Source organism: Salvelinus alpinus, chromosome 15 (assembly GCF_045679555.1).
Source record: "Salvelinus alpinus chromosome 15, SLU_Salpinus.1, whole genome shotgun sequence".
Lineage (NCBI taxonomy): Eukaryota > Metazoa > Chordata > Actinopteri > Salmoniformes > Salmonidae > Salvelinus > Salvelinus alpinus.
In genome coordinates this window covers 36777049-36849137 of record NC_092100.1, presented here as the reverse complement: position 1 = coordinate 36849137, position 72089 = coordinate 36777049, and the positions used below count along the sequence as shown (strand labels likewise).

Sequence of the window (72089 nt, the reverse complement as noted above, 5' to 3'; positions counted from 1 at the left end):
TACACTATTCAATTATAGCATTATTAAATCTGCAGTCATTCTTCTGCCATTTATTCTGTTACCAATAATACTTACATGTTAATAGTATCTTCTGATTACAATTATATCTCATCTTTTAACTAAATGCTATCTATTAGCTTCCAAAATATAAGTACAGTTGAAGTCAGACGTTTACATAAACTTACAGTTGAAGTCAGAAGTTTACATACACCTTAGCCAAATACATTTGAACTCAGTTTTTCACATATCCTGACATTTAATCCTAGTAAAAATTCCCTGTCTTAGGTCAGTTAGGATCACCACTTTATTTTAAGAATGTGAAATGTCAGAATAATAGTAGAGAGAATTATTTATTTCAGCTTTTATTTCTTTCATCACATTCCCAGTGGGTCAGAAGTTTACATACACTTAATTAGTATTTGGTAGCACTGCCTTTAAATTGTTGAACTTGGGTGAAACGTTTTGGGTAGCCTTCCACAAGCTTCCCACAATAAATTGGGTGAATTTTGGCCCAATCCTCCTGACAGAGCTGGTGTAACTGAATCAGGTTTGTAGGCCTCTTTGCTCGCACATGCTTTTTCATTTCTGCCCATAAACTGAAACTGAGTTTAAATGTATTTGGCTCAGGTGTATGTAAACTTCCGACTTCAACTGTAGGTATATCTAGCTGTCCGATAACACATTCTGATGAAATGGCTTGTCCTGCACACTAAACCCTTGCATTGAGTGAATGTTTGAAAAAGGTCTTGGTTCCTTTCTAACATAGCAATGTGAATAGCAAAGAGGACTCAGACCACAAAATAGGCGAAGTGAACTGGCAAAAGAGTCGAGTCGTCATTCAAAGGCAAGGACCGTGTGAATACAATGAGAACAGAGTTATTTAGCTTTTTTTACTCCAGGGAAAACACCCTTAATATCAAACATAACTTCCCAGAAAGTAGTTACCATGTTCTCAGAATATACAATATTAATGTTCTTAACACATTTCATGGGACTTTGCAAGAACATTCCTGTGTCCAGTTTTCTGAGGTTTAGGAGAATATTCCATCAATGTCACACCAAACATACACAGAACATGGTTGCCATGTTCTCAGAATATACAATATTAATGTTCTAGACACATTTCATGGGACATTGCAAGAACATTACTGTGTCCAAGAACATTTAAAACATAGGACATTCTGTCATTGTCCCCTGGAGGTTTATGACTAGTTCACAGTCCTTGCTCATCACTGGAACTTTCCTATGAAAACATTAGGTAATGACCTAATGAGACCCCCAAGGGAACGTTCTCTAAAGTTGTGGGAACATTTGTTGTTAGCTGGGGTAAAGCTAAAACTTTTAATTTGGCTCTATACTCCAGCATTTTGGATTTGAGAAATTAATGGTAAATAATGTATTGTGTCATTTTGGTAAAATATGTTTGTTAACACTTCTACATTAATGTGGATGCTACCATGATTACAGATAATCATGAATGAATCTTGAATAATGATGAGTGAGAAAGTTACAGATACACAATAATCATACCCCCAAAACATGCTAATCTCCCACCAGGATAAATTACAAGGGAGGTTAGCATTTTTGGGGGATATGATATTTATGCCTCTAACTTTATCTTTATCTGCATAGCTATCATATTTTTTTGTTATGCTATTATTGAAAGAGTTGTGGCAATGTCAGACCAATCCAATTAAAATCAATGGAGCTGGTGGCAGACATATGTGATTAAATCTTTGTTTATACTTTAGGCCTATGTAAGGTTTGGTGCACTCATTATCAAGGGGAATTTTCATGTAAAAAGCCCAATGAGCATTAAAATGCAAACTTCATAGGAGCGCATCAAATTTGGTGTCCAATGAAAGCTAAGTCTATATTTTTTTTAAATTAAGGCATATTTATATAAATTTTTTCAACCCCTTTCCATCCTAAAAAGTAGGAATAAGCACAGGCTTTGATTTCAAGTTAAACAGATGGAAAGGGGGTCTTAGAAAACATCTGGCTGAAAAAGTCTTAAAAGGTATTAGAAATACATCCATCTAGTATCGGGTCGGACCCCCCTTTGTCTCCAGAACAGCCTGAATTCTTCAGGGCATGGATTCTACACAGTGTTGGTCAACTGGTATCAAGGGACTGTAGATGTGCCAGGAAAACATTCCACACATCATTATTCCACCCCCACCAACCTGTACCGTTGACACCAGGCAGGATGGGGCCATGGACTCATGCTGCTTACACCAAATCTATGATGCAACAGGAACCAGGACTCGTCGGACCTCAGAATGAGACTGATATGAGGTAATGATTAATAAGTGACTGTTATCGATATATAGCTTATATCTTCTAGAGTTTAATTCAGGAGATGGTAACTTGTTAACCTTTCATTGCTACCCATCCCGGATCCGGGAGCATCCTCATCAAAAAAGCTGACTAGCATAGCCTAGCCTAACGCGACAGGGATATCATATAATATAATTTTCATGAAATCACAAGTCCAATACAGCAAATGAAAGATAAACATCTTGTGAATCCAGCCATCATTTCCGATTTTTTTAATGTTTTACAGCGAAAACACAATATTTCTATTAGCTAACCACAATAGCAAAAGACTCAACCGCATATTTTCACCATTTTCCTACCGCATAGGTAGCTATCACAAAACCGACTAAAAAGAGATATAATTAGTCACTAACCAAGAAACAACTTCATCAGATGACAGTCTTATAACATGTTATCCTGTCTAGGACAGGGGTTCCTCTAACGCCACTCCTCCCACATTCCACTGAAAAGGCAGAGCGTGAAATTCAAGAAATATTTTTTTAAAATATTTAACTTTCACACATTAAGTCACCATCCCGGATCCGGGAGCACCCCCCAGAGTAAAAAAGCTGACTAGCATAGCCTAGCATAGCGTCACAAGTAAATACAAGCATCTAAATATCATTAAATCACAAGTCCAAGACACCAGATGAAAGATACAGATCTTGTGAATCCAGTCATGATTTCTGATTTTTAAAATGTTTTACAGGGAAGACACAATATGTAAATCTATTAGCTAACCATGATAGCAAAAGACACCACTATTTTTCTCCAACATTTTTTTCCTGCATGAGTAGCTATCACTAATTCGACTAAATAAAGATATATATAGCCACTAACCAAGAAACAACTTCATAAGATGACAGTCTGATAACATATTCATGGTATAGGATCGTTCTTTTTAGAAAAATGTGCATATTTCAGGTATAAATCACAGTTCTACATTGCAGCTGCAATCTGAAATAGCGTTGGAAGCAGCCGGAATAATTAGAGACCGACATCAATTACCAAAAGAATCATCCTAAAACACTTCTGAAAAATACACAGCCTACAGCAATCGACAGACACAGATCTTGTGAATCCAGACAATATTTCAGATTCTTTAAGTGTTTTACAGGGAAGACACAATATGTAAATCTATTAGCTAACCACGATAGCAAAAGACAATCTTTTTTTCTCCAACATTTTTTCCTGCATCAGTATGCTATCACTAATTCGACTAAATAAAGATATATATAGCCACTAACCAAGAAACAACTTCATAAGATGACAGTCTGATAACATATTCATGGTATAGGATAGTTTTTTTTAGAAAAATGTGCATATTTCAGGTATAAATCACAGTTCTACATTGCAGCTGCAATCTGAAATAGCGTTGGAAGCAGCCGGAATAATTACAGAGACCGACGTCAATTACCAAAAGAATCATCCTAAAACATTTCTGAAAAATACACAGCCTACAGCAATCGATAGACACAGATCTTGTGAATCCAGACAATATTTCAGATTTTCTAAGTGTTTTACAGGGAAGACACAATAAATCGTTATATTAGCATACCACATGTGCAAACGTTACCCGAGCATTGATACAAGCCAAAGAGAGGATAACGTAATCATCGCCAAAATGTATACATTTTTTCACTAACCTTCTCAGAATTCTTCCGATGACACTCCTGTAACATCATTTTACAACATACATATAGAGTTTGTTCGAAAATGTGCATATTTAGCCACAAAAAAACGTGGTTATAACATGACAATACTAGCAAAACTAGCCTGAAAATGTCGGGCTCCATTTTGGACAGTGATCTGGCGTAATGAATAACTAATCGTAAACTTGACAAAAAAATATAGGGTGGACAGCAATCGAAAGACAAATTAGTTCTTAATGCAATCGCTGATTTACATTTCTAAAAGTATCCTTACTGTGCAATACAGGGTTCGCCAAGCGAAGCTATACCAAAAAAAAATGGCGGAATATGCGTAAATATGCGTATAACATTTTTCGACAGAACAACGATTTATCATCTTAAATATTTCTTACTGTGAGGTGATCTTCCATCAGAGTCTTGGGCAATGTATCCTTTCTTGGGTCTAATCTTCTTTTGGTCGAAAGATGTCCTCTTGTCCATCGAAATGCCCACTAACGTTCGACCGGGACCCCGAAACGTGCCCGGCGCTTCAAAGTGGATAACAAAGCAATGCCTCAAAATCGCACTAAACGGATATAAATTGATATAAAACGGTTTAAATTAACTACCTTATGATGTTTTTAACACCTATAACGAGTAAAAACATGACCGGCGATATATAAGTGGCTAAACCAACGCTTGGAAAGAGATCCAGTCCGACGTCCATCTTGCGTCCGGCGCAGCAGGAAAAGAACGGTGCATCCGGTCTTTCGCGTTTTATACTGGCCCTGATTGCGCAATCGACTCCATTCAAATTGTCACCTCTTACTGACATCTAGAGGAAGGCATGGGCAGTGTTTGTATCCTCATAGGATTTACAGGGACTTTAAAACTGACCTGGGACCAGAGGCCAAAATTCCTGGAATCTCACTCCATATCAGGAAAAGTGCTGTAGAATGAGTTCTGTTTCACTCAGAGACATAATTCAAACGTCTATAGAAACTAGACAGTGTTTTCTATCCAATAATAACAATAATATGCATATTGTACGAGCAAGAATTGAGTATGAGGCAGTTTAATTTGGAGACGATAAATGCTAATGTTGAAACAGCACCCCCTATATTGACAAGTCCAATACAGCTAATGAAAGATAAACATCTTGTGAATCCAGCCAACATGTCCGATTTTTTAAATGTTTTACAGCGAAATCACCACGTATATTTATGTTAGCTCACCACCAAATACAAAAAAGCACAGACATTTTTCACAGCACAGGTAGCATGCACAAAACCAACCAAACTAACCAATAACCAACCAAACTAACCAAGAAACAACTTCATCAGATGACAGTCTTATAACATGTTATTCAATAAATCTATGTTTTGTTCGAAAAATGTGCATATTTGAGCTATAAATCGTAGTTTTACATTGCAGCTACAATCGGAAATAGCACCGAAGCAGCCAGAGTAATTACAGAGACTGTAGGAGTAAATGAGACACATAGATAACACATAGACGTATAGGACAGCTGAACATTAAAAACAGACCACACGAAGAGAAGGTGACACATAGGCGCCTAGGACAACTGGACACACTAATGATAGAAAAGACACATAGTCTGCTGATCCTATTAAGGGCACACATACCAGAGAACACACTGAGACACTGAGCTAAATACAGGGCCAAGACATAGGCCTATAGGATAGATGGACATATATTATTTTTAGGACAAGCAAGGGTCTTGCCACCATTATAATCTAACTGAAAGCAGATATGGGCGTTATTGGGCGTGAACAAGCAGGAAGCCTGAACTAAAAGATAATGGTGGCAGGAGAATTAGGGGAATAATGATTATTTGCATATGGGTTGGACCCATATGCTATATGTGGATAAATACAGGAGCCGGGGCTCTGGAAAGCGGGGTGGGTGTGTTCCGCGGACCATTCCGGCTGGCAATGCTCTGTATTAAAAGCCTAATTGATTTCACAAGTTCTTGTAAGCGTTATATTTGAACCGATTTTCCACGACAAGACCAAATTGAAATACCTAAATACTCATCATAAAACATTTATGAAAAATACATGGTGTACAGCAAATTAACCTGTTGATGATAGAGGGCGCTATTTACACTTTGGGGGAAAATCGTGCCCAATTTAAACGGCCTCGTACTCAATTCTTGCTCATACAATATGCATATTATTATTACTATTGGATAGAAAACACTCTTTAGTTTCTAAAACCGTTTGAATTTTGTCTGTGAGTAAAACAGAACTCATTTGGCAGCACACTTTCTGACCAGGAAGTGGAAAGTCTGAAAATTATGCTCTGTTCAAGGGCCTGCCTATAAATGGGCATGATACGTATTAGTATACATGCACGTCATACACCTTCCCCTAGATGTCAAGAGGAAGTGAGAGAAGAAATGAAGTGATTATCTTGGTCTGAGGTGGATTAAATCCTCTTGGAATGACGTGTCCGCCATTTCCTGTTTTCTGGAAAGCGCGAAGATGGACCTGGAATTGCCTTCTGAAAAGCTGTCGTTATAGGCGACTACTATCTCCGGCTTTGATTTTATTTGATACATGTCACAATATCATCGTAAAGTATGTTTTTTCAATATAGTTTTATTAGATTATTGAATTTTTTTCGGGACGTTAGGCGTGTTGCGTTGTCTGTGTTTGTTGACGTTGGAGAGCTTCGCGCCACTTGGCCAGTGTGCTTGCTAATTCAAGAGGGAAAAACGATGTTCTAAATCCAAACAACGACATTTCTGGACAAAGGACCCCTTGTACAACATTCTGATGGAAGATCACCAAAAGTAGGACCCATTTTGTGATGCTATTTCATATATCTGTCGAACTGTGTACTAGTAGTTTTGCGCCCAGGTTTTGGCCACTCTCTCGCTATAACATAAGCCTTATGTCGTAATGAAGATATTTTTAGAATTCTAACACTGCGATTGCATTAAGAACTAGTGTATCTATCATTTCCTATACAACATGTATTTTTTTGTAATGTTTATGAATAGCTATTTGGTCAGAATAGGTGAGAGTCTAATAGAAATATCCGCACATTCTGGGAAAAAGATGCTACGTTAGCATAATGGATAACCACTGATTTCAGCTCTAAATATGCACATTTTCGAACAAAACATAAGTGTATGTATAACCTGATGTTATAGGACTGTCATCTGAGGAAGGTTTATGAAGGTTAGTGAAAATTTATATATTTTGCTGGTTTATTCGCTAACGCTAACGTGCCTATTGCTATCGCTAACGTGCCTTGATGAATAAATGTGGTTGTGTGGTAGGCTATTGTAGTAAGCTAATATAATGCTATATTGTGTTTTCGCTGTAAAACACTTAAAAAATCGGAAATATTGGCTGGATTCACAAGATGTTTTTCTTTAATTTGCTGTACACCATCGATTTTTCAGAAATGTTTTATGATGAGTATTTAGGTATTTCACGTTGGTCTCTATAATTACTCTGGCTGCTTCGGTGCTATTTCTGACGGTAGCTGTGATGGTAGCAGCAATGTAAAACTGATTTATACCTCAAATATGCACATTTTTCGAACAAAACATAGATTTATTGTGTAACATGTTATAGGACTGTCATCTGATGACGTTGTTTCTTGGTTAGTTTGGTTGGTTCTTGGTTAGTTTGGTTGGTTTCGTGCATGCTACCTGTGCTGTGAAAAATGTCTGTCCTTTTTTGTATTTGGTGGTGAGCTAACATAAATATATGTGGTGTTTTCGCTGTAAAACATTTAAAAAATCGGACATGTTGACTGGATTCACAAGATGTGTATCTTTCATTTGCTGTATTGGACTTGTTAATGTGTGAAAGTTAAATATTTCTAAAAAATATTTTTTGAATTTCGCGCTCTGCCTTTTCAGTGGAATGTGGGAGGAGTTCCGCTAGCGGAACGCCGGGGCTGTAAAGGTTAAAGACAAACATCTTGTGAATCCAGCCAATATTTCCGATTCTTTAAGTGTTTTACAGCGAAAACACAATATAGCATTATATTAGCTTACTACAATAGCCAACCACACAACAGCATTGATTCGTTAGGCACGTTAGCATAGCGAATAAACCAGCAAAAGATATTAATTTTTTCACTAACCTTCTCAAACTCCATCAGATGACAGTCCTATAACATCATATTACACAATACATATATTGTTTGTTCGAAAATTTGCATATTTAGAGCTGAATTCCGTGGTTATACATTGTAAACATGTAGCATCTTTTTCCCAGAATGTCCGGATCTTTTTCTGACACTCACCTATTCTGACCAAATAACTATTCATAAACGTTACTAAAAAATACATGTTGTATAGGAAATGATAGATACACTAGTTCTTAATGCAATCGCCGTGTTAGAATTCTAAAAATAACTTCAGTACGACATCCAGCTTACGTTATGGCGAGAGAGCGCCCAAAATCTGGGCGCAAACTAATAGTAAACAATTTTCGACAGATATATGAAATAACATCATAAATGGGTCCTACTTTTGATGATCTTCCATCAGAATGTTGTACAAGGGGTCCTTTGTCGGGAACAATCGTTGTTTGGTTTTAGAATGGCCTTTTTCCCTCGCGAATTAGCAAGCAAAACTAGCCAAGTGCCACTAAGCTCTCCTTCGTGAACAAACGCAGTGAACGGAACACGCAAAATCTCCCGAAAAAAATCAATAATCTGATTAAACTATATTGAAAAAACATACTTTACGATGATATTGTCACATTTATCAAATAAAATCAAAGCCGGAGATATTACACCAATACTGATGTCCATCCCGCGTCATCCTGAACAGAGGAAATTGGGGTCCTGTCATTCCAAGAGGCCTCTTTTCACCATAGAAAGAGCTAGAGACCCCATTTCACCTCTCACAGCCTATTGACATCTAGTGGAAGGCGTATGAAGTGCATGTATAGTCATAAATCTCAAGCAAAATGATAGGGAGGGCCTGGAACAGAGCCTCGATTTGAGATTTTTCACTTTCTGACAGGAAGTTTGCTGCAAAATGAGTTCTGTTTTACTCACAGATATAATTCAAACGGTTTTAGAAACTTGAGAGTGTTTTCTATCCAATAGTAATAATAATATGCATATTGTACGAGCAAGAATAGAGTACGAGGCCGTTTAAATTGAGCACGATTTTTCCCCAAAGTGAAAATAGCGCCCTCTATCCTCAACAGGTTTTAAACAATAAATTTATGTTTTGTTCGAAAATGTGCATATTTGAGGTATAAATCATAGTTTTACATTGCAGCTACCATCAAAAATATCACCAAAGCAGCCAGAATAATTACAGAGAGCAACGTGAAATACCTAAATACTCATCATAAAACATTTATGAAAAATACATGGTGTACAGCAAATGAAAGATAAACATCTTGTGAATCCAGCCAATATTTCCGATTTTTTAAGTGTTTTACAGCGAAAACACAATATAGCATTATATTAGCTTACCACAATAGCCAATCACACAAATGCATTTATTAGCAGCAAAAGGTAGCGATCGCAAAAACCAGCAAAAGATATAAAATTAATCACTAACCTTGACCAACTTCATCAGAAGTCTTATAACATCAGGTTATACAATACACTTATGTTTTGTTCGAAAATGTGCATATTTAAAGCTGCAAACCGTGGTTATACATTGTGAATATGTAGCATCGATTCACCAAATTGTCCGGAGCTATTTTGGACACTCACCTAATCTGACCAAAGAACTCATCATAAACTTTACTAAAAAATACATGTTGGACAGCAAATGAAAGATACACTAGTTCTTAATGCAACCGCCGTGTTAGATTTTTAAAAAATAACTTTACCATAACAAACAGCTTACGTTATAGCGAGACAGCGCCCGCAAAAAGGGCGAATAGTAGGACTCAACATTTTCCACAGAAATACGAAATAACATCATAAATTGTTCTTACTTTTGCTGAGCTTCCATCAGAATCTTGTACAAGGAGTCCTAGGTCCAGAATAAATTGTTGTTTGGTTTTAGAATGTCCTTCTCTCCTGTCGAATTCGCTCCACAAGGCTAGCCAATGTTGATGACGTTCCCAATTTCTCTCGACGCAGAGAACGGAAAACTCCAAAAGTCCCATTAAACGTTGAATAAACTGATGAAACTCGGTTGAAAAAACCTACTTTATGATGTTTTTCTAATATGTATCAAATAAAAACAAAGCCGGAGATATTAGCCGTGTATACCGAACGCTTATCATAAGACAATATGGAGGTACTTCCCGCGCCTTGGTAGACAAAGGAAATTCTGGACACGTCATTCCAAGAGCTCTTGTTCGACCTCAGATCAAGCTAGACACCCCATTCCACCTTCCACTGCCTGTTGACATCTAGTGGAAGGCGTATGCAGTGCATGCATATCCATAAATATAAGGCAATTCAATAGGCAGGCCCTGGAACAGAGCATAGTTTTCAGATTTTTAACTTCCTGTCTGGAAGTTTGCTGCAAAATGAGTTCTGTTTTACTCACAGATATAATTCAAACAGTTTTAGAAACTTGAGAGTGTTTTCTATCCAATAGTAATAATAATATGCATATTGTACGATCTAGAATAGAGTACGAGGCAGTTTAATTTGGGCACGATTTTTTCCGAATTGGAAACAGTGCCCCCATATTGACAAGAAGTTAAAGAACTTCTTCCGTAGTGCCCCAAATTACTAATGAGTTATTTGGTACATGATTAATTTAATTGGGAAACAATTAAATATAGTTAGTGGATTAAATAAATAACAGTCAAAAGTCACGTCACGACAGCCTGTTGCTGCCTGCCTGTTAGCTTCCACAATTGTTGCCATTTTCCTTCGGCCTCTCATCAAAAGCTGTTTTAGCCCACAGGACTGCCGCTGACTGGATGTTTTTGTTTGTTGCACCATTCTAGGAGACAACAGGGTGGTATACCTAATAAACTGACGACTGAGTGTACATCAAACCACAATAATGTTGAAGTAGAGAACTAATATTTAGTTTTAGTTATATTTTAATTCTGCAGAAGTTTAAGAAATATTCCCTAGTGTCTTCTCATTCTGTCACACCAAAAAAACATATCTTTAAGATATATTTAAGTAGGATTTGAACTCACTGTAGAGTTTGGATAAATGTGAGCTAACTATTTGCACCATAGGAGCTCTGTCAACATCACCTGTAGAATGGTAGGTGTCAAGCTGCTGGAAACAATTTATACTCCATCTTCACATTTCCTCTCCCAGTTTGATCTTCTTCATGAATCCACACACTTTGTCATAACTGTTTAGAATGTGTGTGTCTTTACAGAGTTAGATTCAGGTTGTTCAGTTTTCTGAACACAGCAAGATAAGCAAGGCGGGCTCTCCAGTCTGTGTCCTCGAACACAACCCCAAGGGGGTGTGAGTGCTCAGACAGAAAATCACTTCGGACAGGCGGGCGGGCAGAGACCAGGTAGACAGTGCAATGCACACACACCGTTACTAAAGTAAAAAGGTAGGCCTATAAATATAAAATAACTAGAGATTTCACATCAGTGACCTCGGTAAAAAAAAATCCCAATATATTTTTCTTCAGGCCCTGTCCTGCACCACTTCTGTCAAGAGACAGCATCCAGTTGAAGCTATCGACTGCCTTTTCTCTCATGCCTTTTCACTCAGGAGCGAAACAGAAGTCCACATGAAGCCACCTGTGTGTCAGAAGGGGGAAGGAGAAAAATAGTTGAGTGTCATCCACAAAGCAATGATATGCAAATGTCTATTGATATAATGCAGTGATACCCACATGTAGCTCCTCCAATATGTGGGTAGCATACCAAAATATAACCCACAGACATGGACCTTAATGGAAAATCATCATTATACTTTGCCACCCCAAAATGGACAAATATGTCAAGTTTGACCTGCTGGCACATGGACAATTAGTCATTATCATAGCCCATTGGTCACATAGCTGCCAGCTGGCTAGTGGCTAGATTCGTGGTGGTGGTATTCTTACTCAGTCACTCCAACTAGATCCTCACTGACACAGTTTTCTGAATTGAGTGTAAAATATGATCATAGACACACTGCACAACATCTGTTTTGTGTTCATCATCCATTTGTATCGGGGAATTCAATCGCTTTTTGACAGCACCCCTTTTGATTTGAACAAAACCTCCCATACTGTACATATTTTCCTATTGTAGAAGTGCTCAGAAAGTGAATGTTTGGACCTGAATAGCAGACATTTAAGAGATAAAGGTGCTCAAAGTTGACCTATTTTGCATACCCCACTATACCATGAGACATCAATCTTCATCAATGGAAAAGATAAACGATTGAGTTCGATTTAAAAGCTTATAAACAGGGTTGTCAATCTATTTAATCATTTCATAATTTAATTTTTTTTTTATACAAATATATCATTTTGTTTAAATCAAAAGGAATGCTGTCAAAAGGTGATCGAAATAAAATGTTTTTACCCATCAATGTTTTAAATAAATAAAATGATGGTTGACTTTTCTCATTAGGGTGTCTTTGCTGACAGGGCGTTACCATCCCACTGATGCACAATGATGTCATCAAGCAGTAGCCTGTGGACTTCTTGGATCTCGAGAGGGATTACAGCAACTTCATCACCCAGTCTGCCAGTCTGAAACAACGCTTCTTCCTCCACTACCCCTCCCATGTAAGCATCTCTTCTTTCTCCACTACCCCTCCCATGTAAGCATCTCTTCTTTCTCCACTACCCCTCCCATGTAAGCATCTCTTCTTTCTCCACTACCCCTCCCATGTAAGCATCTCTTCTTTCTCCACTACCCCTCCCATGTAAGCATCTCTTCTTTCTCCACTACCCTTCCCCATGTAAGCATCTCTTCTTTCTCCACTACCCCTCCCATGTAAGCATCTCTTCTTTCTCCACTACCCCTCCCATGTAAGCATCTCTTCTTTCTCCACTACCCCTCCCATGTAAGCATCTCTTCTTCCTCTACTACCCCTCCCATGTAAGCATCTCTTCTTTCTCCACTACCCCTCCCATGTAAGCATCTCTTCTTTCTCCACTACCCCTCCCATGTAAGCATCTCTTCTTCCTCTACTACCCCTCCCATGTAAGCATCTCTTCTTTCTCCACTACCCCTCCCCATGTAAGCATCTCTTCTTTCTCCACTACCCCTCCCATGTAAGCATCTCTTCTTTCTCCACTACCCCTCCCATGTAAGCATCTCTTCTTTCTCCACTACCCCTCCCATGTAAGCATCTCTTCTTTCTCCACTACCCCTCCCATGTAAGCATCTCTTCTTTCTCCACTACCCCTCCCATGTAAGTATCTCTTCTTTCTCCACTACCCCTCCCATGTAAGCATCTCTTCTTTCTCCACTACCTCTCCCATGTGAGAAGCTAACAATCACTTAAAGTTCAAAGGTACTGTGTGTACTTCCAACAATTTTCCAGGTGAACAGACTCTGTCTTTCCCCCTCTTTCCTGTCATCCCTCCAGCACACCCACTACCCCCATTATGCAGGCCTAGCAGCGGCAGGTTGGTCTCATAGGGGTCTGTTTGGTGATGTTCTACTGGAGTTTGACTCTCCATTAGGGAACCTGCTGTCAGCTCTGGAACAAACTGGAGTCCTCAACAACACTCATACTGTTCACTGCTGATAACGGGTAGGAGCTATGTCGGTGTGTGTGAGATGGTGTGTCAGTGTAGTTTACTAGTAGCGTGTACGGATATTATGTAATAGTTTAGTTGCATACCATGTGTTTTTCTGTGTTTACTACTGGTTTTAAAACAAATGTGCAAGGACTAAGAGCCTTTCACATTTTACCTTTGGTGAACCTCTCTTTCCCCATCCAGGCCTGAGTTGATGTGTATGTCCACCCCCCCCCCTCTCACATTTGAACTAGATTTGGAACTTAATTTCATTTGAACTACCTTTTCCAGGAGTCACCTATGAGACATTATTCACACTCAGAGTTTAGTTCAATGCCATTTGGGCTGAAGAAGAGAAGATGAGTACATTGCATAATGTGTTCTTAAACCAGGCATAGTCATTGTGTGTCTCTGTTCGACTTAATTGGCGGCTCGTGGCAATAATTTGAAAGAATGTGTTGTTTTCCTCAATCAGCTGAATGCGCCACTTAGTTTATAGAACCATGGTTACGTGAGTAACCTTATTAGCGGCTTGGACGTACAGAGCGGTAAAAGCAGTTTCTAGCGCTTCTTGAAATAGTTTTCTTCCTACAAATTTGGTTATAGATTTTGAATGGTTGGAGCTATTACCTGTTTCCACCTACGACACAAGCTGTGTAGGACTCATTAGAAGGGAGAGAGTGATGAATCTGCACAGAATAACTACAAACGATCATACTTACAAGATTGTTTGATGAACATCTGTGATGTTTTCCTGAACTTTCCAATATCTTCCTGAGTGAGGCCATGATGTTCTACCCTACAGACCCCAGTGAGAAGTACAGCCTGTTCGCTCTCAGGCTGGGCAAATACAAGGCCCACTTCTACACATGTGGTAAGTGTGTGTATGTGTGTTTGTGCATGCACGTCTGTGTGTGAGAGAGTCACACACAGACTGTCATTACTGCAGAATAGGGTACTCCAAAGTTCATGTTTGTGTTCCTGATGTGATTCCTGTGCTCTTTTGTAATTAGCCTTTTAAAAACAGGAAATGTCTAAACAGTAAGGCAAAGGGGCCAGCTAGAGGCTGAAATGGAACCTGGCCTAAATCTAAAATCTCTGTTTCTGACCCACCTTCCCTGGTTATCTGTCCCCCATGTGCAGGCCACAGTGAGACCACCCCAGACCAGGACTGTCACATCTCCTTCCTGAAGCCCCATGATCCTCCCTTGCTGTTTGACCTGGTCTGACCCCAGTTAGAACTACCCCCTGTCCCACCTGGGACGCCGTGACTTGCAGGACCTGCTGCAGAGGATAGGGATGGTCAAGGACCATTTTGAAGCCTCCATAGAGCTTGGGGAGAGCCAGATCGGGAAAATCTAGAGCCCTGCCGCTCCCTGCACTGCACCCCCAAACCTTTCTACTGGCAGTGTGGCTGATGCACCCTCAAACGTACAGTGCTACTTGTACTATAACTTTTGTAAGACTAGTTCTAGTACCTCTACTACTGTGGATGAGGTAGCCCCAAAATTAATCTCTGAAAGTGTGGACAGACTGTTCTTTAAGCCATATGAGAAACTACTGTATGTGGGAAGGAGCACTTAGAAATGGTACATCCAGTTCCACGAGTGTCTAATCTACACATTCTAATTCTATGGATGATGGCACCATCATGTGGACAAACCCTGCAATTCAGTGACAACAACACCTAAAGACTACTGTATTGGCTTGTTTCAGGAAATACAGACCAAAAATAAATTGTGTGTATGCTTTTTAAATAAAGGATTGTATTAATACACTTTTATAGTGAGGGCGAATGTAACATCTTACAACCAGAGGAGTGGTAGCCAAATGTAAATCTCTCTCTACTAACTAGACCCACATGAAAAATACTACAGTTTACTATAGAATACTGCAGTACTTACTATATAATTCTATAGTAAACCGTAGTATACTGTAGGATACTATACTACACACTATAGTATCTCTCAATCTTGTGTAGTACTTACTATAGAATGTTGTAGAATATTATAGTAAATACTGCAGTATTTACATTCCCCTCCCCCATAAGTGAGAAACCTACATGCCAAGTAAAGACCATATATTTTTTTCCCTTCAGGTTATATAAGAGAGCACAACCTCCACTTATATCTCAAAGATGATATAACAAAAACAATATTATAAGTACTACACTAATGTCTGCAAAAATACTACAGTAAATACTACAGTATAGTAGTCTGCAAAAACAGTACAGTAAATAATACAGTAAAGTACAGTCTGCAAAAACACTACATGAATTACTATAGTATATACTACAGTTTTCTTTTACTACAGTATTTATTACTAAAGTTAACTGTCAATACTACAGTATACTAAAGGAAATACTCCAGTATTCACTAAAGTCCACAAAACACTGCAGTGAATACTACAGTAAAGTCTGTGAAAACACTACAGTGAATACTAGTATTAATGCTATTTAAGTACACTATAATACTTTTTCATGAGGAACAACTTCATGTAAACAAATTGTACAAAGTCAGAAAGTGAATGGAAAATCTCAGGAAATGGATTTTACAGAATTCCGCGGCAAATTTTACAGGAAGAACCACTGTATGTTATTGTGTGTTTGTATGCATGTGTCTGTGCCTATGTTTGTGTTGCTTCACAGTCCCCACTGTTCCATAAGGTGTTTTTCTATCTGTTTTTTTAAATCAAATTTTACTGCTTGCATGAGTTACTTGATGTGGAATAGAGTTCCATGTAGTCATGGCTCTATGGAGTACTGTGCGCCTCCCTTAGTCTGTTCTGGACTTGGGGACGGTGAAGAGACCTCTGGTGGCATGTCTTGTGGGGTATGCATGGGTGTCCGGGCTGTGTGCCAGTAGTTCAAACAGACAACTCAGTGCATTCAACATGTATTTATGCTGCAATAGTTTATGTGTCGGGGGGCTAGGGTCAGTCTGTTATATCTGGAGTATTTATCCTGTCTTATCCGGTGTCCTGTGTGAATTTAAGTATGCTCTCTCTAATTCTCTCTCTCTCTTTTTTTCTTTCTTTCTTTCTCTCTCTCTCTCTCTCTCTCTCTTTCTTTCTTTCTTTCTCTCTCTCAGAGGACCTGAGCCCAAGACCATGCCTCAGGACTACCTGGCCTGATGACTCTTTGCTGTCCACAGTCATGGTCATGCTGCTGCTCCTGTTTCAACTGTTCTGCCTGCGGCTATGGAACCCTGACCCGTTCACCAGAAGTGCTACCTTGTCCCAGACCGGGTGTTTTCAACTCTCCAGAGACAGCAAGAGCGGTAGAAATACTCTGAATGATCGGCTATGAAAAGCCAACTGACATTTACTCCTGAGGTGCTGACCTGTTGCACCCTCTACAATCACTGTGATTATTATTATTTGACCCTGCTGGTCATCTATGAACATTTGAACATCTTGGCCATGTTCTGTTATAATCTCCACCCGGCACAGCCAGTAGAGGGCTGGCCACCCCTCATAGACTGGATCCCCTCTAGGTTTCTTCCTAGGTTTTGGCCACACCTCCACCTTTGGCATTCCTGTCTTTTCTGTAGATATTACAAACATGTATTGCTACCACTGTATCATCAAAGGTACTATCTAAGTGAGTTTCAGAGATTGTCAGAATATCAATGTCATCTGTTACTAGCAAATTATTGACTTCATGAACCTTGTTTCTTAAGCTACATATGTTAATGTGGGCTATTTTTAACACTTTTCTGGGATGCTTGAATGTTTTTATTGCTTTACTGGGAAGCTTAGCAAAGGTAGACATGCTCAGGTTATTTATGTTAGTGCAGGATGAGCTGCACACAGTGGACTTCCTACTAGGGCACACCACCTCAGTGCTAACAGTGTAACTCTGGTTCATAGTCATATGATTACTGCACACAATAGCCGTAGGATCAGCAGAGTTATTCAGGGCAGTAAGAGGGACATAAATTAAGTTACTTACACTGTGTCTTCCAATGCCCCTGGGAATGTACATTTGCTGAAGTATTATGACAATACAGCGACACAATGGTAGGGATTAAATGAGCTGGGATTGGGTCATTGATAAGTCATTGTCTCAACGCAGCCTTATAATGCTGTGAAAGGATCCAGGAACCCAAATAACTTTGTCAATAAATGTTACACCCACAGAACTGCAATAGTCTCATAGACAGTTATGGAAGGCTAAAAGTCTGCTGAACCGTTCAATGGCACGATATATGGAGGGCAGAGGGCCAGATATTATGGGGTGCTTGTTGGTGTCAAGTAGTGACCCAATCAGTTCTTTAAAATCAATCTTCAGCTGTTCATGTGTCATTCGACCCCACATGAACCATGAGAGTATCAGCCACCGGTGACTGACGCAAAGACTCAGGAAGCAACCTGGTGATCTCCTGAACTTTTACACCAGGAAAACACAGTCTTTGCGCCCGGTACAGATATATGCCTCACCATGGAACTCCCTATCACAATAGCCGGAATGATCCAAACTCTGTCGTGTCTCGAAGCTGATTGCGAGGCCAGAACTCACATGAGAAGAGGACTCCTGAGACGCCGGCTGCCTGTAGGCCACAACAGCCAAACGGACAGAGCTCTGAACCAGAGAGCACGGCCCAATGGAGGGGGGCCGTGGTGGTCCAGGCTGTGCCCAGACAGTTGATTGACTAGGACAGGGAGAGGTAGCTGGAGGGACATCCACAGCCATGGAGGGAACACCCAAGTCCCCGGCAGAAAACAGCTGGTACAGGCGCTCAAAGCGATTTGAAAGTCTTAAGTCCAGACGCGTGAAGAAGGCAGGCGTGCCGAGAATGAATCTTCTCCTTCTTTCTGGTTCCAACACGCATCCATTAACGCTCACCTGGAGTCGAAAAATGAGCAGCCATTTTCTGGTTCAAGCTAGTAGAGGTGTGCAATGGCAGAAATTGATCATAGTCCAGGAAGGTCCCATTATGATCCTCTTGAATGTTTTGATAGGAAGCATTTGATAGTATCATGGAATCCTTATTCAGTTCAAGGCGCTTCGTCAAATTTGTAATTTCTTCATGAGGAGTAATAATCCTTTCTTTAGCTGCATCAAGTTCAAAACATTTTTCACAAATGAAGGTATCCATTGGACCTTTCCCCGTGACTACGAACATCTCGTAGATCAAACACTTACTAGCATGGCAGTCCCCAGCAGATTCAAAGGAGTTTTCACTGCTGAACGTCGACAGTCCAAGGGAACAAACATTTCCTAGTGCCGCCGGGGACTTAGATGCTCCCTCCATGGCCGCGGACGCGGAGAGCGAGAGAGAGGCGCAGGGAGATGGGTGATGGCTGGGTCGGTTGTCAGTGGCAGCTCGTTCCTTGCTACGCACCGGCCCGGCTGCGTGTTAATGTTTGGTGTAGCCTCTCAGAGCTGTGTTGGGCATGTCCACAGTGTCTGTAGTCGAGTGGGATACAAAACATACAATTACAGCATGTACTGGCCAACAATTGGAGTCACACACACACTGGAAATAAGGACTTTTCTTTAGTAGTTCTATAGAGAGCGTTGTATGAGTTGAGCTCTTGGTAGCCTGGCTCAGTTGTTGGTATCCAGGTACTAAAGTTTCCGGGGTGAAAAAGTTGAATGAATAAAGTTGAGCGAGGAAAAAACGAAGAAGTTGGTAATTGTGTTAAATGCAGAGTTTTGATTAAACGGTTATTAAAAGTACAAAAACGACAAACAGCACAGCAGAACGACAACGCGGATGTGTGACGTTTTTCAGGAAAGCAGTCACGTGTGCTGTATGATGGGGTTTTCTTGTCAGGTCATGTTTCTACTTGCACGAATGCACACACACAAACAGAGAAAAAACATTGTAACTTGGACCTAAATCATGCATTAATGTTGACATTTGAATTACAGTGGCATATTTAAGCAATAAGACCTGAGGGTGTGTGGTATATAGTATGGCCAATATACCACAGCTAAGGGCTGTTCTTAGGGACAGCGAAGGGCTGTTCTTAGTGCCTGAATACAGCCCATAGCCGTTGTATTTTGGCCACCACAAAACCCAGAGGTGCCTTATTGCTATTATAATCTGGTTACCAATGTAATTAGAGCAGTAAAAATAAATGTTTTGTCATACCTGTGGTATACGGTCTGATATACCACGGCTGTAAGCCAATCAGCATTCAGAGCTCAAACCAACCAGTTTATTACTGGGGTTGGGATTTTACTCTATAAATGCACTTTAGACAGATGATTCATAGAAATTGTGATCCAGCAGCACAGTCACACAACCACAAGAAAGAGACAGTCAGACGCATCCCGACATCAAGCATATCGTTTATTCATAAATTCAAACCCATGACAAGGCAGTGTTTTTATTAGTTTTTCTTTTAAATTTTGACAAGTCCCCCTAATGATACAAGATAGATTAATGTGTTTTTGTCACATACTGATGCTCTAGTTATACAGTGAATAATATTGTTTGTTTATGGATTTAAAAAAAAAGTATATTAAGTGTTAACTGGATGTCTGAGCTGCTATACATGACTAGGGGATCCTTGGTGGTTGGTTGGTGTACTTTAGCTATTAGGGAAGCTCAAAGGACTTCAATTTAGCTGTTACAAGACAGAAACAAAGACACAAAACAAACTGGTACAGTTAAGAGATGGCACACATCTGGAGCTCAAAGCCATGGACTACATTGTCAAGATGCGATAGGTTCCCGTCAGAGGTGTGGACTCGAGTCACATGACTTTGACTCAATTCACAAATTTGATGACTTGAGACTCTGCCTGATAGAAAATAAAATAACTTGATTATCTGGCCAGGTTTTGGAACGTTTTGTCTCCGTGGAGAGCCAGAGACAGTATCGCACTTGCAAAAAAATCAAACATATTGGCTAGTGAAACGCACACATGGCCCTCTGATTGGACCAGCAAAGTCAATCAACACAGGTCGGGTGAGCTAGCGTAGTGAGGTTTTAGGGAGTTGAAACTGAATGGGCAAAATATTTTTTTTTTATACATATTTTAATAGGCTACATATAGCCTACCATTTGTATTGTATATTTATACAATTGCTTATTCGATGTGGTCATTAACATAGGCCTACGGCATTGAACAATTATTTTAAAAACATCTCATCTGTGCTTCAGAACCAAAAAGCTGCGGGTCTTGACTGTTGACCAATGTCCAGTCATCAGCATTGGTGCGCAAAGGCGGTCGCACACATCCAAATAGTGACCAGAAAGCACTTGTTTAATTTTCTCCGGTTTTGCCTAGCAACAACAGAGTAGCCTGCCTACATTCATATGATCCATATAGAGTACCGTTTAGCAATCTGCTACGGACGCATCTTTGCCACAACTATGGCTACCTGGTGATTTCATTTATAATTTTCAAATTTCCGATATGGCTTAGTTTGGGTGGGTTATAATTATACAGCTCAGTGGTAACATCACACTACCTTCAATACTTATGGGATGAAGATGTAACATATTCTGGCGAATGAATTACTTATTTGTGAGGAAGAAAAAGGCTACAGACAGATCATGCTTTCCATCCGACCCCGCAACCTCTGCTGCATACAGGTAGGCCATATGATCCTGCTAGCTCTGGACTCCAGCGAAGTGACAATGACCACGTTTACATGCGCACAGTAGTCCGGATAGTAGCTCATATCCCGCTTAAAGTCTTATTCGGTTCTTTACATGCACCTTTGATATCCCGCTCATGAGTAACCATGAATAAACAGAATATTCCTCATTTAAATTCATATGGGCTAAATGGGATAGTAACTGAAATATGGACACTGACTGTAGGCCTATTACCTCTCACATGTAGCGGGGTGAGTATAATTTGTGGAACGTTCCAACAACTTTGTAAATAACGAGGTTGCCAACACACAACGCATTCAAAGTTCTATAGCGGCAGAATAAGATACCGGGTAGGTTGTTGGCAGTTAAGTTTTTCACTCACCACATTTATTCAGAAAAATGTCTATCCTCGATCTGGTAGCCTATGGACAAACATTAAGAATAATATATGTGGTGAGTTGATGCCTATTTGGCAGCTAGTTAGCTAGGTGAATTGATCATGCTAATTTGTATGCGTTGTTTGTTGGCATCCTTGTACTTTACGAAGTTTTTGGAACAGATTCATGTTGGAACGTTCCACAAATTATACCCACAACATATAGCATAATAAAATATTAACCCCTTCAGAATTATGCATTTATTGCAGTAAAAATATACAACAAATGTTAATTTCGTCATGGGAACAGGAGTGGAGAAATATTATTTCTTTCTTTCAGCATCTCGAGAAAATACAAATACCAGGGTAATGTGTTATCTTTGACACTAATGCAAGCAGACATATGTACCCAAGCCAAACTGAAGTCTTATCAGAAATGTGTTTAATTGTTTTCTCAGCTTTTCTTTTCCTTAAAACCAGTCAAAAATGATTACATTTTTACATTTTGCACAGGACCAATCTTTCCACTGTTTTGGAGTTGTTGCATTTTCTTCCAGGTCTATAAACAAACAGACAACTTTACAGGTATTAACTAGATTACTAATACATTCATTCTATCAATGTAAGACATTATTCTGGTGAGCACTACTTTATTTAGTCTTCTGGGGCAACAATTTATGACAAGAGAAGCTGCATGTAGGCCTATCTAACCATAGTTGACAAACAATTGGCCTACCAAATGTAGTAAATTATAATATGGCCTACCAAGTACTGGAAATTATAATATGGCCTACCAAATGTCAGAAATTATAAGCAGAAAGTTGTCTAAATTAGTGGTGAATGTAGCTAGTAGGCTATACGGTCCAGTATGGAGTAGGGGCAAAATAAATGATGGAATTATGGTGGCTTGAACTGCACAGGTAGCCCACCTTTTGAAGTGATTTGACAATCAGATGAAAACATTATCGCAGAACACCATAGACTGCACAACACCCATGATATGTGCAACTGAGCCTGCACAGACAGCGAAAAACAACAGTAAAGGGTATAAGTTGTTTACCTCCCATCTAAGATCAGCATATCCCAGGCATTTTATCTGGGTTTCTCATAACCAGGACACAAGCTTTTTTGGGTTATTGTAATTGGGATATGATGTTTATATGCACCATCTCAAAAACAGAATACTTGAGTATCCTGAATAATAACGGGATATTGGTGTGCATGTAAACGTGGTCACTGTGACATGATATCCCTAGTTGATATCGACAGCTAACTTGAATGACTTTCAGCTCAAAATGCAGGTGTAAAACAGAGTTTATTTGTGTATCTTTCGTTTTGAAAATGCATCACCGTTTTTTGGCTGTAATGCTAGGCTAAATTTGAGCAGCGATTGTGCGCACCTTTGCGTGGGGGTCTCAAACTTTGAACCACTCCTTTTTGGGGGTTGCGGGTCACACAGTTAGAAAACCACTGAGCTGGCGAACAGATTGCTGATTTGCTGAACAGCTATATAGGATCGTGTGCAGTGCAAACGTCAAATTGTAGGGACAGGATTGTCATAAATTAATATACATCTCTTTTTTTTTGTGCTGATGATCAAGAATATCAACTGTTTACTTTGCAAGCTCACCAGCAATGGGGTATCAAGCAACAATTTCTAGCATAGGCCGGGCCTACTGGTGTTTTGGTATGTCAAAATTGCTTGAAATTTATAATTTACTTATAAGGCTTGCATTTGGAATTTGGTAAAATAAATTATTACATAATCAAAATGGGTTGTTAGCAAAATAATGAAAAGGGCTGTCTGGTAGCCTAAAAAAATAGACAAAGATTTGTAGTTAAACAAGCCTTTGCCTGTATAGTTAAAAAAAAAACTTGATTTGAGACATAAAAAACTTGTGACTCGACTCGCTCTTAGAATGCAAGACTAGGACTTGACTCAAGACTAAACCCGTTCTACTTGGGACTCGATTTGGACCTTGTGACTTGAGATTTGCAGTGACTCGAATAATAGTGACTTGGTCCCACCTCTAGTTCCCGTGTGAAAGCAGACTCTGAAAGCTATTTTAATTGGTTAATCTCTACTACTCTGCTTTATCAGCGGAGTGGCCAGCACTTGAGTGGGTGTGGCATTGGATATCAGCAAGGTCAAAGGTGACACGTTACGTGTGTCCCCTAATAACAATGTCACAGATTTGCCTAAAAGCAGTGCTGCTGAAGCCTGTCTGTGGGGTGAATGTCTGAGTTAGAAAGAACTTAGTGGTTCACAAAACTTCGTGGTTGATGTAGAGACGTGTATGGAAAGGCAACACGCTCAAATTAAAACAAATAATAAAAGGAAATGTACAATGTTTTATCTTTTTCCATCGTGGTTTTCATGGTTCTTTTTTGAATTCGTCTCCCTTTTATTTGACATATTCCATTTCAATAACATACTTAACGTAAAGGACACAGCACTATCTTGTTGACTCTATAGTATTTACAGGATCTAACCGACAGCGATACACATTTAGATTTTACCCTCTCTCCCCTCCTACTGACACCACTTTCACAAATAATAAACTGGTCACCATGGAGGTCCCATGTCACCATGGAGGTCCCATGCCTCCTCATCACCAGCAGATCAACAATGCTCTCCTCTACAAGATCTTATTTTTGATGTTTGATACACGTTGAAGAATAAAAGCAGTAGAAGTAGACGAGCATCCCTCATCTTCTATACTCAACCTGATATTGGGGATTGCAGTATGACACCTGTTATTTCAATTCATTCTGTGTTGGCCACCTCTCTACTCCCTTCATCTGTTTAGATGTTATACTGTATGCTATGTGAACTGGAAAAGACAACTGTAGAAAGTAAAATGTCCTATTATAAGTACGCAAACGATGTACTGTATATTACCTATGATAAGAGTGAAATCAAGGAGTACATGTGGAAAGGTCAACTTCTCAGGACATTTATCAGGCAGAATATGAGCCATTAGACATTGTAAAGTCAACTTGTAAAACTGTGTTGCTCGGACCAAAGCCTATTATATCCAAGAAACTACCGGTCTTTCAATGGTGGCAAGTCAATATCAAACCTTTTTCTAACTTAAAGGGGAACTCCTCTCAAAAACTACCTTTTTGTATTTTTTCCATAATTGTTCAGCATTTTGCATCATCATGATGATGTGGCCGGTGACATCTTGAAAGTCCAATATCTTGAAAACTTTCATTTTTAGACTCTATCCTCTTTTTTGACTTGATCGACCTTAAAGAGAAGGTAGAAGGACACAGGAGAAGGCACCACTACTTTCTTAGTCAGCATTATCTATGTCATGACTTTACTTTCCTTGTTGCCTTATGTACAGTCAACCAAGGCCAATCTGGCCTTATTCTCAGTGGACTCAACTCAAACAGGGACCGACACCCACCTGTACAACAGTGCTTCCTGTGAGGGAGTAGTGTTGAACAGTCAGAACCGTGGGATTATGGCTTCTCCTGAAGAGGACCTTCAACTGTCCTCAACCTGATATTCAGACTGATTATGTCTGTACATGTACATTAGGACACTTCACCGTTGGACCAGATAGAATGGAATATAACATTGGATGTTTCTATAATACTGTACCATTAGAAGTCCAGAACTTTGCATACTTTGCACCATTAGAAGTCCAGAAGCTGAATGATTCTCTCCTCTTTTTCTCTTCCTCTCTGTTCCCAAAGCGCTGACAGTTATCGCCCCCTGTTTCCATAGCAACCTCTTCCTGCCACTCTGCTGTGTTTGGAGATTTGATCAGAGGAGCTGTTGTCCAATGACAGATGACTACTGAGACCGTTCTGGACCGTGGTGGGCAGGGCTTACTATCAGGTCAACATCATCAACATAAATCAGAACCCTTTCAATGTCAAAATGACCAATATGATGAAGAGCCTCCATTGCAAAACTGAGGCTTCATTCCATTTTGGCCCCTAGTCCCTTCCCCTAGCTCCTGATGGCAACTCCATTTAGCTCAATTGAAGGGCTAACTGTGGCCATCACCACATCGCTTACACCTGCTCAGTCCTTTCAGATCTGACGCCAGTACATTTTCAAACTATGAATAAAAAAATGGTGGACTTCAAAGCTGGGGAAGGAACTAGAGAAGAGAATTGGAACCAGGCATAAGCCACATAACACAACCAGTGTAAGCTCTCTGAAATAGGTCCAAGTCCCACCATTTGGTAAACACTGGGCTAAAACATCATCCCTCTCTTCCTTTCTACTTCCTTTCTTCACTTCCTCTTGTTTGATTATTGGTTGTGGATGCTACTTACATAGTTTGTATGAGTCATCTGTATTTCTCTACTGCCTATACATAGGTGTTCCTAATGTGTATATTTACAGAACACACCATTTCTTGTACACGATACAGGTGTTAGCTCGGACCAATCACATCACTGTACTCTCTCTCTTCTTCGATCTTTGAACAAAAACATATTTACACCAAACCACACCTGACCAAATAATATGCTTCATGTCCTCTTGATTGTTGAGCTATTTGTGTGTCCTAATTTTTCTGTGTGTGATTGTGTGTGCATTACCCTCCTAGCCATGCATTGGAACATGTGAAATAGCAGTAGGAATATCATTGTTGTTATTGTTTTTTAAACCGAAGAGGATACATAATATCTAAAATAAGGTGCCAAGACTTATTCCTAGAACTGTATCATAGAAAAAGAAACAGGCGATCCATCTAGAAGATGGAAAATAAACTTGTAAACAAATGAATCAATAAATAAGTCAATAAATGAATAAAACACGTCGCATACTATAGAACGGAAATTAACATTCCAGTTTTAGAGGGATACTGTATATATGGAGTATTTTACAACGGAAAGAAGAGCCACCAGTACCCTCTGGTGGTGAGATTGATGAACCTACACAAGCAGCAGCAAGAAGAAGAGGAGATAGTTGTCATGGCAACACTTCCTACTTCCTGCCTGCTCTACTCCAGGTAGATGTCTTCGGTGGGGCAGGCGTACTCCAGGTGCTCCTGGTAATACTCCTGGAAAGCCCGTCTAGAGAGCAAGACAGAGAACAAAGGCCGTAGCTTAACAAACAGATGTCCACAATCAAATCACCCTGCAATAATGTCTCAGCCAGACTCACATCATGGTTCTAGCCCAAGATGAGCATCAGCTTAGTAAACATTTCCCCATACCATTATTAATGTCTGAAGCCTTTCTGTCCACTAACCCTGACTCCCCAGCCCATACCGTCCTGCTCCGCCCTCTGCTTTGCTGTGTCGACCTTGAACCATGGCCATCTTTAATAATTCAAACCCAATTTGCCTGATTCAGACAAGACAGGACAGGAACTACGGACATTATAAACCCCAGCTCACACACACACACTCTCTGTCTTTCTCTGTCTCTGGCTGAGAGAATGACTCAATACTTTGTAATGACTTTTCTTCTCCTCTCCAGCATGCCAGCTGAACTAAAGGGCTTGATACTATAGGTATAGTAGTCTATGGTTTCCAACATTATTATTCAGACCACAGTATAACAGTTTTTCATATAAGCAATAATGACCGAGATTGGGAGAGAAAGCAGTGCTAAAGCATTGTTAGGCTCAACCCTAATACACCCCCCCCCCCCCCCCCCTCTTAGCCCTGCCTCTCAGTTTTGCACTATCCTGCGAGCCACATCGAGTCAGAGTGGTCTTCCAATTCAACTGAATGAAGGGTAGTGCCTTTTCAGCACTCTAGTTGGCCCTCCAAACTAAGTAAATTGACATGCAGACTTCCTTTCGAGTGGTTATCAAAACTCCCAAAACTGCAACCCAAGGGTCTAAAGTTGCTTCAAGAAGATGGCAGACAAAAATACTAGGATGGAAACGCATGTAAGTAATTATAACTTAAAAACAAATTATGCAAAAAAAATACAGTTCAGAGGAATATGTTAGTTAATGTATACTGAACGCAAATATACAATGCAACATGCAACAATTTCAATGATTTTACTGAGTTACAGTTAATTTAAGGAAATCAGTCAATTTAAATAAATTCATGAAACAAATTATGCAAAAAAAATACAGTTCAGAGGAATATGTTAGTTAATGTATGCTGAACGCAAATATACAATGCAACATGCAACAATTTCAATGATTTTACTGAGTTACAGTTAATTTACAGTTAATTTACTGAACGCAAATATACAATGCAACATGCAACAATTTCAATGATTTTACTGAGTTACAGTTAATTTAAGGAAATCAGTCAATTTAAATAAATTCATGAAACAAATTATGCAAAAAAAATACAGTTCAGAGGAATATGTTAGTTAATGTATACTGAACGCAAATATACAATGCAACATGCAACAATTTCAATGATTTTACTGAGTTACAGTTCATTTAAGGAAATCAGTCAATTTAAATAAATTCATGAAACCCTAATCTATGGATTTTACATGACTGGCCCAGCCAATCAGAATGAGTTTTTCCCCACAAAAGGGCTTCCTCACAGACAGAAATACTCCTCAGTTTCATCAGCTGTGTTGGTGGTTGGTCTTAGATGAACCCGCAGGGGAAGACGCCGGAAGTGGAGGTCCTGGGCTGGGGTGGTTACACATGGTCTGCGGTTGTGAAGCCGGTTGGGAGTACTGCCAAATTCTCAAAAACAATGTTGGAGGCGGCTTATGGTAGAGAAATTAACATTAAATTCCTTGACAACAGCTCGAGGACATTCCTGCAGTCAGCATGCCAATTGCATGTGACAAAACTGCACATTTTAGAGTGGCTTTTTATTGTCCCCAGCACAAAGTGCACCTGTGTAATGACCATGCTGTTTAATCAGCTTCTTAAATATGCCACACCGGTTAGGTGGATGGATTATCTTGGGAAAGGAGAAATGCTCATAAACAGGGATATAAACACATTTGTGCACAGATTGAGAAAAATACGCTTTTGTGCGTATGTGATCTTTTATTTCAGCTCATGAAACATGGGACACACAGTTAACATGTTGCGTTTATATTTTTGTTCAGTATAGAAAAACAAACAGCAAATGCCTTACTGCAACTTCAATAAAACAAATAGTGCTGTGGAGAGGCTCTACATGCCTAGGTTTACATGCACAGCTTAAAGGGGATTGAGAATCATACTCCAAAGTGTGTCCTATAGCAGAGATGGGTGTGTGAAAGGGAGACTGAAGTACTGTGTGTGACTCACCCAACACTCTCGGCCACACGCCGCATTGACTCCTGGGAGACAAAGACGTGGCAGGCGAACCTGTTCAGCATGGGGTGTTTAGTAATGAAGCCAAAGTAGCTGAGGAGTGAGAGAGGGAGATAAATGAATAAAGTTGAATGTTTTACCTTTATTCTTTGCTGTTTTATTGTCTAATGAAATGTTTCCTCAACATTCATTTTCATACCAATTGTTTTTGGGATGGCATCCACAGAAAGAGATGTTCTTCATCTGGAAGAAGTGACTACATCTGTCAAACTGGAGAGAGGGAGAGAGAGAAAGGGAGGGAGAGAGAGAGATAGAGAGAGAGAAAGGGGGGGAGAGAGAGAGAGAGAAAGGGAGGGAGAGAGAGAGAGAGAGAAAGGGGGGGAGAGAGAGAGAAAGGGAGTGAGGGGGGGGAGAGAGAGAAAGGGAGTGAGGGGGGGAGAGAGAGAGAAAGGGAGTGAGGGGGAGAGAGAGAGAGAAAGGGAGTGAGGGGGAGAGAGAGAGAGAAAGGGAGTGAGGGGGAGAGAGAGAGAGAAAGGGAGTGAGGGGGAGAGAGAGAGAAAGGGAGTGAGGGGGGGAGAGAGAAAGGGAGGGGGGGAGAGAGAAAGGGAGGGGGGGAGAGAGAAAGGGAGGGGGGGAGAGAGAAAGGGAGGGGGGGGAGAGAGATGCTCATATTATGTGGTAGTTTCAGCATCCTTTTTATTGCACTACAGTCGCTTAAGAGACTCTGCCCAAAAAATATATGTCCCAGTTTACACTCGTCCCTTACCCTCACCCCCCCTTCCCATGCGCCCCTCACTTACACCTCCCCATCTCTCCTCCCTCCATCCCTCACCTCATCCAAAGTGTCATATTCGTCCTCCAGGCTCATCACCAGTTTAACCCCTTGTAAACTAATCTCCAGCTCACACAGAGAGGGGGGTCTCACATGGACCGTCCGCTTCCGCGCTATCGCAATCTGACAAAGAGAGTTCAATACAGATCAACTTTGTTAATTGAACACTGTCTCACACTATTGAGCACTCTATGACCTGTTCGTTTACCCAATCCAGAGTGGTGCATTTCCTGTTTACCTTCTGCATGGCGGCACAGAGGATACCATTGCCTTGGTGATAAGGCACCTCCACAGAACCCAGGAACTGAACGCTGAAACTGTCCATCCAGGCTGGGTTCCTCTTCACTCCTACCGGAAGTACACACACAGGAGGTGACATCAGACTGGATGCATTTATGTACTGTCTATTTTATCTTATTGACATTCAGGTTATGTGTCTCCAGTGATGACATACAGTCAACACTTCACTTTCTATACAGAGTATGTCAACTTTCCAGTAGAACTGTGCTCCTACCAGACATGAACGTAAGGTTTATGTCTCTCTATCACTCACCCATTATCTCCTTGAACTGCCCTATGACCTCATGGGCATAGAAGGCAGGGAATATCCCCATCTCTCCCGTCCGCATGTTGTAGCCTCTGTACCAGTAGTCATCCTCCTCCTCCTCGACATACAGAGGGTCGTCCACATCCAGCTCCAACTCATCAACATGTCTAGGGATAAACCTGTAGGAGGCAGAGGGTATAGATACACACACATTACTTGGTTTTAGTGAGGAGGAAGCAGCATCTGTCTGGGTATCAGGTGACTCCCGAGGAGAGGCTGTTAGCTGAAGAAACAGCAGAGACACATTTAGGGATAGAGGGAGGAGGGGAGAGAAGAGGGAGGGCGGTAGGAAGGGGTGGAAGGGGGAGGGGAAGTGCTGAATGATTTAGGTTTATAAAGGTTAGGGAGAGAGGAATGATTCAGTTACTGAGGAAAGGGGAAACAGTGAGCACACACACACTGAGGCCCAGGTGGTGGCAGGCTGGTGTGTGTATAGCTGTTCCCCCTGCAATTTCACTAGGGCCATGACACCTGCCCCCCTCTCACTCTCTACTTTCCTCTCTCCATCTCTTCTTCCCTCCCTCCCTCTCTCCAGACCACTAGTGATTCACCAGAGTCACGTCTCCTACTGCACACAACCATCCTTTATCCCATATCACCTACAATCCATAGTGCATGTGTGGGACTAAGAACAAAGAGTCAAACAGATAAGAGATTATAACATGCTCTCTTGAAATATTTACAGGTTTTTTTTCTGATCATGATTTCAGATTGCTTGTTGTGTTGCTCTCTGTTTATATACAACGGTATGTCTGTAAATTATGTTATGAATGCTATGACTCACCTGTATACAGCCCTGTGTGTCTGGTCCCTCTCCTCTCCGTTGATGGTACAGGAGAACAGCCCAAATGACTCTGTACCTGCACAGGTACACACAAACAGTGAGATCACCGATACACACATTGGTAGCGACATTAATATAACCCATAGAACCTCTCTGAATAACATCTAAATGAATTATAACTGCATCTGTCAAAATAACCCATTATGATGAAATTCTTCTTTCCGTTTGTAATAGGTCCTTAATTATGTAGCCGATCCTTCAGTGATCTTCTATCATGCTACAGCTTGGGAGAGCTAACATGGACACTCTGGATTCAGTAAATGAGACATATTAAGTTGGGATCTAATGTGTACAGGCCTGAATAAGAATGAATACAACAACCATGTCTCAGTCACTAGTTAGCACAGTCATGGGTGGTACTGATAACTCAAAAATGTACTCAAAAGGCATACGTGAAATATGCAAATAAGCCTCAACACCCTACAGCGTTAAAAAAAAACACCCAAAATAAAACCTTTATCAACGCAGTTCCACAAAGAACCAGAACGTATTTTTGTAGAACCTTTTATGATGGTTCCTTTTGGAATGAAAAATGGTTATTTGGCGCTCTTGATTTTTCTATGGGTCTTCAAAGAACCATCCCATTTAAAGTTTGTTCAAAGAACCTAAAATGGTTCCCCTATGGCATCACTCTGAATAACCTTATTTGGTTCCAACTGGAACCGGTATTTTTAAGTGTAGGCTACTTACTAGAGGATCGTGAGGTGCTGTTGACAAACACGTTGAGGAACTTCTTGGAGAAGTGCATGTCAGCCTCAGGTGAGGAGTCTTCTGACGAGCTGAGGAGTTCTGGCCGCACCCCTCCGTTCCCCCGGAAGTACCCCACCTCCCCCATCCCCAGAGGGTCATCATCACACAGTGTAGACAGCTCACTGTCATCACTCAGCACAGAGGTACATCTGGGAAGGGCACGGTTCACACAGGTTAGTCATAATAGCTTAATAGAAGAAGACAATATAAAAGCATCCATAATGCCCTATAATGTTGACTCCTGATAAATCAGCTTGGGACTGTTGTGACAGCACTGACTAAACAGGAGTAATTAAACAACTTGATGTAAATTACTTTTAAATTACCAATAGAATAAAATTCAACTAAACCCTTCCACAATAAAGGTGGGCCCTTTCTCCAAGTAAGTACCTCCTGAGGCTGACCAGCTCCAGTGTAGTGTTCTCATCCACCACCAGAGTGTACTTCATAGAGTCGTATGCCAGACCGTCGTCATCCGGCTGGGACCGCAGAGGGAGGTCTCTCTCACACAGGGTGCCTTCCTGCTCCAACAGGGTGAGGTCTCGAACGCTCTCGTCGATGGGCGGAGAGCTATCCAGGCACTGGTGGCTGCCACTGTAGGATGACTGCTTCCTCAGGCAGCTCAGGAACGGGGAGGAGTCTCCCTCTTCCTCATCGTTGTCAGTGGAGTAGGTGAGGCTGAAGCATCGGTTGGTCTGGGCTGTGGGGATGTCCAGGGTCATGCTGTGTTTGACCGTGGTGATGCGTTCCAGGGAGGCCGTAGAACGTCCGGTGGGCTTGGCCTCTGTCTCGCGGCCCTCGTCCTTGTCAATCGCCACGCTCTCACTCAGACTGGGAGGGTCCAGCTCCTTCCTCTCCTCCAGCATCATCAGGTCGTTATCGGGCTCCACAGTATCATCATCATCCACTTTTTCATCCTTCCTCTTGGTGTTTTTGCCTGATTTAGGGCTGGTGATTTCTTTCTCAGAGTCCTGAGTGTGATTGTTGTCTGTGGATACCCTGTTGCCATAACGCTCCACGATCACCGGTCTGATGGTGTCAGCTGTGGGATTGCTCTTGTACAGACAGGGGCCAAATCGATCGTTGGCTTTCCCTGTATTCCATTTGGGCAGCTCTGCACTCTTCTCCATCTTCTCTCTCTCCTTCCACTCCTTCCTCAGACCCTTCCCTTTTTTATCCTTCGATTCCTTCGTCCCAGATTTCAGAATTTTTTCACCCGCAGCGTCGGTGAACGTGTCTGGCTCGATGTCTGAGGAGGGTGAGATGGTGTCCGAGACGGACACTGACCTCTTGAAACAGTCCTCGGGACAGCTAATTGGATAAGACCCCTCCAAGATCATCTTGTTCACCAGGTTGTTAAGCAACCAGGGTGAGTCTGAATTCTCGCTCAGCTCGTCCTCGCTCTCCGACTCGGACTCTCCCTCACTGTTACCGTCGTAGTCGTCAGCGTGAGTGGGTATAAGTCTGGGTCCCACTGGCAGGTAGAAGGAGCGTTTGAAGCTCTCCAGGCTGTGGTCGGGTTCTATCTGGAGTACCATCTGTTTGGAGATTCTGTCCTCACAGCGCGGGGGTGGGGGCAGGGCCTCATCTGGGTCAGGCTGGTGCTCATAGGGCAATTCATCATAATCATCTACACTCTGTAGGCCCATCAGAGCCTGGCCGTCATCATAGGGCTCTGGGGGCAGGATGGGGGAGTCAGCAGGAGGGGGGGTGGCTAGGCTGTGGGAGGGTAGTGGTGAAGGTAAGGGTGAGCCCACTTTGATGGGGTCTGGGTGGCCAAGGAGGAGCGATACCTTCATTCCCACAATGCTGCTGTCCTGTTCTAACTCGTTGTCAGGGCCTAGTTCCTGGTCGGAGGTGGGTGAGCTGGCCTCCTCGATGGAGTTGGTGAGGTGGGAGGAGCGTCCACTACTACTGTCATCACTGGTCATATCCAGCTCTGTCTCTGAGATGGAGGAGATCATATTGGAGACCAGGGGTCCTCCGCAGGCAAACGCTGCCTCCAGCTCCCCCTCAATGTCTGATTCTGACCCGGGAGAGCTCAGGTCATGCTCTTGGTCTGAGGTAGCGTAGCACCGCTTGGCGTTCATGTCAGCGATGCCAGGGTCCGAGGACGGAGAGGTGGAGTCATTGGCCGCCTCATTGGCTGTAGCTGGAAGCTCGCTCTGGTCAGTGCTTCTGGATTGGTCGAGAACATCGGAGCGGCTTGATGGCATATAGCTGGAGAAAGAAGCCAGCTCACAGGGCTCGATGGAGGGGAACTCAACGTAGACTGAGCTCTGGTTCTCCTTACATGCCATGTCATAGGTCTCCTTACACATGAACTCTACGTCAAAATCTTTCTCCAGCTCCTCACCTGACAGAGGGGTGTCAGCTCCGTCATTTCCCCCAATGGGAGCAGTGGAGGACAGGCATCGGCTGGTCCCTTCTGGGTCGTTTTCCAGTTCCCGGTCCAGGCCTGACTTAGTATTGACCGAGTAGGTGTCGGTGGGACGTCGCTGGGTGGACATGCAGGACCGTGAACTTTTGTGGTTGTGGTCAGCGTTGTTGAGGTCGTGGTCGACCTCGTGGTCGTGGTCGGCTGAGGAGTTAATGACCTCGTCAGAGCCCAGGTGAGACTTGTGTTGACCGAAGGAGCCTGATGGAGAGAGGGAGAGGAGAGGGGATAGAGAGAGAAGAGAACAAGTGGAGATAAAATGAAGAGAGATGATAGAGGTTGAGGGAGATGAGAATGCAGAGAAGAAAAGAGATTAGAATTGATCATGAGAACATTATTGCAATAGCCACTTTAAACCAGAAGTCACCAGAGTAGGGATGGCAGTGATGGGAGCAGTAGATAAACAGACCTATCTAAACTATCCTCTGTGTTGGGCCCAAACACAGTCTATATCTATAGCTCTGGCCAGTGAGGACAGGACGACTACAATTTTACATCACGTCACTAGATGTTTATGGGGGATGACTTCTGATGTGCGGCCATTTTGTTTGCTATTATATTCGGGTCTCTCCCATCTGTTGCCATCCATGTCGCAGAGGGGCCTGCGAGGGGACTGGGGGTGGCCACCATCCCCTGCCTGTTTGGGGGGGGTACCTTTGCTCTGGGACGCTGGGGCCTGGGGGGGTGTTTGGGAAGGGCACTGGCCTGTCACGTGGCTCCCATCTTCCAGACAAGAGTGGGCTGGAGACAGACGGCCTGCACGCAAAAGGACAACAGCTTACAGTAACATTTAAAGACACAGCATCAATAGACAATACTAGGTAGATAAATTATCATACAAACATTTGTAGAAAACCTTTTCCTTAGAAAGCTAGGGTATTTGAGTGGAAATAAGCTGCTAGGTGTTGGCAGTGGTTTATTATTGGTAAGTAATAAGACAGCACAGTATTCACCTTGTGAGGTGGGCTTGCGTAGAGAGTGCTGCCAGCTGCCCTTCTTTGGAGAAAGACTGCTGTTGTTGTTCAATGAGTCCTGAGAGAGAGAGAGAGTGGTGGTGAGGTTAAGGGTGGTGGGCCGGCTCTTCAGCGTGCCCAGGGTAGGGGAAGGAGGAAGGGAAGCGGAGGGGGAGGGTGGAGCGTCAGGGTCCACCTCCTCTTCATCCTCCTCATCCTCGTCATCGATCATCTCAAACTCCTGGAAGTCATCCTGGAAGGAGCAGACCTGGTGGTGAATATCGCTCTTCTCCAGAATCAGACAGTCCTGACAGAGAGAGAGAGCGAGAGGGAGGATATGAAGGGAAGGGGAGAGAGAATGAGTAACTGGTGGTATGGCAGAGATTGCTTTAACAATATTTTAACATTGTGAGCAGCTAAAATGCAATGCTGTCAGCAATTCTCAAATGCTAGTATGAACAAAAGCAACAACCCCAGAGTCACCTTCCTGGGCTCATATACAATAGTTTTCAGAGAGCTGTGGGACAGTTAAACCCAGAGCAGCCTACAAGAAGAATATAACACTGCAGTATCCCATCAGCACACAAACACACATCAAAGCACTGCAGTAGGCTGGGGCTCAGGTGACTTGTCCACTCTGCTCCAAAGTCTAGAAGGAGAGAGAGAGAGCAAAGTGGATTGATGATGCCTCTCAGGTTTCAGCTGTTTTACAGTAAAATTAAATTTAAATTAGATTCAGATATGTGTGTGCGCATTTGCATGCATGCTTTTGTCCAGGCTAAAAGCACTCAGCACATCTTTGTACTGTATATCTTTGTACATGCAAAAAGTATGGAAATAGTCCCTGTACCGTTCAGTATTTTTTATTTTTTTTTACCTTTTATTTAACAAGGCAATTCAGTTAAGAACAAATTCTTATTTACAATGACAGCCTACACCGGCCAAACCCAGACAACACTGGGCCTATTGTGTGCCGCCCTATGGGACTCCCAATCACAGCCAGTTGTGATACAGCCTGGAATCAAACCAGGGTGTCTGTAGTGACACATCAAGCTCTGAGATGCAGTGCCTTAGACCGCTGCGCCACCCGGGAACCCTAATCACAGTCTCCAAGTGACTAGTTGGTGGCAATAATTATAGATGATATCTTTATTTATTGTCATAGTCGCTACAATGTGAATAGACAAGTTGTTACATCACTCACTACAATCAACACAACACTATATTGCTTTTGACAGGAAGAACACTGGATTGAATATATTCTAGCTATCCACTTTGCATTTGAACAGCACAGCACTTTCCTCATCGGTCTCTTTCCCTCCTCTCTCTCTCTCTCTCAGCATCAAAGCCCACCTTCTTGTCCCCTTCACACAGGACTGCTAACGCCTGCTAAACCTTAACACCAGAGAAACTAAAATCAACCATCAATCTATAACCCAGGGGAAATCTAGAAGATACATGTACAGCACAGTTTCTCAGAGAAAGTCAAATGACAAAGCCTATTGTACAAGAGACATTTCACTTCTTTTATGGGGGTTGATCGATTGCTTTTTATTAGTATTACATTTTTTTTTGTGTGTGATCACATTTGTAGATCTATTAATCTTATAGTCATACTGATAGTTTTGTGTATTGGTAGTGTATTAATGATATTGTAATGTACTCATAACAGTATTACGCCATAGTGGACATTTAAACATTGACATGTGACATCATTTATCTACAGTTAAACATCACCAGATAAATAAGAATGTAATGACTACATTCTGCTCCTTGGTGGCAGTGGTGATAGTGGACAGCTATAAATATGTGTGTGTGTGTTTGTGGATCAATCCCCAGTTCTCAAGTACCCAAGGACATCCCACCATGTGGGTCCAGACAGAGCTGACATTCCCTCCCTTCTACAGGCCAGGCAGCCAGCCTGGCGGAAGCACAACCCTTCTGCTGACAATGAGTTTCCCCTCTCCCTGTCTCAACGATAGGAGCCAGCGCCATTATATCCAGAGGAATTAAATTGATAGGAGGGAGAAAATGTTGCTGTACTGTTTGTTAATGTGATAGTGTTCTGTGTTTGTGTCACATTATCGGTTCATTACATTCTACTAGTATATACTGTACATCCGACAACAGGAGACCAAACATACATATTCCTAATACACCCATGTTAATTCAAAAACAGATAGATTAATATTGATTGGTCCTGGTTTATCATTAGCATTTAGTGATTGCTAAATAACACTAATGGCTCCTCTCCACGCCCTAATTATACAATGCAGTCGGAAAGTGTTCAGACCCCTTGACGTTTTCCACATTTTGTTACAGCCTTATTCTAAAATGAATGAAATAAAAAAAATGGAAATAGCTTATTTACATAACTATTCAGACCCTTTGCTATGAGACTCGAAATTGAGCTCAGGTGCATCTTGTTTCCATATCATCCTTGATGTTTTTACAACGTGTGGTAAATTCAATTGATTGGACATGATTTGGAAAGGCACACATAAGGTCCCATAGTTGACAGTGCATGTCAGAGCAAAAACCAAGCCATGAGGTTGAAGGACTTGTCTGTAGGGCTCTGAGACAGGATTGTGTCGAGGCACAGATCTGGGGAAGGATACAAACAACATTTTTGCAGCATTGAAGGTCTCCAAGAACATAGTGGCCTCCATCATTCTTAAATGGAAGAAGTTTGGAACCACCAACACTCTTCCTAGAGCTGGCCGCCTGGCCAAACTGAGAATGGACTGGGAGACTATTCAAGATCGAGGGAAAGATGAACGGAGCAAAGTACAGAGAGATCCTTGATGAAAACCTGCTCCAGAGTGCTCAGGACCTCAGCCTGGAGTGAAGGTTCACCTTCCAACAAGACAATGACCCTAAGCACACAGCCAAGACAACGCAGGAGTGCCTTAGGGACAAGTCTCTGAATGTCCCAGCCAGAGTCCGGACTTGAACCCGATCGAACATCTCTGGAGAGACCTGAAAATTGCTGTGCAGTGATGCTCCCCATCCAACCGGACAGAGGTTGAGAGGATCTGCAGAGAAGAATGGGAGAAACTCACCAAATACGGGTGTGCCAAGTTTGTAGCGTCATACCCAAGAAGACTTGAGGCTGTAATCACTGCCAAAGGTGCTTCAACAAAGTACTGAGTAAATTATCTGAATGTCACACCCTGATCAATTTCACCTGTCCTGGTTATTGTCTCCACCCCCTCCAGGTGTCGCTTGTTTTCCCCAGTGTATTTATCCCTGTGTTTCCTGTCTCTCTGTGCCAGTTCGTCTTGTATGTTTCCAAGTCAACCAGTGGTTTTCCCGATCTCCGGCTTTTTGCATTCTCCTTTTTCTAGTCCTCCCGGTTTTGACCATTGCCTGTTTCTGGACTTTGTACCCGCCTGCCTGACCATTCTGCCTGCCTTGACCATGAGCCTGTCTGCCACTCTGTACCACCTGGACTCTGATCTGGTTTTGACCTTTTTGCCTGTGCACGACCATTCTCTTGCCTACCCCTTTGGCTTAATAAACATTGTAAGACTCCAACCACCTGCCTCCTGTGTCTGCATTTGGGTCTCGCCTTGTGCCTTGATACTGAACCCTGATGTAAATGTAATATTTCAGTTTTTATAACTTTGCAAAAAAAATCTAAACCTGTTTGTTACAGTATGATACTGAATTACAGTAAATTACTGGCAGCACAGTAAGTTACTGTAGATTTACAGGAAAAAAAATATGGTATGGTACAGTATTCTGTGGGGAACAGCATTGTCACAAATGGGTGCACCAAAAATAGCCTCTTACAAAGCACGCCTCAAAATATGGTAATGAGACAGATTATTTTGCCACCCACAACATTTTCCTACAAAACAGCATAATTCATAGTATGCTTCTGTAAATATACGCAAAACAGGTAAGTTATTTACTTTAAAATTGTATTGTAAAATTACAGAAGTGTAGCAGAATGACATTGAGCCCCCATAATGTATTGCTCTTTAGTACTGTAATATAGAATTACAGTAGCTAACTGTTAATTTTTCTGTAAATTTACAGCAATTTGTTAGTGCCGGAAAAGGAGAGCTACCAGAGTATGAGAGATGCAGACCCACAGGCCCTATTTGTCTACTACCCCTTTGCTATGGCATATTATGAATAATATATGTGCAGGGGCATTAATCACTGTTAGAGAGCAAAAGAGAGAGCAAGAGAGAGTGAAAGAAAGGATGGCGGTAGAGGGGGAGACTCACTTCACCTGATAGCTCAGTGATTTATGCCTGAGTCTGACTCAAGAGACTGAGTATCCTGTCTGCTCCCAAAATACTGACTGCCCTCTCTCATTCTTCCTCTCACTCTCTCATTCATTTTGTATTTATCGCTCATAATTTCTCTGATTCTACTCCCAAAGATTGATAGATACCAACAGGAAAATAAGCCATTTGCTTCCACCCAACCAGGCTTTCACTGAGATTCATTATACATGGAAAACAGAGAATGGAAGACAACTCATGCTCATTTATAGCTCATCTCTTGAGCTCGTCTGTAGCTCATATCTAACTCCCAGATAGACAGACACAGCCAGGTCACGAGACTGGAGGGAAAAATGCAGAAACTGTCCAACTCAGTTGTTAACCTCCCTTTTCTCTTCACTGAAGCATTATGGGAAATGTAGGCCAGTGTTCTCTCCACTCCTCTCAATCTGCATAGGAATGACAGTGAGAGTACCCAAATTAGTAAAAATCATCATCATGATATTCAGAATGTCAACATTAGGAATAACAGAATTGGAATTGCTTCTTCGTGCGTAATGGGGAAATTAACCATTCCTAGGTTGATTATTTATGTATGTACAGTAACAGTCAAAAGTTTACCTCTACATGTACTCATTACAAGATTTCTTTATTTTTACTATTTTCTACACTGTAGAATAATAGTGAATATATCAAAACTATGAAATAACACATATGGAATCATGTAGTAACCAAAAAAAGTGTTAAACAAATCAAAATATAACCACCCTTTGCCTTGATGACAGCTTTGCACACTCTTGGTACTCACACCCAGCTTTACCTGGAATGCTTTTCCAATAGTCTTGAAGGAATTCCTACAAATGCTGAGCACTTGTTGGCTGCTTTTCCTTCACTCTGCGGTCCAACCCAATCGGGTTGAGGTCGGGTGATTGTGGAGGCCAGGTCATATGATGCAGCACTCCATCACTCTCCTCCTTGGTCAAATAGCCCTTACACAGCCTGGAGGTATGTTGGGTCATTGCCCTGTTGAAAAACAAATGATAGTCCCACTAAGCACAAACCAGATGGGATGGCGTATCACTGCAGAATGCTGTGGTAGCCATGCTGGTTAAGTGTGCCTTGAATTATAAATAGATCACTGACAGTGTCACCGGCAATGCACCCCCACACCTCCTCCATGCTTAATGGTGGGAACCACACATGCAAAGATCATCCGTTCACCTACTCTGCGTCTCACAGACACAGCGGTTGGAACCAAAAATCTCAAATTTGAACTCCACTGGTCTAATGTCCATTGCTCGTGTTTCTTGGCCCAAGCAACTCTTCTGCTTATTTGTGTCCTTTATTAATGGTTTATTTGCAGCAATTTGACCACGCAGGCCTGATTCACGGAGTCTCCTCTGAACAATTGATGTTGAGATGTGTGTTACTTGAACTCTGAGAAGCATTTATTTGGGCTGCAATTTCTGAAGCTGGCAACTCGATTGAACTTATCCTCTACAGCAGATGTAGCTCTAGGTTTTCCTTTCCTGTGGCGGTCCTCACGAGAGCCAGTTTTATAATATTGCTTGACGGTTTTTGCGACTGCACTTGAAGAAACTTTCAAAGTCCTTGACATTTTCCGGATTGACTGACCATGTCTTAAATTAATGATGGACTGTTGTTTCTCTTTGCTTATTTGAACTGTTCTTGACATAATATGGACTTGGTCTTTTACGAAAAAGGGCTATCTTCTGTATACCCCCCTACCTTGTCACAACACAACTGATTGGCTCAAACGCATTAAGGAAAGAAATTCCACAAATTAACAAGGCATTCCAGGTGACTACCTCATGATGCTGGTTGAGAGAATGCCAACAGTGCAAAGCTGTCAACAAGGCAAAGGGTGGCTACTTTGAAGAATCTGAAATATATTTTGATTTAACATTTTTTGGTTACTACATGATTCCATATGTGTTACTTCATAGTTTTTATGTCTTCACTATTATTCTACAAATGTAGAGAAGTCAAAATAAAGTCAAAATGAATAAAAACCCTGTAATGAGTAGGCGTGTCCAAACTATTGACTGGTACTGTGTGTGTGTGTGTGTGTGTGTGTGTGTGTGTGTGTGTGTGTGTGTGTGTGTATCGCAGCTTACTACAGTTCAACCAAGTCAAAAAACATAATTACACACATGAAAACATCTGTATTCCTCCTTCTCAAAGCATTCTGGGTCATCGTCAAAAATACATTAGTAACTGCAGCAGTTTACACCAATAGTATGGAGGGAGGCATGGGCTTATGTTGTAAAAACATCACATTTTAAACATTTAAATCATCTCTCCCACGAAATGCCCTTTCTGGTATATAAAGAAAATCCAATGATTGAAGACTCTGCTCCGGGACATAATCAGTTTATGATGGTATGGATGTGTGTGTGCGTGCGTGTGTAACTCAAAGGGAGCCAAGCCTAATCTTGAAAGGGGTATGCAGATTAGGAAGTGAACAATGAATGGTCATTAATCAGAGATGGGGATTGGGCAGAAGGATAATCCCACTTTTCTGATTGGTTGTCAGCCTTGAAGATCAAAGAAAGTGTTAAAAGAACCGTCCACAAAATTATTTCAGTGCTTTATCACACACATACAGGTACATGTGTAAACAAACAGAAACCATTTAACTACGTGATAGAGGCTTAATGGGCTGATGACAATCACCCAATCAAATACATTAAACAAACACATACATGCACACACACACACACAACACTCTCCAGCTCTGTTCTTAATCCAGAGTGTCAGTCCGATGTCAGCAAGATTAGTTCCTTTGTGGCTGGGCGACTGGGTGGGGGTGGGTTTGATGATGCAACATAACAAAGAGTGACACTGTCTCTGGCATACACCCACACATCTGTGGACTGAGCAGTCAGGGCCTGTTCGTTCCATTGGGTGATCTGAGTTTGAAATATGACATCTCAGACTGCAAGGATAAAAGTGTTTCCCTCAACTTGCTTTCTGAGGTTGTAGGCCCGGGACGTCTCTACACACTGACAAATTGCTTTGTAGAAAGAACTTTGCATGTGACTGAAAAAATATAACTCCATTTCCCAGTTTTCTGTTGTTGTGGGATTAATGAGGCAGAAGCAAAAACATCTCTCTCTGCTTTGGGGAAGAGGAGGAATTGAGGAAGAAAGGAGGAGGTTGAAGGTAGGATCTCTCTGAACGGAGCTCTGCAAAGCAGTTAGGGAAGGAATGAGCAGTCAGGGGAGAGGGGAGAGAGAGGGAGGAGAAAAGGTGGAAAGGAATGATGCGGGAGGACTGTCTCTGCATAGCAGCAAACTGCACTGGGTTATTCACCCTTTTCTGCAGCTATGGCTCAAAGCCAAACACATAAAACATTCACATCCCTCAGGAGAGAGGGGGGAGGGAGAGTGAAAATGGGGAGAGAGATAGAGAATGAGAGAAAGGGGTGACAGATAAATAATTAAAGAGGGAAACAGAGAGATAGATAGAGGAAGCAGACCCAGTGCTTCTCCAGTAGTACAGGTCTGTGGATTATCTCCAGAGCTCGGTCACTAAGAGGGGATTTGAGTTGTACATTACAGTACCATTCATATTCTGCTCTGATGCTGGAACTGATGTTGATAGGATGGAAATGATAGGGCAGGGCTGAGCTTAGTATAAGGTCACTAATGTAATGAGCTCTAGTAACACAGGTATTAACAGCAAGTTACACTGCCGCTTATATAAGAGATGAGCCGAGTAACACACAAATTGGCAGTTATCACCTCCAATGGCTATACCGGGGAGTCTATCACGCCCTCTCTCTCATATTCAATCTTTCTCTCTCTCACTCTGCTTGCTGTCACCCACAGCAATTGTCAATCAAAGCCCTAAGCACCATGTGTTGGCAGAGACTCACACAGCCACACAAAGAAACCCAAACAGACTGACAGCCAAGTTGCTTTGCTTCAAATTTGTAGGAAGACATTTTTTTTTCTATCTGTACTATAGGAGGAGCTTTTAGTTTGCACAGCAGTAGTTTGAAGCCGTCTGCAAGCTAATCTATTTAATGATGAGAGCAGAATAGCCCCCAGAAAATTATACTAATTACAGACATGCTGTTCACTACATTACATTGATGTATGTATGTGCCTGTATGTTTGTGTATGTGTGTGCATGCGTGTGTGTGTTCCACCTTCTCGTATGGATCAGAGTCGTAGTTGAGTCCTATTCCACAGTCATCTGTGATTTCAGACAGATCCTCATCATCAAACTCCTCCAGACTGATGTCATGGGCAGGCCTGGAAGAACAGGAGGGAGAACGTTAATACTTACACATAGTACACACACACACACCTACATCTACAAACAAACACACACATTTGTGATTCACCTCCAGTCCTCATGTACCTGACCACCACCCTTCAGAGGTGAGCATCTCTCCGAGTGATTCCCACACAGAGTGGTCCGACCCTGGGGACGACTGCTCTGAGATATGGCGTGTCACTCTATTTGGGTCTGTGCCTCACTCACCAGACACAAGAACTCACACATCCTCCATATTTTGCTTTGATCTCTAAGCAGACAGAGTTCAGACATTATTTTATTACCCCCCCCCCCATGTCCCCAGTTTACAGACAACAGCTCATCATCTTGTTTTCTATAAACCATCTGTATAACTGTGGTCCATTAGTTACAACAGACGCTCAGCTATCTACTACATTAGTAAGATACTTTTGTAAGGCTCAGAGGGAAATGCTGCAATGCAGGTTCTCTCGTGAGGACAGGACATTCCAGACAGGGCTTAGTACAGATGTCCTTCTTTAGACTAGTTGAGTATCTGGAGCATCAGCATTTGTGGGTTCGGTTAGTGTCAGAAAACACATCAAAAGGTGGAAACGTAAAACTAGATCATTGTCTAACTGGGCAAAATTGCATACCGTAACAGTGCTAAATCAGAAATATTGGCTAGATCATAAACACACACACAGAGCTCCTGACCAGCAGCAGCCTACAATGTGATACAGGGAAATTATTTGGGATGTCATCCAATATGAATTGCTGTCTGAAAAGAAACTATTTTGGCCTTTGTGAACTCTCCTTACTGTAATAAAAAAAGCAACTACAGGACTGTTGTCGCTGATATCACTGTGTGTACAAACTATCTCCAATTATGTTAACATTAGACATCTAGGCTGAGTTGCAATGAAAAAGCCATATCTCAGACTGGCCAATAAAAAAAGATTAAGATGGGCAAAAGAACAGACACTGGACAGAGAAACTGAGCTTCCCGGAGTCGCCTCTTCATTGTTGACGTTGAGACTTGTGTTTAGCGGGTACTATTTAATGAAGCTGCCAGTTGAGGACTTGTGAGTCGTCTGTTTCTCAAACTAGACACTAATGTACTTGTCCTCTTGCTCAGTTGTGCACTGGGGCCCCCCACTCCTCTTTCTATTCTGGTTAGAGCCAGTTTGCCCTGTTCTGTGAAGGGAGTAGTACACAGCGTTGTACGAGATCTTCAGTTTCTTGGAAAATTCTCACATGGAACAGCCTTCATTTCTCAGAACAAGAATAGACTGACGAGGTTCAGAAGAAAGTTATTTGTTTCTGGCCATTTTGAGCCTGTAATCGAACCCACAAATGCTGATGCTCCAGATACTCAACTAGTCTAAAGAAGGACAGTTTTATTGGTTCTTTAATCAGAACAACAGTTTTCAGCTGTGCTAACATAATTAATTCATCTAATGATGAATTAGCCTTTTAAAATTATAAACTTGGATTAGCTAAAACAACGTGCCATTGGAACACAGATGGTGATGGTTGCTGATAATGGGCCTCTGTACGCCTATGTAGATATTCCATAAAAAACAAAAGAAACTGCCATTTCCAGCTACAATAGTAATTTACACCATTAACAATGTCTCACTGTATTTCTGATCAATTTGATGTTATTTTAATGGACGGAAGAAAATAAAAAACTTTCAAAAGCAAGGACATTTCTAAGTGACCCCAAACTCTTTAACAGTAGTGTAGGTCCTGGATGTCAGGAAGATTGGCCCCAGTGATGTACTGGGACGTACACACTACCCTCTGTAGCGCCTTACGCTCAAATTCCGAGCAGTTTCCATACCAGGCGGTGATGCAATCAGTCAGGATGCTCGACGGTGCAGCTGTATAACTTTGAGGATCTGGGGACCCGTGCCAAATGTTTTCAGTCTCCAGGGGGGGGGGTAAATGTGTTGTTGTGCCCTCTTCACAACTGTCTTGGTGTGTTTGGACCATGTTAGTTAGATGGTGATGTGGACACCAAGGAACTTGAAACTCTCGACCCGCTCCACTTCAGCCCCGTCGATGTTAATGGTGGCCTGTTTGGCCCTCCTTTTCCTATGGTCCACGATCAGCTCCATTGTCTTGCTCACATTGAAGGAGAGGTTGCTGTCCTGGCACCACACTGCCAGGTCTCTGACCTCCCTATAGGGTGTCTCATCATTGTAGGTGATCAGGCCTACCTCTGTTGTGACGTCAGCAAACTTAATGATGGTGTTGGAATCATAGTCCGTAATAGTTTTCAAGCCCTGCCACATCCGACGAACGTCAGAGCCGGTGTAGTAGAATTCAATCTTAGTCCTGTATTGAAGCTTTGCCTATTTGATGGTTTGTGTAAATGCATAGCGGGATTTCTTATAAGCGTCCGGATTAGTGTCTTGCTCCTTGAAAGCAGCTCTAGTCTTTAGCTCGGTGGGGTTGTTGCCTGTAATCCATAGCTTCTGGTTGGGATATGTACGTACGGTCTAGAGGTAGACCGGTTAAATCGGCATGGCTGATTAATTAGGTCCAATTTCATAACAATCGGTAATCTGCCTTTTTGGATGCCGATTGTGGCCGATTACATTGCAATCCATGAGGAAACTGCATGGCAGGCTGACCACCTGTTACGCGATTGCAGCGTCAAAAGGACCTTGTGGTGGCAATGAGCCAAGGTAAGTTGCTAGCTAGCATTAAACTTATCTTATAAAAAAACAAATCAATCTTCACATAACCACTAGTTAACTACAGTACACATGGTTGATATTACTAGTTTAACTAGCTTGTCCTGCGTTGCATATAATCAATGCAGTGCCTGTTTATTTATCAAATCACAGCCTACTTCAACTTTGCCAAACGGGTGATGATTTAACTTCTTATGGCTGGGGGCGGTATTGAGTAGCTTGGATGAATAAGGTGCCCAGAGTAAACTGCCTGCTACTCAGGCCCAGAAGCTAAGATATGCATATTATTAGTAGATTTGGATAGAAAACACTCTGAAGTTTCTAAAACTGTTTGAATGATGTCTGTGAGTATAACAGAACTCATATGGCAGGCAAAAACCTGGGAAAAATCCAACCAGGAAGTGGGAAATCTGAGGTTTGTAGGCTTACATATCCAATATACAGTGTCTATGGGGTCATATTGCACTTCCTAGGGCGCCCACTAGATGTCAACAGTCTTCAGAACCTTGTTTGCTGCTTCTACTGTGAAGGATGAGGGAATAAGTCATGGTTGAGTCATGGGTCTGGCAGAGTGCCACTCAGGCGCGCCCCGGTGAGAGTTAGCTGCGTTCCATCGCATTTCTACAGACAAAGGAATTCTCCGGTTGAAACATTATTGAAGATTTATGTTAAAAACATCCTTGATTCTATACATCGTTTGACATGTTTCTACGAACTGTAACGGAATTTTTTGTTTGAATCTGCTATTACAACTGATAGCGAAAAGACGCTGTAGACGCTGTTTACTACTAGTCACATCCCAATTTGTCTGGCCTGTGCGTCATCAATTTGGATTTTGGAACTAAATGCGCGAACAAAAAGGAGGTATTTGGACATAATTTATGGACATTATCGAAAACAAAACAAACATTTATTGTGGAACTGGGATTCCTGGGAGTGCATTCTGATGAAGATCAAAGGTAAGTGAATATTTATAATGCTATTTCTGACTTCTGTTGACTCCACAACATGGCGGATATCTGTATAGCTTGTTTTGGTCTCTGAGCGCTGGACTCAGATTATAGCATGGTGTGCTTTTTCCATAAAGTTTTTTTGAAATCTGACATAGCGGTTGCATTAAGGAGAAGTTTATCTAAAGTTCCATGTAAAACACTTGTATCTTTTATCAATGTTTATTATGAGTATTTCTGTAAATTGATGTGGCTCTCTGCAAAATCACCTAATGTTTTGGAGGCAAAACATTACTGAACATAACGCGCCAATAACGCGCTAAGATTTTTGGATATAAATATGAACTTTATCGAACAAAACATACATGTATTGTGTAACATGAAGTCCTATGAGTGTCATCTGATGATGATCATCAAAGGTTAGTGATTCCTTTTATCTCTATTTCTGTTTTTTGTGACTCCTCTCTTTGGCTGGAAAAATGGCTGTATTTTTCTGTGACTAGGTACTGACCTAACATAATCAGATGGTGTGCTTTCGTTGTAAAGCCTTTTTGAAAAATCGGACACTGTGGTGGGATTAACAACAAGTGTATCTTTAAAATGGTGTAAAATACTTGTATGTTTGATGAATTTTAATTATGAGATTTCTGTTGTTTGAATTTGGCGCCCTGCACTTTCACTGGCTGTTGTCAAGTCGATCCCGTTAAGTTAACAAAAGCGCATTCACGAAAAAGCACATTCGTTGCACAAATGTACCTAACCATAAACATCAATGGCTTTATTAAAATCAATACACAGCAGTATATTTTTTTAACCTGCATATTTAGTTAAGATAAATGCATGCTAGCCGACAATATTAACTAGGGAAATTGTGTCACTTCTCTTGCGTTCAATGCAAGCAGACTCAGGGTATATGCAACAGTTTGGGCCGCCTGGCTCATTGCAAACTGTGTTCCTTCCTAACAAAGACCGTAATTAATTAGCCAAAATTTTACATAACATTGAAGGTTGTGCAATGTAACAGCAATATTTAGACTTAGGGTTGCAACCCGTTCGACAAAATACAGAATGGTTCTGTATTTCACTGAAAGAATAAACGTTTTGTTTTCAAAATTATCGTTTCTGGATTTGACCATATTAATGACCAAAGGCTTGTATTTCTGTGTGTTTATTATAATTAAGTCTATGATTTGATAGAGCAGTCTGACTGAGCGGTGGTAGGTAGGCAGCAGCAGGCTCGTATGCATTCATTCATGCATTCCTTCGTTTGCCAGCAGCTCTTAGCAATGCTTGAGGCACAGCGCTGTTTATGACTTCAAGCCTATCAACTCCCAAGATTAGGCTGGTGTAACCAATGTGAAATGGCTAGCTAGTTAGCGGGGTGGGCGCTAATAGCGTTTCAAACGTCACTCGCTCTGAGACTTGGAGTAGTTGTTCCCCTTGCTCTGCATGGGGAACAACCTGTCCCAAATTAATATAGTTTCGGAGTTCATTTTGATATTTAAACCTGTGTGTCCTGATTGCGTCTGATGTAGGTGGACAAAATCAACATCCGTGCGATGGCACACTCGGACACACACACTCGTCAGCATGTTAGACTACACACGCTGAGCATCATTCACAGGTGATATTGTCACCCATCAGACTAATCTACATTTAATATTGTCTTTACATATACTAAATAATATGTGTGAAATTAGATTTGATTTAGAATGGGCCATTATTATGCTCCTGTTGGAAGAGGGGCAGGGGAAATAAGTAATGTATGCACTTAAATAGCGAATGGAGGATGCTTTTCCCGCGGTTCATTTTCATGCAAGCCAGGTAGGCAGGCTACTCCGGTTGTAAAGCAAAGCAATGTGCTTAGTATTAGGATTGTTGAGAAATACATTTAGCCTATAGAAAGCTGATATGGCCTCTATTAAAAAGAGGATACTCAAAACTCTCACGCAATTGCATAGCCTATAGTAAATGTTGCACAACATAAGCTCATTGCTCTCATGAAGTGTTCGATTTGATTTTCGAATGCATTTGTATTGATGTCAGAGTGATTAGAGGATTACAGGAGCGCAGACTACCAGGCCATTAGTGACAAGTTTGGTGGCCTACTAATGACCATCAGCGGCATCAGAGCGCAGTTTTGGAGAAGCCTAGTTACCGTGACTAAACAATCACATGGAATTTGACTGCGGTCATGACTCATGAACGCAGATGTGGCAGTAACATGGTCACTGTAACAACCCAGGGCAGGGCATGTGTGTTGCTAATGGGATTGCATTCTACACTCTTAGAAAAAAAGGAGCTATCTAGAACTTAAAAGGGTTCTTCGGCTGTCCCCATAGGAGAACCCTTTGAAGAACCCTTTCGGGTTTCAGGTAAAACCCCTTTGGGTTCCAGGTAGAACACTTGGAACCAAAAAGGGTTATCCTATGGGGACAACTAAAGAACCCTTTCGTAACCCTTTTTTCTAAGTGTGTAGCTAGCTCTCAATTCTGGGAGGTGAATCTAGCACTGCCAGGTATCTGAGAGAAGTCAAACTCCACTCATGATTCCACTCAGGAGGAGCTGCCTTAGAATAGAATTAGTCTCGATTATTTTTCTAAATTCTCAAATCATCAAAAGGGGGGGGTGGCTCCTTTCAGCTCCACTCCCACTTTATCTTTCTGTAAGAGATTCCTGGTGATGTAGATGACTAATATGACTCAACCAGTTTGTGCCCAGGGGATGAAACATTATGTGTCAGCGTAATTTGTCAACCTTAGGTGACGTGGAATCTTTAAAAAATACATTGGATTTGAAAAAGTAATGAACAAAAATCATCAACTGTTGTTTTAAGGGTGACATTTCAACCACAGGATTCTGTCATCATGGTAACCTCATTTCAACAAAATAGGTTTGAATTTTTACCTATAAAACAACATCAGATCTTCTATGTTAAATCCACAATCAGAAATAAAAAACAATAGGCTAGGCAGCACCCCCTACTGGAGAATGGATTTACAGCTACCATTTGGCCTTCCATCCAGGGTTTTAACCAATCCCAGTCCTGCATAGCTATGAAATTTGACAGACTATTACCAATGAGCTATTATGAGAATGATTGTTGAGAGCTCTCCACTTAAACTAAATAGATCCACTGTTGCTACTGAAGTCATTCCAAAGGGTAGGTTTAACAGAGTTTAACAGATCAAATGTGACCATACTTTATCAAGGATGCTATTTCAGCCTATATAGCATTTGCAAAGTCATCAACAGCTATTGTTTCAATTCAACAAAAAAAAATAGACAATACAATAGGCCTAAGGTTTCAAGCTCTGGTTGATTTAAAATGTCATGATATTGAACTGTGTTTGGTTGTCAACGCAACCAAATATCAACATTTGAAGGAGATGCATCTTCTGCTTGGATAGATCCATCTGTACCACTGACTGAGTCTGGCTTTAATTGCAGTTGGTCTACAAATTAATAATTGATATGTTGGAATCAAATCTCCATCTCAACCAAAAATCTAAATTAAAGAATAGGTATAAATCAAATCAAACTTTATTTAAAGTACATTTAAAGTTTGATTTTATTTAGTCCTATTCTTTAACATAGATTTTTGGTTGAGATGGAGACCAAGCTAAGGTACACAATAGTAGGTGTTGATAGACAGAAGGTACACTTTGATAAAAGGTGTAAATTGGTCATCAAAAAGAAAGGACCAAGGCACTCTTCATATAATTAATCAAAATGCCTTCATTTGTATGGCATGTTCAATGGAAACAAAGTTTTAAAACTGACGCGTTTCGGCTGCATGGCCTTCATCAGGGAGTACAAAATAATAAATAGACTATTAACTTGTCGACAAGTTAACAAATTATATATGTTGGAGTCACGTCTCCAACAAGTTTAAGAATAGGATTAAGCCAGTTTCTCAGATTGAACTATCCAAGCAGTAGGTATATCTACTTTAAATGTTGATATTTGGTTGTATTGTCAACCAAACAATTCAATATTACTTGTGTAATACAGTAAAAAGCCTCAAGTTAAGGCTATCTTACAAATTAATGTAACATTCAACCTTAAAATGAGTAACATATCCATGGCCACATTTTGCTGTTACTGTACACTTTTCTTCTTATGTAAACATATAGGAAGAAATACTGATACCAACAGACTGATACCAACAGGCTCAGAGACCATTTCTATCTACAAGCCATCAGACTGCTGTACACTTGAACTGGACTGACCACCTGCTCTGATTCTCTGCACCTTGGCACACATGCACTCACTCATATGCATACACCCACACACATCACAACTGCTGCTACAAGAATCTTATTATACTGCTCAGTTTATACACTGCCCCCATCCCTCAATACACAAGTAAATATTGGACTATATAAAGTGTGCATGTTCAAGGTAGCATGCTTAGGTCGTCACAGGTCTGTGGAGAGCGTCGCAATTGCTGTAATAATCTGTGCAGAACCTCGAACGGAATTGATCACTTGCATCATGTACTTTTAATATAATCTCAACTGCAATCCAGGTCATTTGGTTCTGCTATTATATGAAGCATAGCGATAACACATTAATCTGTTGTATGAATGAACAAAATATCTGATATTGTATTTTCATTTGAACTTTGCTTTTACATGGTTGAAAGCACATTAATAGACATTTGTGACAAACAAAAATCCGACATTGCTTTTCCGATGGAATTTGGTTGTGCTTTTAGATGGTTGAAAGAATAGTGATAACACATTGGAAATTCAAATCATATATGGCTGACTTTTTGAGTGGGTGAGTGCCTTCATAAAGTATTCACACCCCTTGACCTTTTCCACATTTTCTTGTATTACCGACTGAATTTAAAACAGATTAAAATTGAGTTTTTTTGTCACTGACCTACACACAATATCCCATAATGTCAAAGTGGAATTATGTTTTGTGAAAATGTTCGAAATTACTAAAAAATGTAAAGCTGAAATGTCTTGAGTCAATAAGTATTCAACCCTTTTGTTATGAAAAGCCTAAATAAGTTCAGGAGTTTCAAACACAGATTCAACCACAAAGATCAGGGAGGTTTTCCAATGCCTTGCAAAGAACGGAACATATTGGTGGATGAAATAAAAATACATTAAAAAAGAAGACTTTGAATATCACTTTGAGCATGGTGAAGTTATTAATTACACTTTGGATGGTGTATTAATACACCCAGATACAAGCGTCCTACCTAACTCAGTTGCCAGAGAGGAAGGAAACCACTCAAGGATTTTACCATGAAGAAAATGTTGACTTTAAAACAGTTACAGAGTTGAATGGCTGTGATAAGAGAAAACTGAGGATGGATCAACAACATTGTAGTTACTTCACAATACTAACCTAATTGTAAAAAGGAAGCCTGTACAGAATAAAAATATTCCAAAACATGCATCCTGTTTGCAACAAGGCACTAAAGTAATTAGAGGTTGACCGACTATGATTTTTCAATGCCGATATTGGAGGACCAAAAAAAACAGATACCGATTAACCGGACAATTTTTATTTATATATATACAGTGGGGAGAACAAGTATTTGATTCACTGCCGATTTTGCAGGTTTTCCTACTTACAAAGCATGTAGAGGTCTGTAATTATTATCATAGGTACACTTCAACTATGAGAGACGGAATCTAAAACAAAAATCCAGAAAATCACATTGTATGATTTTTAAGTAATTAATTTGCATTTTATTGCATGACATAAGTATTTGATACATCAGAAAAGCAGAACTTAATATTTGGTACAGAAACCTTTGTTTGCAATTACAGAGATCATACGTTTCCTGTAGTTCTTGACTAGGTTTGCACACACTGCAGCAGGGATTTTGGCCCACTCCTCCCTACAGATCTTCTCCAGATCCTTCAGGTTTCGGGGCTGTCGCTGGGCAATACGGACTTTCAGCTCCCTCCAAAGATTTTCTATTGGGTTCAGGTCTGGAGACTGGCTAGGCCACTCCAGGACCTTGAGATGCTTCTTACGGAGCCACTCCTTAGTTGCCATGGCTGTGTGCTTCGTGTCGTTGTCATGCTGGAAGACCCAGCCACGACCCATCTTCAATGCTCTTACTGAGGGAAGGAGGTTGTTGGCCAAGATCTCGCGATACATGGCCCCATCCATCCTCCCCTCAATACGGTGCAGTCGTCCTGTCCCCTTTGCAGAAAAGCATCCCCAAAGAATGATGTTTCCACCTCCATGCTTCACGGTTGGGATGGTGTTCTTGGGGTTGTACTCATACTTCTTCTTCCTCCAAACACGGCGAGTGGAGTTAGACCAAAAAGCTCTATTTTTGTCTCATCAGACCACATGACCTTCTCCCATTCCTCCTCTGGATCATCCAGATGGTCATTGGCAAACTTCAGACAGGCCTGGACATGCACTGGCTTAAGCAGGGGGACCTTGCGTGCGCTGCAGGATTTTAATCCATGACGGCGTAGTGTGTTACTAATGGTTTTCTTTGAGACTGTGGTCCCAGCTCTCTTCAGGTCATTGACCAGGTCCTGCCGTGTAGTTCTGGGCTGATCCCTCACCTTCCTCATGATCATTGATGCCCCACGAGGTGAAATCTTGCATGGAGCCCCAGACCGAGGGTGATTGACCGTCATCTTGAACTTCTTCCATTTTCTAATAATTGCGCCAACAGTTGTTTCCTTCTCACCAAGCTGCTTGCCTATTGTCCTGTAGCCCATCCCAGCCTTGTGCAGGTCTACAATTTTATCCCTGATGTCCTTACACAGCTCTCTGGTCTTGGCCATTGTGGAGAGGTTGGAATCTGTTTGATTGTGTGTGGACAGGTGTCTTTTATACAGGTAACGAGTTCAAACAGGTGCAGTTAATACAGGTAATGAGTGGAGAACAGGAGGGCTTCTTAAAGAAAAACTAACAGGTCTGTGAGAGCCGGAATTCTTACTGGTTGGTAGGTGATCAAATACTTATGTCATGCAATAAAATGCAAATTAATTATTTAAAAATCATACAATGTGATTTTCTGGATTTTTGTTTTAGATTCCGTCTCTCACAGTTGAAGTGTACCTATGATAAAAATTACAGACCTCTACATGCTTTGTAAGTAGGAAAACCTGCAAAATCGGCAGTGTATCAAATACTTGTTCTCCCCACTGTATATACACTGCTCAAAAAAATAAAGGGAACACTTAAACAACACAATGTAACTCCAAGTCAATCACACTTCTGTGAAATCAAACTGTCCACTTAGGAAGCAACACTGATTGACAATAAATGTCACATGCTGTTGTGCAAATGGAATAGACAAAAGGTGGAAATTATAGGCAATTAGCAAGACACCCCCAATAAAGGAATGGTTCTACAGGTGGTGACCACAGACCACATCTCAGTTCCTATGCTTCCTGGCTGATGTTTTGGTCACTTTTGAATGCTGGCGGTGCTTTCACTCTAGTGGTAGCATGAGACGGAGTCTACAACCCACACAATTGGCTCAGGTAGTGCAGTTCATCCAGGATGGCACATCAATGCGAGCTGTGGCAAAAAGGTTTGCTGTGTCTGTCAGCGTAGTGTCCAGAGCATGGAGGCGCTGCAAAATGACCTCCAGCAGGCCACAAATGTGCATGTGTCTGCTCAAACGGTCAGAAACAGACTCCATGAGGGTGGTATGAGGGCCCGACGTCCACAGGTGGGGGTTGTGCTTACAGCCCAACACCGTGCAGGACGTTTGGCATTTGCCAGAGAACACCAAGATTGGCAAATTCGCCACTGGCGCCCTGTGCTCTTCACAGATGAAAGCAGGTTCACACTGAGCACATGAGCACATGTGACAGACGTGACAGAGTCTGGAGACGCCGTGGAGAACGTTCTGCTGCCTGCAACATCCTCCAGCATGACCGGTTTGGCAGTGGGTCAGTCATGGTGTGGGGTGGCATTTCTTTGTGGGGCCACACAGCCCTCCATGTGCTCGCCAGAGGTAGCCTGACTGCCATTAGGTACCGAGATGAGATCCTCAGACCCCTTGTGAGACCATATGCTGACACATGCACATTTGTGGCCTGCTGGAGGTCATTTTGCAGGGCTCTGGCAGTGCTCCTCCTTGCACAAAGGCGGAGGTAGCGGTCCTGCTGCTGGGTTGTTGCCCTCCTACGGCCTCCTCCACATCTCCTGATGTACTGGCCTGTCTCCTGGTAGCGCCTCCATGATCATGAGGAAGGTGAGGGATCAGCCCAGAACTACACGGCAGGACCTGGTCAATGACCTGAAGAAGAAAACCATTAGAAACACACTATGCCGTCATGGATTAAAATCCTGCAGCGCACGCAAGGTCCCCCTGCTCAAGCCAGCGCATGTCCAGGCCCGTCTGAAGTTTGCAAATGACCATCTGGATGATCCAGAGGAGGAATGGGAGAAGGTCATGTGGTCTGATGAGACAAAAATAGAGCTTTTTGGTCTAAACTCCACTCGCCGTGTTTGGAGGAAGAAGAAGGATAAGTACAACCCCAAGAACACCATCCCAACCGTGAAGCATGGAGGTGGAAACATCATTCTTTGGGGATGCTTTTCTGCAAAGGGGACAGGACGACTGCACCGTATTGAGGGGAGGATGGATGGGGCCATGTATCGCGAGATCTTGGCCAACAACCTCCTTCCCTCAGTAAGAGCATTGAAGATGGGTCGTGGCTGGGTCTTCCAGCATGACAATGACCCGAAACACACAGCCATGGCAACTAAGGAGTGGCTCCGTAAGAAGCATCTCAAGGTCCTGGAGTGGCCTAGCCAGTCTCCAGACCTGAACCCAATAGAAAATCTTTGGAGGGAGCTGAAAGTCCGTATTGCCCAGCGACAGCCCCGACACCTGAAGGATCTGGAGAAGGTCTGTATGGAGGAGTGGGCCAAAATCCCTGCTGCAGTGTGTGCAAACCTGGTCAAGAACTACAGGAAACGTATGATCTCTGTAATTGCAAACAAAGGTTTCTGTACCAAATATTAAGTTCTGCTTTTCTGATGTATCAAATGCTTATGTCATGCAATAAATTGCAAATTAATTACTTAAAAATCATACAATGTGATTTTCTGGATTTTTGTTTTAGATTCCATCTCTCACAGTTGAAGTGTACCTATGATAAAAAGTACAGACCTCTACATGCTTTGTAAGTAGGAAAACCCGCAAAATCGGCAGTGTATCAAATAATTGTTCTCCCCACTGTGTGTGTGTGTGTGTGTGTGTGTGTGTGTGTGTGTGTGTGTGTGTGTGTGTGTGTGTGGCTAACTAGCTAGCCATTTCACATCGGTTACACCAGCCTAATCTTGGGAGTTGATAGGCTTGAAGTCATAAACAGCTCAATGCTTGAAGCATTGCGAAGAGCTGCTGGCAAAACGCACGAAAGCGCTGTTTGAATGAATGCTTACGAGCCTGCTGGTGCCTACCATCGCTCAGTCAGACTGCTCTATCAAATCATAGACTTAATTATAACATAATAACACACAGAAATACGAGCCTTAGGTCATTAATATGGTTGAATCCGGAAACTATCATCTCGAAAACAAAATGTTTCTTCTTTCAGTGAAATACAGAACCGTTCTGTATTTTATCAAACAGGTGGCATCCATAAGTCTAAATATTGCTATTACATTGCACAACCTTCAATGTTATGTCATAATTATGTAAAAGTCTGGCAAATTAATTATGGTCTTTGTTAGGAAGAAATGGTCTTCACACAGTTCGCAACAAGCCAGGCGGCCCAAACTGCTGCATGTACCCTGACTCTGCTTGGACAGAATGCAAGAGAAGTGACACAAATTCCCTAGTTAATATATTGCCTGCTAACATGAATTAAAGTAAATATGCAGGTAAAAAAAAATAGGTAAAAAAATATATATTAAAAAAGCATTGATGTTTATGGTTAGGTACATTGATGCAACGACAGTGCTTTTTTCACGAATGCGCTTGTTAAATCATCATTAATTTGGCGAAGTAGGCTGTGATTCGATGATAAATTCGATGATAAATTAACAGACACCGCATTGATTATTTGCAATGCATGACAAGCTAGTTAAACTATTAATATCATCAACAATGTGTAGTTAACTAGTGATTATGTTACGATTGATTGTTTTTTATAAGATAAGTTTAATGCTAGCTAGCAACTTACCTTGGCTCCTTGCTGCACTTGCGTAACAGGTGGTCAGCCTGCCACACATTCTCCTTGTGGAGTGCAATGTAATCGGCGTCCAAAAATGCCGATTAACGATTGTTGTGAAACCATGCCGATTAAATCGGTCCACCTCTAAAAGTAATACTGCAAATAAAACGCTTTGTCCTGAATACAAAGTGACATGTTTGGGCCAAGTACCACTCTCCATATTTACAAGCATAGTGGTGGCTGCATCATGTTATGGGTATGCTTGTAATCGTAAAGTCTTAGGATAAAAAACCGGAATGGAGCTAAGCCCAGGCACAATCCTAGAGGAAAACCTGGTTCAGTCTGCTTTCCACCAGACACTGGGAGATGAATTCACCTTTCAGCAGGACAATAACCTAAAACACAAGGCCAAATCTACACTGGAGTTGCTTACCAAAAAGACAGTGAATGTTCCTGTGTGGCCGAGTTACAGTTTTGACTTAAATCTACTTGAAAATCTATCGCAAGATCTGAAAATGGTTGTTTAGCAATGATCAACAACCAATTTGACCGAGCTTGAAGAATTTGAAAAGAATAAATGGGCAAATGTTGCAAAATCCAAGTGTGGAAAGCTTTTAGAGACTTGCCCAGAAAGACTCACAGCTGTAATCACTGCCAAAGGTGTATCTACAAAGTACTGACTCGGGGGTGTGAATACTTATGTAAATTAGATATATCCTTCTTTTTTTCCCCTAAATGAGCAAACATTTCTAAAAACATGTTTTCACTTTGTCATTATGGGGTATTGTGTGTAGATGGGTAAGGCACTTTTTCATCAATTTTGAATTCAGGCTGTAACACAACACAATGTGGAGTAAGTCAAGGGGTATGAATACTTTCTGAAAGCAATGTATCTCATTGATCAACGTCTCAACCAAATATTACCCAATTATCCACATTGAAATGGTGTGCCCAGTGGGATAGGACCTCTCCAACCCCGTCTCTCATTTAAGAAAAAAAAAAAAAAAAAGTTCATGTTGGAATACACAAAGTGACATGAGCAACATTAATAAAAGTACTACAGTAAGGCTTTATGGATGTTATAGAGGAACCAAATGTTTCAGAGTTTATGCTCAAACTGAATCCATGAAAATAATACCTACATGTGTCTAATATTAGATCCATAACGGAATCTGCTCCTTCATGGGTTATGAAACAGAATATTATCATAATCTGTAACATTTCTGTTCATATCACCTACAGCCATATTGTATTTTGTTTTATGTTTTTCAATTGAAGAGAAAAATGTATCTGGCAACAGCCTAGCAGTGGATTATAGAGGTGAAGGCTGCATCTTTAAGAATGAGTCAAATCTAGAAATGCCTGACAGTCAGAGAATGCACATGTAGACCTATACGGAGTTAAACTAAGCTTATACTGTGCTGCTTGAACCCCTTGTGCAATTACAGATGTATTTTAGTTTCTACCATGAAATCTTAATTTAAATCAGAACCAGTCTTTTTGATCTGACATAACAAGTTTATATTTACCAATACCATATGTTGGTGTAGAGGAAATCATGCATGTAGTATATATTTTTTTTTTAAGGAATTAATGCAGATGCAAAAATAAGTGAACACCAAGTTGCATTGGTTAAATTAAGTAGGTAAGTAGAATCCAGTGGGGAAATAATTTGGTACCAAATTAACCAATCAAAGGAGAGATAGTTAGGAAAGTGTTTGAGCGGGACTAAGAAACCTGAGCTGTGTTCAAATACCCATACTATACTGTATGCAACATATTTATTGAGTATATACACTACTAGTTAATTTTAGTATACTGTAAATGAACAGTATCATTTCAGTTGAACATACTAGAGCTTCGCCTGTCTACCGGAAGTTGATACTGTTGCTATGCAACCTCTTGCTAGCATAACAAATTACTAGCTAAACATTTTACGATTTTGGGTGTGTTCGTAAATGCAATCTGGAGTGCCAGAGTGCGCTTTGGGCGTTCGTAAATCCAGAGCGTTGTCACATTGTCTGTTCGTAAATTCAGAGCGTTCTGCTCTCGGAGCGTTCAGAGCACACACTAGACGCTCTGGCCGAGGAGTAGGGTTGATCCAAGCGTTCAACGGCAGTCAAGCACCCAAGCTAACTGGCTAACGTTTTCTAGCTACTTCCAGACACGAATGAGAGAACACTTCACTCTGACCATTTTACTCGCTGGTTAGGCGGTTTTCATGTTATCCAGAGAGTTGGTGACTAACTGTGTTGCTGGCAACAATTTAATTCCATTTTTTTATGCTGACATTTACTGACACCGGCCATATTCAACGGATGTTGGGCATTTGTAAATTCATGAGTTATTCTGCGCGAGACTGCTTTGAAATTGGAGCAGATAGCCATTGAATTGCAAGACTATACCACTTAGCTTAGAATTATGTAAATAATCAAGTCAATAAACGTTGGGTAGTTAGTTAGATAGCAGATACAGTTGAAGTCTGAAGTTTACATACACTTAGGTTGGAGTCATTAAAACTTGTTTTTCAACCACTAGACAAATTTCCTGTGAACAAACTATAGTTTCGGCAAGTCAGTTAGGACATCCACTTTGTGCATGACAACATTTATTTTTCCAACAATTGTTTACAGACAGATTATTTCACTTCATAATTCACAGTGAAACAACATCTCAAGACATCAGTCAGGAAGTTAAACCTTGGTCGCAAATGGGTCTTCCAAATGGACAATGACGCCAAGCATACTTCCAAAGTTGTGGCAAAATGGCTTAAGGACAATCAAGTCAAGGTATTGGAGTGGCCACCACAACACCCTGACATCAATACCATAGAAAATGTGTGGGCAGAACTGAAAAAGCGTGTGCGAGCAAGGAGGCCTACAAACCTGACTCAGTTACACCAGCTCTGTCAGAAAGAATGGGCCAAAATTTAACCAACTTATTGTGGGAAGCTTGTGGAAGCCTACCTGAAACGTTTGACACAAGTTAAACAATTTAAAGGCAATGCTATCAAATACTAATTGAGTGTATGTAAACTTCTGAACCCCTGGGAAAGTGATGAAAGAAATAAAAGCTGGAATAAATCGTTCTCTCTATTATTCTGACATTTCACATTCTTAAAATAAAGTGGTGATCCTAACTCACCTAAGACAAGGAATTTTTACTAGTATTAAATGTCAGGAACTGTGAAAAACTGAGTTTAAATGTATTTGGCTAAGGTGTATGTAAACTTCCGACTTCAACTGTAGTTAATATACTGCCTGGCAAGTTTGATGTATTAGTAGCCAACATACCGGTACATACTGCTATAATGCTATGCGGTTCATAAGGATAGCGTAGCTAAAAATAGTCAGCCAACATAATGTGTAACGTGACGTATTTGAAAAGGCATTACTTTATAAAAAATGTCTAAATTTTCTTAACATTTGTCATAATTAGTTAAAGCAAGAATTTGTATCCGCTCTCGACAGACTTCACATGCATATTTTCCGCCATTTTCTTAAAATCTGAAAAGATGAAGCCACGCCCATTTTTTTAAGAATTGCATTATGGTCCCTAAAAGCACAGAAATAGTGTCCACTACATGTATACTTTGTATTTTGGCTAATTTAGTATGTCATCAGGGAACTTTTGGTATACTAACTATATCCAGACTATGACCAATAAGCATACTATATACACAATTTACGTCACAAATAGTACGGTTAGTGAGGTTAGTATGAGTATTCGAACACAGCTTTGGTCAGTTTAGTGTTACCCATTCAGGTGAATGCAAAGCATACCATGCTGAAAGGAAAGGAGATCTCAGAGGACATCAGGACGAGGGTAATGAGAGCACATCAGTCTGGGGAAGGCTATAAAATCATCTCAAAAAGGTTTGAGCTCAGTCCACTGTGAGACTAATAATTTACAAATGGAGAGCATTTTTAACATGACAGCAACTCAGCCTAGATGTGGACTCCCTTCCAAAATATCCCCAAGAGTCACAAGAACAATAATAAATCAGGTAAAAGCCAACCCAAACATATCATCTAGAGATTTGCAGACCTCCCTTGCTGCATCTCAGGTAACTGTGCATTCTTCAACAATAAGAAGAACACTGAATCAAATTGGAGGGTTGCTAGGAAGAAGCCTCTGTTGTCAGAAAAGAACCAAACTGCTCGTCTTAACTGCCAGAGTCCATCTGGACAAACTGAAGGTTTATGGAAGTCCATTCTCTGGACCGATGAGTCCAAAATTGACCGTTTTGGTCACAATCAACAGTGCTATGTGTGGCGAAAACACTACCTACCACCAAAATAACCTTATCCCAACAGTCAAGCATGGTGGTGGGAATGTCAAGATCTGGGGCTGCTTTTCCTCCTCTGGACCTGGATGACTCCACATCATTAAGGGAACCATGAATTCTGAGGTATACCAGGAGATTCTTGAACAGAACGTCAAGCCATCAGCTGGGATGAAAATGGGTCTTCCTACAAGACAATGAGCCAAAGCATTCAAGGAAATCTACCAAAGAATGGCTCAGGAGAAAGACGATTTGTGTTTTGGATTGGCCAAGTCAAAGTCCTGACCTAAATCCAATCGAGTTGCTGTGGCAGGACCTGAAGCGTGCAGTTCATGCCAGAAACCCCTCAAACCTCACTCACTTGGCTGAGCTCTGTAAGGAGGAGTGGGCAAAAATTCCTCAAAACAGATGTCAGGGACTGATTACTGGCTATAGGAGACGTTTACTCCAAGTTATCGCTGCTAATGGAGGTGCCACAAGCTATTGACTGAAGGAGTTCATATATTTTTGCACACATCAAATCTGAATTTCTGTTAAATCAACCACCTTTGTTAAATAAACAATGAAAATATATATTTTTGGTTTCTGTAATTTACTTGGAATGTCTTTATTACGAATTTGGTTTTAGATAAGGATTATATATGCTTATTTTAATATTTTATAGCAAAAATAATGACCAGCCCTGTAGGGTTCACATGTTTTCAAGCAGTACTGTATTTACCCCAAACCATGAGCACAGATGAAGGTTAAACTATCCAATCAACAATAGGTGGATACACGTTTTGTGGCTATTGATGTTAAATGAAAAGTGTAATCTATAGCCTATTGTAAATGAGCTCACAGCACCCATTTCGGGCTATGTTTGTCTCAACAGGGCGTGGGCCTCATTCCCTCCGCCTCTGAGGTAATTGAATCTGAGCTAGAGAATGCGCCAGCCAGGCAGTCAAACGACATGACCGCCAAATATCATATCTATAGCTTGTCCTCCCTGTGAACATTCCTCCTCTCTCCCCTTTGCTCTTAAAGGCAGTTATGTGTTGTGTATAGCTCAAGGGTATTTTCTAAACGAACTCACATCAAGCGAGAGACAAAAACATAAGCAACCAACACAGCATCAGCTACGCGCTGCACGTAGTGATATACCTATATAACGACGTAGAGCAGCATCCAATTGTCCTATATGTCTCATGTTGATAATAATACAATGCGGTAATATCAACAAAACTGACTAACATACTAACGGTTCACCCCATCCTCGCACATCCGCCTGTATCACCTCCTCCCTTCAGTATTGGGCGCTCGAGGATAGCCTACCCGCTATGCCCAGCCACCCTTCATTGCTCCGTCTGCGGGTTTGTTGTCTTACCTGCAGCCTGGAGGAGAGAGGGAGTGGAAGGTGGAGAGTGAGTACATCTCATCCCTGTCCGCCATCTTCCTCCAGAAACGACTCGAAGTGACTGCAGATAAACACTGAGGGAGCGCAGTCCATTCACAACCAAGGAGCGCGACAGACGGACGCAATATGGACAACGCAGTTTCTCTCGCTTTTCCTCCCTCTATCCGACTTTCACGCTGTTAAAGATGCTCCTGGCCTCGACCTAGCCAAATCAGATACACGTACTCAACATCACCATCAAATCTGACTTGAGCTGCTATCCACTCTACGGCCCGGAAATGGCAGAGTACAGAGAAAAAGAACAACAATGTGGTAATCACAGAAACAAATCGTATCTGCTCCCGATGCGGCCAGCCCAGCCAGCCAGCCTGTCGCGCACACACAAGCAGCCTGCCTTGCCAAATATCTGCTGTGATCTTGCCTGTGAAACAAAGCAGCGGTGCAGAAAGGGGCGGTATGGGGGGTGATAAGTGCCAGAATTAAGCCTCGTGAAGCAACTGATTCGTCTTACCAAGTCACCTAATGCGCCATAAAATACCACCATGAATTAACATGGATGTCAATGGAGCCAAGTTTTCTTCTACGGCATCAAACTGCCAACGCTTTCACGTCACGTCATGTGACACAGACACATGACATAGTGTTCACATCCTGTGTCAGTTGAACAGATTAAAAAGGTCTACATGTGTTACTCGTTAGTTTAAGTGTCTGTTTAGTTTATTTTTAAAGATCTCACCATGAACGCCTTACAAACATCTACATGTGCATGATTTTGGAAAAAATATTTTAATTGCCAGATTAAACCATTTCATTTGTCGATTTAGCTAAAATAGGCATATCACCTCATTACAAAAATTATTAGGCTAGTAGATATCGCAGCCAGCCACCATTACTGTGTAGATGATGCCTATTTCTCACATCAATATAGACAAGGGCTTCTTTGTTGGAGGTAGCCCAATTCAGAAATAAGAGGTAGCCTAGGTCTCTAGTGGTGAATTCAACTCGGACTTCAGTGCGTTCAAGACAACTGGAAACTCAATAAAAAACTAGCTCAGACTGGGATTTTTTGTTTTTGAACGGTCATCCAACTCAGAAATCCAATTCAGAAACTCTGGCATTCTTTCCTTGACCTGAAAATCGCTGATGACATGATTTTACCTTGTTTTTTTCCCAGAGTTCCCAGTTTACCAGTTTAACAGACACAATCAGTCACCATGCAATCCTTAGGCTATACATTTCTGTGGAGATGTCTTATGGTTAAAAGAAGGACTCGAATTGAGGGGCTTATTGAGGATATAGGCCTAACCCTTGTTATGGAGTCAGGCAAAAAGCATATGCTACCTCTTGTTTGCTTATCCTCAGAAAAAACAATGGACCAGAATATGTAAAACGATCTAGGCTACAACAATTATTAACTCCACAATTATTTCCGCATAGTCTACTAGCCTATCAAAGGTCTTGCTCAGCCTCAACATCACAGGAAAATGTGGTTGGTTTATTAAATGCTCCGCAATGTATAATATTAGTGGTAGGTTATGCTTACCGCAAAAGACCAAAAAGTTAGAATCGGTATGGGTCAATGCATAAACCAAACAGTTTAACAGATAAAAACGTTTCATTCAGGAAAATCGCATTGAATCAGGCTATTTCATTGCCGTTGGGTTCTTACGAATAACCTTAGGCTAAACGGAACTGAAAACACCCCAGGCTGTTTTGATCACAGATCATGATGAAGCCTGAACATTTCGGCTGTTTGTCATTGATTTAGCCCGCAAAAGTATCTATATCCACAGTAAATTGAGTCCTATGTCGACATAACCTGAAAGGCCGCTCAGCAAGGAAGAAGCCACTGCTCCAAAACCTCCATAAAAATGCCAGACTACGGTTTGCAACTGCACATGGGGGCAAAGATCGTACTTTTTGGAGAAATGTCCTGGGTCTGATGAAACAGAAATAGAACTGTTTGGCCATAATAACCATTGGAAAAAGAAGAACGCTTGCAAGCTGAAGAACACCATCCCAACCGTGAAGCACGGGGGTGGCAGCATCATGTTGTGGGGGTGCTTTGCTACAGGAGGGACTGGTGCACTTCACACAATAGATGGCATCATGAGGCGGGAAAATTATGTGGATATATTGAAACAACATCTCAAGACATCAGTCAGGAAGTTAAAGCTTGGTCGCAAATGGGTCTTCCAAATGGACAATGACCCCAAGCATACTTCCAAAGTTGTGGCAAAATGGCTTAAGGACAACAAAATCAAGGTATTGGAGTGACCATCACAAAGCCCTGACCTCAATCCTATAGAAAATGTGTGGGCAGAACTGAAAAAGCGTGTGCGAGCAATGAGACCTACAAACCTGACGCAGTTACACCAGCTCTGTCAGGAGGAATGGATCAAAATTCACCCAACTTATTGTGTGAAGCTTGTGGAAGGCTACCCCAAACATTTGACCCAAATTAAACAATTTAAGGGCAATGCTACCAAATACTAATTGAGTGTATGTTCACTTCTGACCCACTGGGAATGTGATGGAAGAAATAAAAGCTGAAATAAATCATTCTCTCTACTATTATTCTGACATTTCACATTCTTAAAATAAAGTGGTGATACTACCTGACCTAAGACAGGGAATTTTTACTGGGATTAAATGTCAGGAATTGTGAAAAACTGAGTTTAAATGAATTTGGCTAAGGTGTATGCAAACTTCTGACTTCAACTGTATGTAAAAATACAGTTATTGAATTATTTAATTTAAATGTTTTATTAGACATATTATGTTATTATTATTATTATGTTGATGGCAGACATAAAAGAAAGGATACATGTCTATAATTTCTTATGTCAGTGGGGTTGGTGAGGGAGGTAAGGGATGGAAAAGATAGAGGTGAGTTGTGAGAGAAACTCTAGGGTGGTGTCATGACCACTGGAGTTATATACCTTAGCAGTACCTACCTGGAAGCGGCGGTTACTTAAAACTTTTTAGGGATAGGGGGCAGTATTCGGAAATTCGGATGAATGACATGCCCAAAGTAAACTGCCTGTTACTCAGCCGCGGAAGCTAGGATATGCATATAATTGGCAGTATTGGATAGAAAACACTCAGAAGTTTCAAAAACTGTTAAAATAATGTATGTGGGTATAACAGAACTGATATGGCTGGCGAAAACCCGAGGAGAATCCATCCAGCTTTTCTTTTTTTGCGATCACCACCCATTGAAATGGCTGTCTATGGGAAAATCAAAGGAATACCTCCCAGATTGCAGTTCCTAGGGCTTCCACTAGATGTCAACAGTCTTTAGAAAGAGTTTCAGACTTGTTTTTTGAAAAATTAGCTAGAATTTGTAGTTTTTCTAAGTGGCTCTCATTATGATTGTAGTATTGTGGCGCACGTGGATGAGGGCGTTCACTTCATTATTTATCTCCGGTAATGAACATACTATTCTCCGTCTTAACTCTTGTCACTACAGGGGGTGCTGTTTCAACTTCGACATTTAGCGTTCCCAAATTAAACTGCCTCGTACTCAATTCTTGCTCGTACAATATGCATATTATTATTACTATTGGATAGAAAACACTCTCTAGTTTCTAAAACCGTTTGAATTATTTCTCTGAGTGAAACAGAAGTCATTCTGCAGCTCACTTCCTGTCAAGAAGTGAGATTTCTGAAATTGAGGTCTCTGTTCCAGGGTCGGTTTATAAATTCCCTTATAAGGTATGGGGCTACATGCACTGCATACGCCTTCCCCTAGATGTCAGTAAGCGGTGAGACTTTGAATGGAGCGGATAGCACCATCTGGGGGAGTATAAAACCTCTTGGAACGGAAGTATCGACCTTTTCGACCGGGCGCCTGACGCATGAAGGACATCTGCATGGCTTCTTCAAAAGCTTTCGGTTTAGCAGTTCTTTATCTCCGTCTCTGATTTAATTTGTTTTTTGTCTTAAAAACTTCATAAGGTAGTTAATTTAAACCGACTTATAGCAGTTTATAGCAGTTTATTGCGATTTTCCTGGATTTCTTTGTGATTCGCTTTCACGAGTTGGACACCTCTCCAGTGGGTGGCTAACGTTAGCGGCTATTTCGACAGGACAAGAGGACATCTTTCAACCCAAAGACGATTGTTCTGGAGAAAGGACACCTTGCCCAAGATTCTGATGGAAGCTCAGCTAATAGTAAGCAGTCTTTATGCTGTTAATTCGTACTTATGTTGACAAATGTCAAATAATAATTCCGCCATGAATTATGGTGCGGTCTCGCTTTAGCGCACGCTGTATTGCGCAGTAACGTTAATTTTAAAAATCTAACACAGCGATTGCATTAAGAACTAATTTATCTTTCATTTGCTGTCCAACTTGTATTTTTTAGTCAAGTTTATGAATAGTTTTCGATTAGAATAGGTGCTTCTCCAAGATGGCGCCGGACAGATTGCTCTAAGTTTTGGCCACTATTCTCATTGTATAACCACGATTTGTGCCGCTAAATATGCACATTTTCGAACAAACTCTATATGCATTGTGTAATATGATGTTATAGGACTGTCATCTGAAGAATTCTGAGAAGGTTAGTGAAAAAATTTATATCTTTTGGTGGCTTATACTTTTCGCTATGTTTTTGCTTGAATCAATGCTGTTGTGATGTTTGCTATTGTGGTAAGCTAATATAACGTTATATTGTGTTTTCGCTGTAAAACACTTAGAAAATCTGAAATATTGTCTGGATTCACAAGATCTGTGTCTTTCAATTGCTGTACGCTGTGTATTTTTAAGAAATGTTTCATGATGAGTAATTAGGTAATACACGTTGCTCTCTGTAGTTATTCTAGTCGCTTCGGTGAGAGTTGTGATGGTGGCTGCAATGGTAAACTATGATTTATACCTGAAATATGCACATTTTTCTAACAAAACATATGCTATACAATAAATATGTTATCAGACTGTCATCTGATGAAGTTGTTTCTTGGTTAGTGGCTATTTCAATCTGGCCCTCAACCATCACGGTCACCTAATAATCCCCAGTTTACAATTGGCTCATTCATCCCCCTCCTCTCCCCTGTAACTATTCCCCAGGTCGTTGCTGCAAATGAGAACGTGTTCTCAGTCAACTTACCTGGTAAAATAACGGTAAAATAAATAAAAATAAATAAATAAAAATATCTTTATTTGGTCGAATTTGTGATAGCTACTGATGGAGTAAAAAACTGTCTTTTGCTAACGTGGTTAGCTAATAGATTTACATATTGTGTCTTCCCTGTAAAACATTTTAAAAATCAGAAATGATGGCTGGATTCACAAGATGTGTATCTTTCATCTGGTGTCTTGGACTTGTGATTTAATGATATTTAGATGCTAGTATTTACTTGTGACGCTATGCTAGGCTATGCTAGTCAGCTTTTTTACTGTGGGGGGTGCTCCCGGATCCGGGATGAGTACCAAGTAAAAGTTAAATTTGATCGTTTATTTACATATTAGGGTACCTGAGGATTGATTAGCAATGTTGTTTGACTTGTTTGGATAAAGTTTATTGGTAACTTTTAGGACTCTTTTCTATGCATTTTGAACGAGGAAACAGGTGGATTACTGAATCAAGCGCGCCAACTAAACTGACTTTTTTGGGATATAAAGGACTTTATCGAACAAAACTACCATTTGTTATGTAGCTGGGACCCTTGGGATTGCAAACAAAGGAAGATCTTCAAAGGTAAGTGATTTATTCTATCACTATTTCTGACTTTCGTGACACCTCTGCTTGTTTGGAAAATGTTTTTAATGCTTTTGTATGCGGGGCGCTGTCCTCAGATAATCGCATGGTATGCTTTCGCCGTAAAGCCTTTTTGAAATCTGACAAAGTGGTTGGATTAACAAGAAGTTAAGCTTTTAAACAATGTAAGACACTTGTATTTTTATGAATGTCTAATATTACGAATTTTGTACTTTGAATTTCGCGCTCTGCAATTTCACCAGATGTAGCGCCCCACCTATCCCAAAGAGGTTTTAACTTGACCCATTGGTTGAGATTGACTACTTGGAGAAACCCCTGGGCCAGTAATGGTACTGCTGACAGCATGGCAATGCCACCAACCATGAGGAGGCAAATGCAAATAGTTATCATCTGAGTATTTTATATTCACATTAACGGATGGTGACCCAAGCTTGGAGCGAAAGAGCAGTTTCCCAGGTCTCGCCTTGCTTTCGTCGTTCTTCCAAGCCAAGTCATTCGCCCGGATGTCGAAGCACTTGGTCCACTTGATTCTCCTCCGGTGGCTCTCCTTGTTTCTCTTGCGCCTTGTCCATGTCTCACCTTGATTGATAATAGAAATAAATGCAATTATATTTCATATTATTACAAATACATCTCTTACGTATCTCTTAGAGGACCAGAAAATAAATTAACAGCGGACAATAATTTTTACCAGGTCAAAAATCTCCACATCCTTCTCAGCCCTTGCCTGAAGGTGGTCCTCGAAGGCATTCTGATCTGGTTCGACAACTTCCACCACAACAGGTGGAGTTTCAGTGATCTCAAAGTACATTAAATAAAAATAGCAATAGACAAACACTAAGTATATCACAACTTTTTTATGCAACAGTATATGCAATATTTTTTTATACAATTGCATTGTTTACCTCAGTGAACAGCTGCGGCTCCCATCCGTACAGCAGGCGATAGGGTAAGTACTCTGGAGGCCTGAACGCTGCTGTTGTGTGCAAAGATAATTACTTTCAGATTGTCCTCCCACCATTCCTCGTACCCGTCAAGAGACTTGCCCATGGCAGTCCCGTTGGCACGTTCATCCAAACCTGAACTCACCAGACATCTACACATTCACATTATATATAAACTCACTGTACTATCAGTGTCAATTTTTTAAAATCTATATATTACTGGAGGCCTATGCGAAACGATGCTATAACCATTACATTATTAACCACTAATATGTATGCTAACATTGACAGAGCTAACTAGGGCTTAGCCAAGCAAAAGTTGGTTAGCATCAAGAAAGCAAACTGTTAAACACTATTTTCATACAAATATTAACACTAACACATTTTATCATGACATCACTTATTTAAATATATTACCTAAAGTAAACTGAGCCTTTGTTCATTGACAATGAAACAAATTGAATCTAAAACATTGTTGAAAAAAGGTACAGAAAGTTTGGAAGCGGTCTTAATCCCTTCTCTTACATGTAAACCATTTTTACAGAAAACCACGGAACCACCACTGCAATATAGGCCTACACTCAGATATAAGCATACACTCTCCCTGTCTGAGTCTGTAATACCAACATGTTTCATGCAGACCACCATAGTCCCTATGCCCAAGAACACTAAGGTAACCTACCTAAATTACTACCGACCCGTAGGCTCGTAAGGCTGGTCATGGCTCACATCAACACCATTATCCCAGAAACTCTAGATCCATTCCAATTTGCATATCTCACCAACAGATGGGGTGATCTCTATTGCACTCCACACTGCCCTTTCCCACCTGGACAAAAGGAACACCTATGTGAGAATGCTGTTCATTGACAACTTTATTATTATTTACCCAATGCCTATTTTTTCCTTAAAAATGGCACTGTTGGTTATGGCTTGTAAGTAAGCATTTCACTGTACGGTCTACACCTGTTGTATTCGGAGCACGTGACAAATAAACTTTGATTTTGATTTGGTTCTTCCTTTAAAAGTTGCGTCATACTGCAGCACACCTTGAGGGCTGCCACAGAATTCTATGGCATGTTATTTAATTAACAGCCATTATTACCATTAATGCTAGTTAGACCACCAGAGGGCATCTTTAAGAAGCATTTGATAGCCTTCAGTATTGGCTGTACTAGAGAATTACAAAAAAAAAATGTAAGAACATAGTATATGGGATTGATTTTAAGAAATTTAGCTTAATTAGTTTGATCAATTTTATGGTGCTTCTATTCCAAGAAAAACTAAAAATGAAACCCTCAGGGTCAATTCATAAACCACGTGCCATGGAATCTCTTCCCAACTATTTTGCAATCTATATGGCTCTCCATCAATAATAAAATTTAGAGGATTGGGGCGAGGTGACGAGTCCTGGAAAGGTGTGACTTTCAGGTTACAATAGGCTATAAGTATACATCAGATCGCCGATTGTCCTCAATTTGATTATGCTGTAACAACATACTGTAGCACCATGACCATGATTTCTATTCATTTAAGTGAGCAGACTAGGGCTTTCAGGAGGAATGGAAAATCTACTGGAGAAATTTCAAAAATAATCGTAGACTTGGGGATTTTGGTCAAGGACAGCGCTATTCGCAAACACCATCATCAGATCAATCAATCAATCAATTTTATTTTATATAGCCCTTCGTACATCAGCTAATATCTCGAAGTGCTGTACAGACACCCAGCCTAAAACCCCAAACAGCTAGTAATGCAGGTGTAGAAGCACGGTGGCTAGGAAAAACTCCCTAGAAAGGCCAAAACCTAGGAAGAAACCTAGAGAGGAACCAGGCTATGAGGGGTGGCCAGTCCTCTTCTGGCTGTGCCGGGTGGAGATTATAACAGAACTATGCCAAGATGTTCAAAAATGTTCATAAGTGACAAGCATGGTCAAATAATAATCATGAATAATTTTCAGTTGGCTTTTCATAGCCGATCATCAAGAGTTGAAAAACAACAGGTCTGGGACAGGTGGCGGTTCCATAACCGCAGGCAGAACAGCTGAAACTGGAATAGCAGCAAGGCCAGGCGGACTGGGGACAGCAAGGAGTCACCACGGGCGGCAGTCCCGACGCATGGTCCTAGGGCCCAGGTCCTCCGAGAGAAAGAAAGAGAGAAGGAGAAAATTAGAGAGAGCCAAGATTTTCAAAATGTTCATAAATGACAAGCATGGTCAAATAATAATCAGGAATAAATCTCAGTTGGCTTTTCATAGCCGATCATTAAGAGTTGAAAACAGCAGGTCTGGGACAGGTA

At 41.2% G+C, this 72089-nt stretch overlaps 1 protein-coding gene across 5 annotated transcripts; it reads right to left on the bottom strand.

Annotated features, from left to right (window-relative positions):
• Positions 1–15328: 15328 nt before the first annotated feature.
• LOC139540008 (C-Jun-amino-terminal kinase-interacting protein 2-like) lies at positions 15329–63716 on the bottom strand. Of its 5 annotated transcripts, XM_071343497.1 has the most exons (15): positions 63096–63715; positions 43766–43948; positions 43568–43673; positions 35746–35801; positions 35153–35459; positions 34854–34955; positions 32153–34400; positions 31703–31911; positions 30953–31028; positions 30115–30287; positions 29800–29909; positions 29562–29684; positions 28929–28999; positions 28724–28822; positions 19874–26568 (listed from the first exon to the last, which is right to left on the bottom strand). In XM_071343497.1, exons 5-15 carry the CDS (start codon positions 35382–35384, stop codon positions 26496–26498), a joined length of 3516 nt encoding a protein of 1171 aa, XP_071199598.1. In that variant the 5' UTR covers positions 35385–35459; positions 35746–35801; positions 43568–43673; positions 43766–43948; positions 63096–63715; the 3' UTR covers positions 19874–26495. The 5 variants fall into 5 exon arrangements, 4 of the variants coding, with proteins under 4 accessions (XP_071199598.1, XP_071199596.1, XP_071199597.1 ...); XR_011668050.1 differs by lacking the exons at positions 35746–35801; positions 43766–43948 and adding an exon at positions 15329–19000 and having other exon boundaries at positions 26432–26568; positions 63096–63716; XM_071343495.1 differs by lacking the exon at positions 35746–35801.
• Positions 63717–72089: the final 8373 nt, after the last annotated feature.

Bases quoted from the DNA above. Each gene is read 5' to 3' on its own strand.
- LOC139540008 (XM_071343494.1), bottom strand. From the start codon at position 63,160: ATGGCGGACAGGGATGAGATGTACTCACTCTCCACCTTCCACTCCCTC. The intron at 35,460-43,567 runs GTGGAACACACA...TCTCTCTGTCAG, and splicing joins ACTCTGATCCATACGAGAAG to GACTGTCTGATTCTGGAGAA. The intron at 34,401-34,853 runs GTACCCCCCCCA...TCTCTCCATCAG, and splicing joins CCCAGCGTCCCAGAGCAAAG to GCTCCTTCGGTCAACACAAG.